General features: G+C 38.5%; 4 protein-coding genes across 4 annotated transcripts; 3 read left to right on the top strand and 1 right to left on the bottom strand.

Moving 5' to 3' along the window:
* The first annotated feature begins 18,650 nt into the window (after nt 1-18,650).
* On the top strand, nt 18,651-23,663 carry LOC107806162 (U-box domain-containing protein 19-like). Its single transcript, XM_016630271.2, has one exon. It carries the CDS (start codon nt 18,790-18,792, stop codon nt 19,732-19,734), a length of 945 nt encoding a protein of 314 aa, XP_016485757.1. The 5' UTR covers nt 18,651-18,789; the 3' UTR covers nt 19,735-23,663.
* A 3,181-nt stretch (nt 23,664-26,844) lies between these two features.
* LOC107806161 (uncharacterized) lies at nt 26,845-30,467 on the top strand. The gene is made up of 2 exons (XM_016630270.2): nt 26,845-27,645; nt 29,874-30,467. The coding sequence occupies exons 1-2, from the start codon at nt 27,070-27,072 to the stop codon at nt 30,276-30,278; spliced, it is 981 nt and encodes a 326-aa protein (XP_016485756.1). The 5' UTR covers nt 26,845-27,069; the 3' UTR covers nt 30,279-30,467.
* Nucleotides 30,468-42,635: 12,168 nt separating this feature from the next.
* Nucleotides 42,636-45,644, top strand: LOC107806164 (thioredoxin-like protein CITRX1, chloroplastic). The gene is made up of 4 exons (XM_016630273.2): nt 42,636-42,974; nt 43,325-43,447; nt 45,009-45,089; nt 45,223-45,644. Exons 1-4 carry the CDS (start codon nt 42,759-42,761, stop codon nt 45,337-45,339), a joined length of 537 nt encoding a protein of 178 aa, XP_016485759.1. The 5' UTR covers nt 42,636-42,758; the 3' UTR covers nt 45,340-45,644.
* A 215-nt stretch (nt 45,645-45,859) lies between these two features.
* On the bottom strand, nt 45,860-64,588 carry LOC107806158 (E3 ubiquitin-protein ligase KEG). The gene is made up of 16 exons (XM_016630266.2): nt 63,610-64,588; nt 58,811-59,173; nt 58,466-58,696; nt 58,119-58,241; nt 57,470-57,806; nt 56,784-56,941; nt 55,140-55,297; nt 54,867-54,988; nt 53,971-54,105; nt 51,241-51,365; nt 51,006-51,110; nt 50,664-50,897; nt 48,713-49,046; nt 48,276-48,464; nt 47,778-48,083; nt 45,860-47,619 (listed from the first exon to the last, which is right to left on the bottom strand). The coding sequence occupies exons 1-16, from the start codon at nt 64,341-64,343 to the stop codon at nt 46,396-46,398; spliced, it is 4,878 nt and encodes a 1,625-aa protein (XP_016485752.2). The 5' UTR covers nt 64,344-64,588; the 3' UTR covers nt 45,860-46,395.
* Nucleotides 64,589-72,089: the final 7,501 nt, after the last annotated feature.

The following is a 72,089-nucleotide window of genomic DNA, read 5'->3' as shown; positions in this document are numbered from 1 at the left end:
GAATAGAGTCATTTATGAAAGTTGCATATTTGCTCGTTTCGTTTGTATTGTACGGATCATGCCAAAAGGAAATGAGAGTAAGCCTTAACATACCTTAACTCCGTTGAGTCCTTAATACCTTCCAGGAAATTCTTCAAACAACTCAACCCAATCACCACATTATAAGGAGATTCAAAATCAGTGCTGAGTAAAGGCTAAGTTTGCAACTTAAACTAGTAACTCGTTTACGTAAATTAGGGCAGCATCTCCCCTGTAACTAGGCCCTCCTCCAATACCATATACCAACAACAAGAACACAACAATAAGAACATGTAAGCATCATTTTCCAACCTTATTTCCATCACAATATACCACAAAATAACCCACATTCCCTAATCACTTCATACATAAAACGACAACCAAAGTAATGCCAAACAACTTAAAAAAATATAACGACAAACGACTAGCCCACCATTTCATCATTATGTGGTATTTCTCCACACCATTTTTCCTCCAAAACTCAATTAAACATTAGAAAAATATACAGCCCAAAAGCAACACGAAACAACCCATAAAACAGTCCATTACAAGTCAAACAACACGAACTTACGGCTTCCGATTACCGTCCCGTGAGTTCTAACTATTAGAAAATAAATTTATCAACATTCCTTGATATTTAAACACTTAAATACAGAAAGTACACGTTTTCTTAACTATGAAGTACCTTTCAAAACTCAAACTACAAAGAAAAAGAGAGGCGATATAGCGATACTTACGTCGTAGGGATCGTTTTAATGTTATCGCTTTTTGATTCCGTACCCGAGATGATAATATTGTTTGAAGCTCTTGAAGAGAGCTTAGGAGTAAAGTTAGGGGTGTTATTTGGGCGAGCTCTCTGGAAAAATGGAGAAAGAGACGAGATGGGATGTAAATATCCCATTTTGTTTTTTAAGTCAAAAAGGTGCTACTTGGCACCCTATGATTGACTCTTCTTCCAACTCTTATAACTTTTTATCCAGGTGTCGTATGAATGAACGGTTAAGTGCATTGTAAACTACATTCCAAGACCTTTAATTTGGTATATAATATTTTCCAAAAAGACCTCCTATAACATACAAAATATATTTCTCAAAAAGCTCAGTTACATGGCAAATTCTTAGTCGGTGTTTCTGCAACTTTAATCCGATTTTTTTTTCAAACTTCATATTTTCTATACAAATATCATATATAGCCATATTATGACTTTAAAATTATTTAAATCATGATTAAAAAGTCTCATATTCATTACGTCACCTTGGGACACACAGGGTATAACAATCTTCCCGCCTTAGAAACATTCGTCCTCGAATGTTAAACTCTTAGAAATCTATAGAAATTTTGGCAGAGTCTCCTCTATAACGGTACTACTACCAACTTGTCACACAGAAAACCCAACAATACAAAGCCACACAGGGCCATAATCATCAATAACACCAATGGCCTCACACGACCAATAACAATAACTAACATAAGAATCAAGTACCATATACGTACCTAAAGGCTGTGATATCTCAGTATGATCCTTCTCCGGAAGTGGAAACAAGTGAGGATACCTAGTCTTCATTTCTTCTTCAACTTCCCAAGTCATCTCCTCCATATTATTGTTAATCCAAAGTACTTTAATCGAAACTACATCCTTAGTTCTTAATCTCTGAACTTGTCTATTTAGTATAGCAATGGGAGCTTTCTCATATGATAGTTGCTCTATAACCTGAACATCGTCAACTGAAATGACTTTAGAGGGATATCCAATACACCTACGGAGCATAGACATATGAAATACTGGATGTACAAACTCCAATTTGGAAGACAAGTCTAACTCATATGCTACTTGGCCTACTCTGCGTATAATCTTATAAGGTCCAATGTACAGAGGGCTAAGCTTTCCTTTCTTACTGAATCTCATAACACCTTTCATCGGTGATACCTTTAGGAATACCCAGTCATCTACCTGAAACTCCAAGTCTCGTCGTCGAATATCTGCATAGGACTTCTGACGACTTTGTACTGCTAATAGCCTTTCCCTTATAAGTTTAATCTTCTCAACTGCCTGTTGTACCAACTCTGGTCCTACTAACTTAGTTTCCCCAATCTCGAACCATCCTATAGGAGACCTAAACTTTGGTCCGTAAAGAGCTTCGTATGGAGCCATCTGAATGCTGGAATGATAACTATTATTATATGCAAACTCAATAGGTGGAAGATGATTATCCCAGCTACCCGTGAAGTCCACCACACAAGCCCGTAGCATATCCTTTAATGTCTGAATAGTACGATCAACCTGACCGTCTGTCTGGGGATGACATATTGTACTAAGACTTACCTGAGTCGCCAATCCTTTTTGGAAGGACCTCCAGAAATTAACTGTAAAATGAGCACCTCTATCTGAGATAATAGATATAGGGACACCATGAAGTCATATTATCTCCCTAATGTAAAGCCTTGCATAATCCTCTGCTGAGTAAATAGTCCTGACAGATAGAAAATTGGCTGCTTTTGTAAGTCTATCGACAATAACCCATATAGCATCGAACTTACCTTGGGTACGAGGTAAGCCTATGATGAAATCCATATTAATCATTTCCCATTTCCAAGTCGGAATCTCTATAGCCTATAATAATCCACAATGTTTCTGATGCTCAATCTTAACCTGTTGACAATTTGGGCACTGAGCAACAAACTCTGCTATATCCTTCTTCATTTCGTCCCACCAGTATATTCCCCTGATATCATGATACATCTTCGTCGCTCATAAATAAATAGAATAACGAGAATAGTGGGCTTCTCCCATAACCTGCTGGCGCAACCCTGCCACATTAGTACACATAATCGACTTCAATATCTGAGGACTCCATCTCCTGTAATCTCAAATGGTGTATTCTCATTTTGAGGGGATGTATCTCTGTAATGAGCTAGCACAAGATCCTCATACTGGCGTTACTTCACTTCAGTTACTATAGAGGGTGTTGTTGTGTCCTGAATAGTAACTCCGGTATCACTTGAGTCCAGTAATTGAACTCCAAGACTAGCTAGCTGATGAATCTCATGGGCTATCCCACACTTCTCTAGCTATAAATATGACAGGCTATCCATAGATCTATGGTTGAGGGCGTCGGCTACTACATTCGCCTTCCCCGTGGTATAAAATATCAACATCATAGTCTTTCAGTAGCTCCAACCATCACCTCTGATGTAAATTCAATTCCTTTTGCTTAAATATATATTGAAGGCTCTTATGGTCCGTATAGATATCAACATGAATGCCATACAAATAGTGCCTCCATATCTTTAGTGCATGAATCACCGCGGCTAACTCTAAATCGTGGGTCAGATAATTCTTCTCGTGCTTTCTTAGTTGTCTTTAAACATAAGCAATTTCTTTTCATGGTCGTTCTGCCACTTGTTGCATGAATATATGGCTTATCTCGTTGCCCACAAATACTGGAATTATCTGTAACTCATATGATCTGAAATATCATTTTTTGATTTTTTTTTCGTTCATTAGCCACGATAGGTGCCACTTTCTTATGGAGTACATACAATGTTGTTGTGAGACTATTGTTACAAGACCATTTCTTCCTTATGTCACTATGCTTAAGTTGAAGCCTTCTTCATTATTCCCTCAGCTAGTCTTTCTTTGTAGTACTTAAGAGAGACCCTTTGACTTCTATAAAGCTGCAAGCTTATTACATCGTATACCCGAAAGAATTTTTGACGTTCTTACTCACCTATAATTATCCTTAATCACTTACCTCCATGCCCTTGTGCTCGTAAGGATGATTCTAAACTGAAATTTTTGACTGTACAACCCCAACTCCTATTTGAATATTTCTCAAGGATTACGATATCATCATATTTGCGAGACTAAATTCCCTATGTTAGGTTTCACTATGTTTATCTTGCACAACCTGTTGATTTGTCTATATCATCTTGTTTAGCCATGGCTAGGCTCTTCTTGAATCAACTACTAACTACATGTTAGTCTATTCTCATATCTATATTCTGCGCAATCTCTCTTGGGTTATATCCTTTGTCTTAACTTACCCCGCACACTGGCTCCTTATGTATCCATTGTTCATTTGCACTTATTTATCAATAACATCTAGTGATGGAACCCTTTCTGCCTCTCCACGTCGTCATGCTTACATAATGTTCTGGAGTCGTATCATATCCGTAGGATCTGAATAAATGCAATCTCATTCCTTTCACCTTTCTACCACATTCTTTCTTTACTATTCCATATTTACCTATAAATGATTCCGACTTAATACCATATCACACCATCTTCCCCAGTTTAGGGGAGTACTAACATTTATTGCTATGAAGATTTACCTATAAATGTTTCACCTCTTCATATTTGGGTGTCTTTTCACATCTTCACGGACTCTTACTTGCCTTGCGGTAACCCTTCTGTACCAGGGATAATTTAATTTCTTACACATAAAGGTGACACCTAGTGTAACTGGCACACTTAATCCCTTAAGCTTAACTCTGCTCACAATGCTTGTTTTAGGGAAGCGTCTTCCTAAATGACCTTTAAAAGATATTCTTCTGTTGTCCATTTAATTATCGCCTGGAACACGATCTCTAAAATTCTCACGATGTCAACTATTATCAAATCCTTCGATCCCGAATTCATGTTCAGTTTATCTTATTCACTAGCCCATACTAATTTCTATTACTCCGGGGGTCTAACTTTTCCTGCTGGTGATCATGTATGAGTCACCAACTCATTTCTCGAAATGGAGACATGACTTTATGTCTTATACTCTTTTATTGTCTCAAGGCTTGTAACTTCTTATCTTTTCCTTCACTTGACTATAGAATCTGTAGTCTTGTCATGTTTTGATTTACCATTATCATCCATTTATCACATCTTACTCATAATGCTTCATTTGCTTTCTTCTTATTCTCCTGCTAATATTTCTGTCTATTACCTTATTATGAAAACTTCTTCAAAACACTCTTTCACTTTTAGTCCCCCCTTGATTCAATTCACTGGCTCTTCGGGTCTCCTAACACTCTCTCTTTACTAGGGACGAGAGCCATGCGAAGGTAAATATTTATCCCTTCTAGAATTCCAATGCCAATCTTCTGAAATTTTTGAACAGTCTAGTATTCATATCTGATTGTACTATTCTAGAATGCACCATCTGGGTGCCTCACAAGGAGAACTATTACCACGTTTGCAATATCCCTCGAAAATGTAAGATAATGATAACAAACCATCCACAATTTTGGGTTACTCTAACCCCAGCTGGATACTGATATCCCATCCTTCTCTTAAATTATATATGTTAGCTCCCATAGGGCATAACTGAAATGGGTGTTGTTAAGTGAATATATCTTTGTTATTGTTGAAAGTAACTCAAAATGCTTATATTTCTCTGCCTGAATTGTAAATACAGATAATCTTCACTAACTGCATACCTCGTATCCTTCTTCACCTAGCTTCTTTTACTTATTGAAACTTGTATCTATCTTCTGATTCTCTAGTTGCTTTTTACCATAGAGGTAGATAGATATTCATGCCTTAGGGCTCCTTATCAAGAGGCTCACACGTCGTAGTACACGCATATCTACTGAAGGCCTTATATTTACTCATCATAAGCATGACGCAAAATCGAGTTCCTTTGACTCATCTCTTACCAACTGTCTTTCAAGATGTAGATATCATTGTATAACGAATAAAATAGAACTTAGGATTTTGAATTTCTTACACTGAGCTCTACCACACGATCTAAAGTAAGAAGAAAGAGTGACAGTCCTAAATGCCCCGTAGACTACCTAGGACAAAACTGATCTGATAACACTTCTGTCACGACCCAAACTGATGGGCCGCGATGGGCACCCGGTACCTAACTCAACCGAGTACCAACGTAATGTATCATTTGTATCATACTATCATAGGTAAATAAGACAGAAAGGCCGTCGTAGGATAACTAGAATAAAACATGTAATACCAACTTGGGCCTATAAGACCAAAATGATCACTCGTACACTAAACATAGGCCGACAAGGCCATACAATCTTTTACGTACATGGCATATGTCTACAAGCCTCTAAGAGTAGATAAATACTATAAAGGTCGGGACAGGGCCCGCCATACTAAACAATACACGTCTGAATCATACTGACCAAATAAGCAACTTCGGAGCAAAATGAGCGCACCAACATCTTTCGCTGAGCTGATAGCCTACTTGGAGGACTCTTACCATATCTATCGGGACCTGCGGGCATGAAACAAAGCATCCCCAGAAAAAAGGGACGTCAATACAAATAAAGTACCGAGTATGTAAGGCATGACAGTAGTATATAAAAGACATGAAAGAAACATGGAGTAAAGAACTCAACCTGTAATTCTGAATAGCTCTATGAATCATGAAAATTTATAATGTAATGCATGAGCGTATAAATGCCATACCATGCATAGGTATATGCATACATAATATCATCAAGCCTCTAAGGGCATCCCATCATTTCATCTCAACCATTGTGGGCAAAATCATCAACGTATACCAGTTGATCAGGTGGTGGTGCGTATATAACGCCATAACCTCTTCCCATATCCCATATACATATAATATACACGTATATTATGCCATCTGGTCATGAGTCAATGTACATGTATACATGAATGAAATGCATAAGAAGTACGTTAATAAGATTTCTCAAAATGTCATAATATCACTATGTTTTTGATTAATATCATGAAATAAACTTTATCAACTTGCGTATTTTTCTGAGACCCATGAACAGATGATAGAATAATAAGACACATGGGGAATCAAGAATATAGACATTCCTAGTATTTCTATGAATAGAGTCATTTATGAAAGTTGCATATTTGCTCGTTTCGTTTGTATTGTACGGATCATGCCAAAAGGAAATGAGGGTAAGCCTTAACATACCTTAACTCCGTTGAGTCCTTAATACCTTCCAGGAAATTCTTCAAACAACTCAACCTAATCTACCACATCATAAGGAGATTCAAAATCAGTGCTGAGTAAATGCTAAGTTCGCAACTTAAACTAGTAGCTCGTTTACGTAAATTAGGGCAGCATCTCCCCTGTAACTAGGCCCTCCTCCAATACCATATACCAACAACAAGAACACAACAATAAGAACATGTAAGCATCATTTTCCAACCTTATATCCATCACAATATACCACAAAAAGCCCACATACACTAATCACTTCATACATAAAACGACAACCAAAGTAGTGTCAAACAACTTTAAAAAATGTAACGATGAATGACTAGCCCACGATTCTGTCATTATGTGGTGTTTCTACACACCATTTGTCCTCCAAAACTCCATTAAACAGTAGAAAAACATACAGCCCAAAGGTAGCACGAAACAACCCATAAAACAGTCCACTACAAGTCAAATAACTCGAACTCACGGCTTCTGATCACCGTCCCGTGAGTTCTAACTATTAGGAAATGAATTTATCAATATTCCTTGATATTTAAACACTTAAATACAGAAAGTACACGTTTTCTTAACTGTGAAGTACCTTTCAAAACTCAAACTACAAAGAAAAAGAGAGGCGATATAGCGATACTTATGTTGTAGGGATCATTTTAATGTTATCGCTTCTTGATTCCGTGCCCAGGATGATAATATTATTTGAAGCTCTTGTTGAGAGCTTAAGAGTAAAGTTAGGGGTGTTATTTGGGCGAGCTCTCTGGAAAAATGGAGAAAGAGCTACTAGGCACCCGATGATTAACCATTCTTCCAACACTTATAACCTTTTATCCAGGTGTCGTATGAACGAACGGTTAAGTGCGTTGGAAACTACATTCCAAGACCTTCAATTTGGTATATAATGTGTCCCAAAAATACCTCATATATTACACAAAATATATTTTTCAAAAAGCTCTATTATATGGCAAATCCTTAGTCGGTGTTTCCGCAATTTTAATCCGATTTGTTTTTCCAAACTTCATATTTTCTATCCAAATATCATATATAGCCATATTATGACTTTAAAATTATTTAAATCATGATTAACAAGTCTCATATTCATTACGTCACCATGGGACGCACAGGGTGTAACACTACGTACGGACTCTCATCACCTCGTGCGTAAGTAGCACCCACAACTAGTAGTACATAACAATTACATCACCTAGGGGGTAGTTTTTCCCTCACAAAGTTAGACAGGAGACTTAATATTACGCTCTGCAGTATTATATTACGATGATGTCATGCTCCGTAGTAATTTATAACGATGATGTTACGCTCCGCAGTAATTTGTTACGATGATGTTATACCCTGTAGTATTGTACGTTGAATTTGTCATAAGTGAATAGATATCAGTTTAAGGACAAGATTATTTTGGAATTATAAGTATTATGCTATTTCAAACAAGTGATAAGTAAATTCGTGAAGGTGAGAGGGTAAGCAAATCGAAAAAAATGAATTTTCGTCGAAGTTTGACATTTTGGGATAAAATACGGCCTGAGCTAAAATACCTGATATTTATGGACTAGTATCATACAAGGTACTACATGACCATGATAGTAAGGTGTACAAGGTATATTAAAAGTGAGTAGTATTATAAGTAATTTGGGATAATTCTTAATTATGTAGGTAATTGATTAATTATTGGATAGTAGAAGATTATCAATTAATCATAAGATTAGTGATTAATTAATGGTATTTTAGATAAAGCTTTAACTACAAAAACGTGGCAGCCAAGGCTTTATCAAAGTATGACTCTTAAAACTATAGAATAAGGTGGCATTAAGAGAGTCTTTTTGGTGGCTTAGTCATTAAAGGCAAGTGGGGTCTACCAAGCAAGTCATTGAAAGAATTCTGTTGAAACTCAAAGAATTCATTTTGAAACTTTAGAGAATTCATTTTGAACTCCAAGGCTTTCAACGTGAGGCATCTCAACTTTAAGCATATGTCAAATGCCAAAATATTAATCTTCAAGAATTCAATATGAGATTTCATATGCATCTGCATATATTAAAGCAACAGCATGCTTCAACAATTCAAAATGAAAGTGAGATTTTACAATTATAACGAAGTACGGTACAATCTTTCTCAAGAATATCATACGGATTTTCCCCTACTTCGATCTACCGTTACGTGTTTTCGCAAAAGAGAATTGATTTAGGTATGTTAAGGTTATCCCTTCTTTCTTTTGGCATGACCCAAATGATACTGAATGAAATGAACAAACGCACAGTTTTCATAAACGACTCTATTCATAGAAATATTAGGGGTGTATATATTCTTGATTCCCCATGTGAATTATTATTATATCTTCTGTTCATGGATCTCAGAAAAATACGTATTTGATAAAATTTATCCGACAGGCATATTATTTTTATGACATTCCGAGAAAATCTTATTAACATATTTCTTAAGGTATATTATTTTTATGACATTCCGAGAAAATATTATTAACGTATTTCTTATGCATTTCATGCATTTATACATATACATTGACCCATGACCAGATGGTATTATATACGCGTATATATGTATATTATATGTATATGGGATATGGGAAAAGGTTATGGCGTTATATACGCACCACCACCTGATCAGCTGGTATACGTTGATGATTTTCCCACAGTGGCCGAAATGATATGATGGGATGCCCTTAGAGGCTTGATGATGTTATGAACATATATACCTATGCATGGTATGATATTTATATGCATATGCATGACATTATAAAAATAAAATGATTCACAGAGCTATGCAGACGTACATGTCGAGTCTTTTAATCCATATTTCTCTCATGTTTATTATTTACTGATTTTCATTCCTTACATACTCGGTGCATTATTTGTACTGACGTCCCTTTTGCCTGGGGACGCTGCGTTTCATGCCCGCAGGTCTTGATAGATAGGTCGAGAGTCCTCCAAGTGGGCAATCAGCTCAGCAGAAGATATTGGTGCACTCCATTTGCTCCGGAGTTGCTTGTTTGATCCGTATCATTTAGATGTATATGGTTTGGTATGGCGGGGCTCTGTCCCGACCTTTATGAAAATTATGTATTGTTAGAGGCTTGTAGACAGATGTCATGTACGTAAAAGATTGTATGGCCTTGTCGGCCTATGTTCAGTGTACTAGTGGTTAATTTGGTCTTATAGGCCCGTATGTCTTATGTATAAGTTGGTATCACATGTTGTATTCTACTTATCTCACAGCAGCCTTCCGGCTCAGTTATCTATCATAATATGACAAGAAACACATATGTTATGTTGGTACTCGGTTGAGTAAGGTACCAGGTGCCCATCACGGGTCGTGATAAAAGTGGTAGTCAGAGCAGTTCTGTCCTAGGGAGTCGACAAACCGTGTCTAGTAGGTTCTTATTTATGGGTGTGTTGTGCACTACACTTATAAGCAGGAGGCTATAGGGCAATTAGAACTGTCACTCTTTCTTCTTACTCTAGATCGTGTGGTAGAGCTCAGTTGTAGGAACTCAATTTCCTAAACTCTATCTTATTCCTAATATGACGATGCCTGCGTCTAGAAAGACAGTTGGTAAGAGATTGTATGGGGATGTGAAAGAGTTGAGTCAGAGGAACTTGATTTTTGCATCATGCTTATGATGGATAAATATGAGGTATTCAGCAAATCATGTGTATACTAAGATGTGTAAGCTTCTTGATAAGGATCCCTAAGGCAAGAATGCCTATCCACTCTTACGGTAAAAAGGAATAAGGAGGGAGACACAAGTTTCAGCATGTAAAAGAAGCAAGGTGAAGAAGGGTACGAGGCACCCAGTTAATGAAGATTATCAGTATTACAGTTCCGGCAAAAAAATATAAGCATTGTGAGTTACTCTCAACAGTAACAGAAGTATGTACAATTGGCCACACCCATCTCATTTATGCCCTATGGGGGCTAACAGAAGTAGTATAAGATAAGGACGGGATATCAGGATCCGGCTGGGGTTAGAGTAATCCAAAATAGTGAATGGATTGTTTGCGTTAGTTGATATTTTCGAAGGATAGTGCAAATATGCTAATAGATCTCCTTGTGAGACACCCAGATGGTGCACTCTAAAATAGTACAGCTAGATATGAGTACTACAAAGATGGGACTAGAAGCCCGGAAAGGATAAATATTATCTTAGTATGGCTTCCGTCCCTAGTAGGAAGAGAATGTTAGGCAACCCGAAGAGCCCGTGGATGGAACAAGGGGACCTAAAAGCAAAAGAATGTCTCGTCGAAGTTTTCGGAATAAAGTGATTGACAGAAATGTTAGCAAGAAATAAGAAGTGAGTTAATGGAGCATTATGAGTAAGACGTGATACATGGATGACAATAGTAGATAAAAAAAATGACAGTATTACAGAGTCTATGATACCGGGAAGGGAAAGACGAGAAGTGACAGGCCTTGAGACAAAAAAAAAAAGTATAGGCCATAAAGTCATGTCCTCATTCCAAGAAATAAGTTTGTGACTCCAACGTGACTACCTGAAGGAAAAGTTAGACCTCAGAATAATAGAAATCAGTATGTGCTGGTGAACAAGATAAACTAAACATGAATTAGGGACTGAGTGATTTGATAATAGTCAGTATCATGAGAATTTCAGATTGCGTTCCAGGATAATAGAATGGATAACAGAAGAATAACCTTTAAAGGTCATTGAGAAAGATGCTTCCCTAGAGCAAACAATGTGAGCAAGTTAAGCATAAGGGACTATGTGTGCCAGTTACACTAAGTGTCACCCTCACGAGTGAGAAATTTCGTTATCCTTGGTACAGAAGAATTACCGCGAGGCGAGTAAGGATCATCGATGATGTGAAAAGATGCCAAAGATGAGAAGGTAAAACATCTATACGTAGATCATCGTAGCACTAAATCTTAGTGCTCCCCAAAAGGGGGGAATATGGAGTGATGTGGCATTAAGTCAGAATTAAGTGGTTCTAGTAACTACGGAACGGTAAAGGAAGAATGCGATAAAAATGAGAAAGGAATGAGATTGTACTTATCCAAATCCTACCGATATGCTACGATTCCAGAATATTATGCAAGCACAACGTCAAGGAGATGAAGTAGGGGTTCATGCCCGAGATGTTATTAATAAATAAGGAGCCAGTGCGAGAGATAAGTTAAGACAAAGGAAATAACCCAAGAAAGATTACGCGGAATATTGATTTGAGAACAGGCCAACGAGTAGTTAGTAGTTGATCCAGGAAGAGCCTAGTTATGGCTAGAAAAGAGGATACGGACAAATCAGCAGATCGTGCAAGACAAACATAGTGAAACCCAATATGGTGAATTCAATCTCGCAGTTATGACATGGTAATACTTGAGAAATATTCAGATAAGGAGTCGGACTAGTTAAAGGTACCATATGAGTGTTACAGAATAAAAGAGAGTGCCACCGAGAAGACAGTAAAAATATCAGTTTAGAAGCAACCCTACAAGCACAAGGGCGTGGAGGTAAGTAACTACGGATAACTATAGCCAAGGAAGGACATAAAAGATCCGTCGAGTATACGATGTAATAATCTCGCAGCTTTACAAGAGTTAAAGAGTCTTTCCTAAATACTACAACGAAAGGCTAGCTGAGAAAATAATGAAAAAGTCTTCAATCTAAGCACAGTGACCTAAAGAGGAAATGATCTTATAACAACAGTTTAACAACAACATTGTATGCACTCCATAAGAAAGTGGCACCTATCGTGGCTAAGGAATGGGAAGAAAAATCAAAAGTAATATTCGAGATCATATGAGTTGCACGAAAATTTCGGCATACGTGGGAACTAAGATAAGATAAGTATGCATGCAACAAGTGGAAAAAAACGACCAGAAAAAGTAATTGCTTGCATTTAAAGAAAGTTGAGAAGGAACGAAAGGAATTATTTGATCAATGATCCGGAGTTAGTTACATTATGAACGCACCTAAGAGTTTGGAGTTTTATATATGCAGCATATATGTTGACAATCATACAGACGTAAAAGACTCTGGTATAAGTTAAAAGAAAGAATTGAGCCCAGGGCATAGACAAAGGATTGAATTGTTAGAAGATTGAATCATGGATATTCCATAGAGCCCATGAAAGTCTAAAGTAATTACTAATACCAGGAGCCGCAGATCGGAAGATAGCTTAAGCCTACACGAAGGTTGATCATAAGGAAGAGGAAACTAAAGAATTATATCAACTAAGTAAATCAGGAGTTTGGTTATTGAACCCAGAAAATTATGGACATAGTGATTGAGAACATTGCAGGATCACTCTTAATATCAGAGGTACAAGAGAGAAAGTACAATAACCATATTCTATAACGGCCCTACGATAAAGCCAGTTAGAAGAAGTACCGGCCTCAAAAAAAGTCGGTATGAAGCTCCCACCGGATTGTATATGCACCAGAGGTGCAAGTATTATAATAGAGCTTCAAGTCGTGGATGTAAATTATACCTATATGGAAGGGATATCATGAAAGAGATAGAAGATGTTATGCAAGATTTTAAGGTAAATAAAGTAAGGATGAACAACGTACGAGATACTCCAATGCAGAAAGTTGTGGATAGTCCATACTTCGGATAGAAGGCTAAAAGTACTGGGATTCTATATTCAGGAATGATAGCAACGTCGTCAGTGGCATGTCTTCCAGCCTATGGTTTCTAGGTATCGAAAAGCTTAATAAGAGAGTAACGAAGGGTTGGAGATGATGTGATGTCTCGCTTGATGTCCCAGAATGACACAAGGAAATCTATGATGCAAGCAAGTTGAAGGAAGGTTGCGAGTAGTATAAATAAATATGTGTAGGTCGCAATCTAAAGTATGGTAAAGCGACAAGGTTTTAGGAAGACAAGAGTAAGGAATAGAAAGGGCGAGTGAGAAGGTGACGAGAATGGATAAGTCATCGGGATTAAGCCTATGAAACAAGAGAGCTGATGGTTTCTCTAAGTTATAGAAAGCTCAGTATAGCCTGAATAAACTCAAAGGTGCCTAAGACCAGTAGCATTTAGAAGAGATGGAATGCTGCCCTAGCATACAATGAGGATGGAATTGTGATAGATAAAGGATGATGTTTGGGCCTTCGATTGAGTAATGATTTAAAGAGGATTTCATGAATTATACGAGATTAAAATACCCACGTAAATAAATTACATTGGGATGCTATAAAATACGCTTATTGAAGTACAGTATAGCCGCTAAATGGATCAGAAAAATCACTTCAAATATTCCTCGATGCAACATAAGCCCTAGTGGCAAGGCATTACGTAAGAAGTTTCAAGTCATCAGTGGTATATTGTAGATCAATATTGAGGTGAATCAACAATGGATGGACAAAAGTCAACAGTATGAGATGAGATCAAGCCATCATACTTAAGATGAATAGTAATGAGGAAGCATTAAAGGACTTAGATTTATATATATGGGATAAGCAACGAGAGTAACCTGGAGTTTGGTAGCAGGCCTCAGTAACGACGGGGGACCTACTTAGATGTAGTAAAGCCATAGATGCCCAGAAGGACAGCTTGTCATAATTTTATATATATTCACAAAATGAGGCCTAGAGATTGGTTAAAAGCTGGAGGAAAAGGGAGAGAAGAGTCACATAGGCGCACGTACAAGGACAAAGTCATACAGTCTGCATGATAGAAGGTAGCAACAATTACGAGATTGGAAGGATTCCGACCACAAGTTGTGGTATGAGAAAGAGGCCTAGAGGGGGAGAACGCCCTGGCCTTTGGATTTATTCACAGAACAGTTGCCTAGATGGCAAGGAGAGAATACTAAAGTATTCGGAAGACATAGGTTATGAAAATGATAAGTGCATCAGTCAACATTCGAGGATGAATGTTCCAAAGGGAGGAATAATGTTACGCTCCGCAGTATTATATTACGATGATCTTACACTCAGTAGTAATTTATTATGATGATGTTATGCTCCGCAGTAATTTATTGCGACGATGTTATACCACGTAGTATTTTACATTGAATTTGTCGTAAGTGAATTGACATCAGTTCAAGGACAAGATTATTTTGGGATTATAAGTATTATGCTATTTCAAATAAGTGATAAGTAAATTCGTGAAGGTGAGAGGGTAAGCAAATCGAAGAAAATGAATTTTCGTCGAAGTTTGACATTTTGGCATAAAATACGAACTGAGCTAAAATACCTAGTATTTATGAACTAGTACCATACAAGGTACCACATGGCCATGATAGTAAGGTGTACAAGGTATATTAAAAGTGAGTAGTATTATAAGTAATTTGGGATAATTCTTAATTATGTAGGTAATTGATTAATTATTGAATAGTAGGAGATTATCAATTAATCATAAGATTAGTGGTTAATTAATGATATTTTGGATAAAGCTTTAACTACAAAAATGTGACAGCCAAGGCTTTATCAAAGTTTGACTCTTAAAACCATAGAATAAGGTGGCATTAAGAGAGTCTTTTTGGTGGCTTAGTCATTAAAGTCAGGTGGGACCTACCAAGCAAGTCATTGAAAGAATTCTATTGAAACTCAAAGAATTCATTTTGAAACTTCAGAGAATTTATTTTGAACTCCAAGGCTTTCAACGTGAGGCATCTCAACTTTAAGCATATGTCAAATGCCAAAATATTAATCTTCAAGAATTCAATATGAGATTTCATATGCATCTGCATATATCAAAGCAACGCCAGGCTTCAACAATTCAAAATGAAAGTAAGATTTTGCAATTATAACGGAGTACGATGCAATCTTTCTCAAGAATATCATATGAATTTTCCCCTACTTCGATCTATCGTTACGTGTTTTCACAAAAGAGAATTGATTCAGGTATGTTAAGGCAATTCCTTATTTCTTTTGGCATGATCCAAATGATACTGAATGAAACGAGCAAACACACAGTTTTCATAAACAACTCTATTCATAGAAATATTAGGGGTGTCTATATTCTTGATTCCCCATGTGAATTATTATTATATCTTCTGTTCATGGGTCTCAGAAAAATATGTATTTGATAAAATTTATCCGACAGGCATATTATTTTTATGACATTTCGAGAAAATCTTATTAACGCATTTCTTAAGGCATATTATTTTTATGACATTCTGAGAAAATATTATTAACGTATTTCTTATGCATTTCATGCATTTATACATATACATTGACCCATGACTAGATGGCGTTATATACGCGTATATATGTATATTATATGTATATGGGATATGGGAAAAGGTTATGGCGTCATATACGCACCACCACCTGATCAGCTGGTATACGTTGATGATTTGCCCACAGTGGCCGAAATGATATGATAGGATACCCTCAGAGGCTTGATGATGTTATGAACACATATACCTATGCATGGTATGACATTTATACGCATATGCATGACATTATAAAAATGAAATGATTCATAGAGCTATGCAGACGTTCATGTCGATTCTTTTACTCCATGTTTCTCTCATGTCTATTATTTACTGATTTTCATTACTTACATACTCGGTACATTATTTGTACTGACGTTCCTTTTGCTTGGGGACGTTGCGTTTCATGCCTGCAGGTCTTGATAGATAGGTTGAGAGTCCTCCAAGTAGGTGATCAACTTAGCAGAAGATATTGGTGCACTCCATTTGCTCCGGAGTTGCTTGTTTGATCAGTATCATTTAGATGTGTATGGTTTGATATGGCGGGGCTCTGTCCCGACCTTTATAAAAATTATGTATTCTTAAAGGCTTGTAGACAGATGCCATGTACGTAAAAAATTGTATGGCCTTGACGGCCTATGTTCAGTGTACTAGTGGTTATTTTGGTCTTATAGGCCCGTATGTCTTATGTATAAGTTGGTATCACATGTTGTATTCTACTTATCTCATGGCAGCCTTCCGGCTCAGTTATCTATTATAGTATGACATGAAAAGATATGTTATGTTGGTACTCGATTGAGTAAGGTACCGAGTGCCCGTCGCGGCCCATCGGTTTGGGTCGTGACACTTACCTCGCTCCGAAGTTCTATAATAGGCTCCCATGCCTCTCTAACTCTTCAATCAAAGCCCCCAACCCCAAACTAGTCAAACAATGTGCAAACAAATAAAAATACACCCTAATAATCATAATTAATCAATTTATAATAATTTTCAACTTCGCTCGAAAAGTCAACAAAGTCAATTCTCGGTCCCACGTGCCCGGATCCCAGGAATTTTTAAAGATAAACTTTACCCATGACGCCGCGAACTCAAATATATGATTTATTCCAAATTCCATGTCCAATTTCGTCGTCAAAATCCAAAAATAAGATTTCTAGGTTTTCTACCAAAATCCTACAATTTCTACTAATTTTCATGCTTAAATTCGTATATAAATCATGTATTTAACAGACAATGTATAGAAATCTCTTATCTCAAGATTGATGATGAAAATGGCTCCTCCAAATTGCCCCAAAATTGCCCAAGCAAGAGAGGAAATGAGAGAAATGGGCAAAAATCCCGCTTTTAAAACAATTTTGGCCAGGCCCGCCTTCATCGCGTTCGCAACCACCCGCCAGCATTCGCGATGCCCAGTTGTTTCTGCCCTTCGCGTTCACGAAGGCCTTCTGCATCGCAGCCACCCAGCCTTCTTCGCGTTCGCGACCTCCATGTCGCGTTCGCGTAGGTTGCCACAGCCCTTCTCCACGTTCGCGACCTCTGTGTCGCGTTCGCGATGAGCAAAAATCCAGCAACCTAAAATTCCCTCTTCGCGAACGCGTGAGCCCCTTCGCGTTCGCAAAGAACAAAACCAGACACCAGCACCAGCTATTGAAAAACAAGGAAAAATTGTCCGAAAATATTCCGAATCACACCCGAGGCCCCCAGGACCCCATCCAATCACACAAACCAGTCCCTAAACACAACACGAACTCGCTCGAAGCCTCAAATCACACCAAGCATCATCAAAACTACGAATCAACAATATAAACCTTCTTTCTGCTTTCAAACATTCAAACTTCGACGAACGCGTCCGAATTACACTTAAACATTCCGGAATGACGCCAAACTTTACGCATAAGTCATAAATCACAATACGAACCTATTCCAAGGCCCGAAACCTCAAACGGACATCGATAACATCAAAATACACTTCAAACCAAACTTATGAAATTCTAAAACTTTCAAAATGCCAACTTTCCATAATAAGCACCGAAATGCTCCCGGACCACCCGATACTCAACCCGAACACACGCCCAAGTCCGAAATCATCATACGAGCCTATTGGAACATTCAAATCCCGATTCCAAGGTCGTTTACTCAAAAGTCAACCCTTGGTTAACTCTTCCGACTTAAAGCTTTCGAATTGAGAATTTCTCATCCGAATCAACTCCGAACTTTCCGATTTTAATTGCGATTACGAGTACAAGTCATAAAATATGAAGTGAAGCTATTCACAGCCTCAAACTAGCGAACGATGCACTAGAGCTCAAAACGACCGGTCGAGTCGTTACTAACACATTCCTCCAATAGCTTTGTTAACTTCCAACAAATGCAAAAGCTGTAAATTTCATATGTAGGAATTATGAAATTCTCGGTGAGTTTCTTTAAATTACTAAAAGGTTTTAAAAGTCCAAATGGTAATTTCCAATAATTCAAGTTCCCATTATTTAATTTTCTTGAACGGAAAAGTCGTCTGTATAGAAACCTCAAAAGTTTGACTGACCTTCTAAAAACCACAGCACACCAAGCGCTCTAACATAAAGTCAACAATAGTATATCTAAATTATTATCCGCTATATAAAGGAATTTGTGATCAATTCATCCAATAGTAATGCTGAAATTTTCCTAGGAGATATCGGAGAAGGCCGGAAATGGAGGTCAAACGAAGGGCGGTGAAGAACCTCGTTACGAAGCTAAGTTCCGTCTCGGAGCAGACACGTACAGAAGCAATTTGCGAGCTGAGATTGATCTCAAAGAACGATTCCGACAGCAGACCGTTGATCGCCGACGCCGGCGCGGTTCCGTATTTGGCGGAATCGCTCTACTCGTCGAACAAATTGTCTCAGGAGAACGCAACCGCCACGTTGCATAACCTCTCGATTTCTTCCAAGGACTTGCTGATGTCCACGCGCGGGCTCCTCGATGCGCTCTCTCACGCTCTCCGTAATCCTTCTTCCCCTTTCGTCGTCCAGTGCGCCGCTGCCACCATCTTCAGCTTATTGACGGTCGAGTCGTATCGGTCCATCATCGGCCACAAGCGCGATATTCTCTTTGGGCTTGTAGATATCATTAAAAGCCCTAATTCGGATTCTAGAACTGTAAAAGATGCGCTCAAAGCCCTTTTTGGTATTGCGCTGTACCCGCTGAATCGTGCTCAAATTATCGAGCTTGGGGCAGTACCCGCGTTGTTCTCGCTGCTGTGTCATGACGGGAGAGTTGGTATATTAGAGGATGTTACAGCTGTCATTGCTCAAATTGCGGGGTGTGAGGAGAGCTGGGAGGCGTTTAGGAAGGTATCAGGTGTTGGAGTATTGGTGGATTTGTTGGATAGTTCGACTGGATCAAGCAGTCGAACTAAAGAGAACGCGGTTTCAGCGTTGCTGAATTTGGTGCAATGCGGTGGAGAAGAGATTGCCAACAGTGTTCGTGACACAGTTTTAGGGGCAGTGGATGACATTATTGAAGTGGCGGAAAATGGAACGGATAAGGGCAGGAGCAAAGCAATGACGTTGTTGAAGATACTTGATGCGAGTTCCTGTATGTTTCAAGAGGAGGAGCAGATGGACTGCTTATCAAATTCAAACCATTCATTATGAGTATGTCAAATATATCTCTTTGGCTATGTTTGTATAGATACCTTTCTTTTAGATTTCGTGTTTGTACTCTTTGTGGGATTATAACAATGAATGGGGAGTGAAAATGCATTAATGTAATTGGAAGAATTAGTTTGGATTGAATACTAACTAAAACAAATGGAATACCACTTGATTTGAATTTTCTCTCTTTCTATTTCTAATTTGTGGATGCAACATTTCTTTTCACTTACCTTAAAGGTTTGAGGCACTTCTTATTTTGTATTCAGAAATGTATTTTAGCAACAAGATATTGTTAAAAGGACCATAGGGTTACCTGCTTGATGATAAAGATACTGGTTGTGGGAGTGAAAACGAGAATCGTTCAGTCTATTGAGTATGGACCTTACTATTGGCTTTGTTATGTGACCTAATAATTATACATACATGATGGTTGGTAATTCTATGTGCGCCAAGCCACTACCCTTTATAACATCAACAGGAGTTTGTTGGTCCATCAATGTTATAGCTTTAAAAGGTTATAGGTTTAACTCATTATTTGTTGTTCACAACACAAAGCACATTTGATTCAAGGCACTACATCTACGTGTTTAAACCCAACAGCTTGTGTTTCTTTTCTGTTAAGCTTTTGAGACATGTGATCATGCTTATTTAAGAAGACTTAGTTGTTCAGTTTGGTGCATTGCAGATGAATAAATTTAGTGTTCTTATGTAAAATTCCGGAAAAAAGTGATTTTTTTTTTCAAGTGAAAATGGTATTTGAAAACTAAAGTTGTGTTTGGACATGAATATAATTTTGGGTTGTTTTTGAAGTTTTGTGAGTGATTTCAGTGAAAATTTTGAAAAACAGCCTTTTGGAGTTTTTTAAATTTTTGAAAAATTTCAAAATCCATCTTCAAGTGAAAATTTGAAAATTTATGGCCAAACACTTATTTTGGAAAAAAGTGATTTTTTTTCTAAAAAGAGTGAAAATTTTCTTATGTCCAAACGGGCTCTTAATAAGTTCCAAGTATGGTTAATAGCATTTAATTCCCATGCATTTCTAATAGTTCCTAATTATCGATGTAGTAGCTGCATCATTTTAATTACCTGTTCCACGGGCAGAGACATGAATTTGTAGCTTGCGGAGACCATCTTGTTGAATGACACATCTTCTGTTCAGCGCTTCAGTAGCTATATATTTTTTCCCTTTTTTGTTTGTGGAACATCTGATTTTATTTCTTATAGGCTTTGTTGGAGTTAATTAATATGCTCGTATTTTGAAAGTTATTCTACTGTAAATTTGCACATTTCTTATTCTTGTCGCTAGATCAAGAAAGAACCATTGGAGCACATCCACAACAAATGTATGAGAACTATGAAATCCAGTTACACTCTCTCTCTCTCTCTCTCTCTCTCTCTCACTCTTGCTTTCGTCGAATATGGTCAATTATGGTTCTCTTATAGCCTGTTTGGCCAAGCTTCTAAAATCAGCTTATTTTGAAAAGTGTTTTTCAAAAAAGTATTTTTTGAGCAATTTGTGTTTGACCAATTAATTTGAAAAGCACTTTTGAGCAGTGTTTGGGCAAGCTTTTAAAAAGTACTTTTGGGGAGAAACTATCTTCTCAAAAACTGCTTCTGCTTCTACTCCAAAGCACTTTTTTTCTTCTAAAAGCTTAGCCAAACACCTTAACTTTAGAAAAAAGCACTTTTAGCAACCAAAAAAAAAAAAAAACACTTTACGCCAAAAAGAAGCTTGGCCAAACAAGCTGTTAACCTTTTATTCTAATTTAATTTTGAATATTAACAATGGCTTAGAAGATATTTTTAAGTAGTCTGCATAATTTCTAGCATTTTTGGTTTCACTAGGTACGAACCTAAAATTTGCCTTTAATGGGGTTGTTGTACATACTGTAGAAGCTTAAGCAGAAGAAACAAACATTTCCCATGCTTTTGGCACTCGAGCTTCAGTGACTTGATTGACTTCTGATGCTTTTAGATCTAAAAGATTAGGTTTCGTTAGTTAAGTAGATACTTTAACGCACTTTGCATTGTTATACAATAGCTTGTTAAATAGTATCTTTATCACTCGGTACTCTTTGCTCATTTACTTTTGGGATCATAAGTTGTTAAGCAAGGTTTCTAAATATTTTCTTTACCACGGTGACATCTCTTACTGCCAACAAGATTTGATCAATGTAGATTTGCAGATTGGCTGTGCTATCAATAGAAACTAAATGTATCTTCATAGCAAACAACCGAGTAGTGATAACCATCAGTAGATTGATGGCACCAAAGTAGATTGATTGACTTTAGAACATAATTAGGTTGTAAACCACTTGACCCTTATCAAAAAGTTGCAACCACTTAACAAAGTTTGTACCTGTAAGTGGAAAAACAATGCAATTGCTTTATAGATGATTAATCTATATCAACTTTACGTATTAAAGAGTAAGTAATAAGTTGATTTGTCACTTGTTGTGGTAGATTAGATTCTTTCTGACTTGTTGTCTTGTAAGTTGTCACCGTGCTGTAGTTGAATAATCTCATACCAGCTAGATTAATTCGGGGAAAATCATCTGAGTTGATATGTGTTTGCATAATTAGATTGGTTTGTAACTCACTGCTTTATAATTGATTGATTACATGCCAACTTGAATAATTCAAGGACATACCTGAACTGTTATCTTGTTTGCATATATTGTGGTTACATTAGATTGGTTTCTGCATGTTTAACAACTAAAACCCACCACATAGTGGTGGATAAGTTCTAAGGCGAATAGGAAAACAGGGTAGATAGCAACTTAGAAGTCTCATAAGCAGACAAAAGCTGTTGAAGCTTGAGGAAGAATCAATTATTGTACTCAACGTCTCGGGAAGACATCTCTGATGTGGTTAGTTGCTCTTCATCTGGAGAAAACACGAGAGAACTGCTCTAGGAATATCAAAGGTATGCAAATGAGTATAGTAGATGGACCTCGAGATCTATATTTGTAGTTACTTAGCTTAAGTTTTGGACCTTTAGTATTAATTGAATATTTTTAGGTAGTTTTGAGCTGGTGAGGTAGCAAATTTACCTTGATGTAGCATTGCACAATCCTGGAATTGCTTCTCTAGAAATTTGGAGCTTATATGATGCGTTATTGCAATATATTCATGTTTGTATTCTCAGTTGTTTTTGAATTTGTATCAACTGCAAGTTGTCTTCCGCATCTCTTTCATCTCCTAGAAAAATGAGGTACCTTATGTCTCTACTGGACTCAGGCCAAGGTTCCAATACTTTCTGCTAGCCTTATCCACTTCTAGAAAAATGAGGTAGTTGCTCAAAATGCATTGACTATCTGATATATTAACTAAGTGCCTATTCATGAAGTATGAAACCCCAAATGGCTTTTTGGTGCATGGAGGTTTGTTTTTGAGGGATTTGTCTCATTTGTTTTCTCGAATGAGAAAGAAGACATCTGTTTTTTCAATAATGCACTCTTTTCTTGTTTGCTGTGTGTGTGAGGGAGGGAGGGAGTATTCTGCTCATAAATTGTTGATGAACGTCCCTGTATCTTTAAGTTTTACCTTCAGTTTGAGTTCACTGTCTGGCTTTCCAGTTCATTCTAAGTCTTAATATTTCTAAATAACAAGAGACACTTCTATATAGACGCAGTACTGATTTGCCGCGATTTGTGTAGGAAAAGGTAAGTTGTGTGTACTGTTATATCTGGTAATAGTTTTATATTCTAAACACATATTTCGCAGATTATTCACAATTTTCTGTTGAGAATTTCAGCAACAGAGGCAATTTGAGAGACTATAGTAATTGTTGAGATGTTTTTGATATACAAAAATCTGTGACAAGCATGTAAGATTTTCAAATATCATGAGACGACGTTATTGAACTCTCTTATCAATGTAATCAACGCGAGCTTCATGTGTCTGATATAAACTATAGTATTTGTGTATAACCAAATTTAAGTCATAACGATCTCAATACGATGAGTCAATGATAGATATTATAACATGCTTTTCCGCCGATTTTCACGAGCCAGTCGATTACTCTGTTTTCCAGTGGTGCATAACGTTGCATATCGACTATGTGGCAATTCCAACAGCTCCATCACCATTGATTTAGCGAGTCTCATAGGCAGAGTCGGATCTAGAATTTGAACTTTGTGGATTCACAGCAATCTTAAATTAATATAGAATAATAACCAGATAAACAAACGATAACTGATCTCAACGGTTTTTTAGGAAGAAAAGGGAAAAAGCATAAGTGCATGCGGGTGTTGTCTTGTCAAAAAGTAAAAGTAAAGTTAAAAATTGTCAAACCGTATTTGAACCCTCGTCAAACCCAAGTTGGATCCTCCTTTACCGCTAAACCAACAGCCGTTTTTAGTTCTGGGTTTCCAACTTAAAATTTATATATATTAATTATTTCTCAATACAAATATAGGATCCAAACAAAAGTTATTAGGTTCCCGAGAACCCATACCGATACTGTAGATCCGCACTGCTCATAGGTGTCATCTAAGCATAAATATCTAAGGATTAGATCAGCTGCAGCATATCACTGCCTATAAGGGATTGCAATTTGCATCCCATAGCGAATCGAGCATGAATGTGTCACCACTAAGACTAGGACTATAAGTGCTCCAAACCATTATAGGAGAGATAACGACTTCCTTGATACGAGAGTACACCCCTTTTAGGCTAAATGCCAAATGCATAATTGTCGAGATGTTTTTTATTTACAAAAATCAGTGACAAACATGTAAGATTTTCACATTTTATTTTATTTAAATTGTGTAGAAAGACACACCTAATGGGACAAGCACTAAAACAAACAAATTCTAATGGTAATTAAAATATGTCGATAAATTGAAAGAAAAGGTAGGCAGCAGTAAAAGGCAAACCTTTGATGGAGAAAAGATCTCGCCCCAGAATATCTTTGGGTGGATAGTCCTCACGTGTACGTGAAAAGTCAGCAAAATGTGGAGAATAGGCAAAAAAGATTGAAAAGTGAGTGGTAAGGCCCAAAAAGTAAAAAAGAAGCTGCTAATAAGTTGGAATGACGAAAGCGCATTGGCTAGTGGCTAAAATTAAAGAAAGAATATTACTGTACATCTGTATTCTGTACATAATAGGTAAGAGTAAATATAATTGGCAATCAAACCTGAATTCGGTGAATTGAGCTGCACCTCATTAGATATTCTTTTTGCATCATTCTAGAGACTGTTTCTGAAAAGTTTTCTCAAACTTCGATTTTTTAAAATTATATCTGGATTTTTTCAGTGGTTTTCTCCGAAAGGCAGTCTCAAAAATCTTTTTCAGTAAAAGGGCTTTTAGATTTTCTTTTTCTTCAAAAAGAACTCTTCTCTCTCAGTTAGTAGTTAGTACTCACGAATACATCAAAAACTATTAAACCAAACAAAATTTTCTTGAACAAGTATATTTATACAAACAGTATCTTCAGAAGTCCAAAGGGCTAAATTTCGATTGATGCTAAAATTTCACTTGTGTCGAAACAATACTGAAGGTAATAAATGACTAAGCACCGATACTTAATTTTAAATCTAAATGGCATAGTACCTGAAATTGTTACAAATACTTTGGCCAGTCAATCGAATCTTTGAGGTCTCAAGTGGTCAATGATACACCAAAAAATGAGAATTTCCTTTTACTATAAGCAAAGCTTAATATTTAAGTGACAAAGAATAATATATAGTATAAATAGGAGTTCGGCAAAGTTTATTTTTTATTCTAATTTTATATATCTATTAAGAATTCACTAAATATAAATATATAACAAACTTAAGAACTCGTAAACTCTACGTCTAAAATTCATAACTTCAAATTCTTAATTCGCTTAGATGTAATCTTGAAAATTTCTAAGTTACAAAAAAAAACCTGAAACAGAAAAAGATTAAAAAGGATGGTAAGGGGTGGTAGTGATAAAATGAAGTGGGTGACAGTCCCACGTGACTGGTCACCAATTATCGGTGGATGTCATGGTTGGCTTCATATCAACGCTAACAGCCGAAAGATATATGCCCCAAAATCACATTTCAAACAAAGTCACAAAACCAACACATTACTCACCTAAAAAGATAACACTAACAAAAAGTTGGGAAAAAAGTTGGTTTACTATCATTAACTCATTTGACAAAGTTAACACTGCCCATCTTTCCTTCTATCGTTTTGGTTGGGCACTATAACTTGGCCTTTTTCTCCATTTTCCATCTCTTCTACTTTCTTTTCCTTTCACTTTTCAGTCATAGGCTAGTGGCTCCTCTCCTGTAGTCTCTCTCGTTTGTTGGACAAATTAGGTGAAAGGAATACTGTAAGTAAAACAGTGAATTATAATCCAATCAAAAAGGTCATTACGCTTAGTAAATATTATGCTTAACAAATTCATCTTCTTTCTTTATTTTAATTTTTTGGCTCTGAGGCTTGAACAAGGAATCTTTTAACAGGAAAAGCTTACGTGTAGTGAATAATATGCTTAACAAATGGAGTTTATTTACACACATTTAGCTCAAGTCAAACATATTAAACTACTTTCGTTTATATGATGATAACCAAGTGAAGGAGAATTGAACTTATTCTTTTTTTCCCCGATAACTAAGTTCCGTAATTATATGAATATATAAGTACACCCGCCTATGTATAAGTCTAGTCACAAATTCTTAGGGATCGTTTAGTACGCACGATAAGGTGGGATAATATGTGATACTAAATTTATATTATGTAATTGACTGGCAGTAAATTTATACGTCAATCAAACATAGTATAAACTTTGTCCCAAACTTAATCTTGGATATTCTATCTTATCCCATCAAACTTAATATTATTTTATCCATAATCTCATAACTATAATCTCGAAATAATTTAATCTGCGTATCAAACGACCCCTAGAATTAAGTCTTTTGAGCAATTAGAAATAGGAGGATTAAGATATATATATGTAGCATCCATTTAAAATGTTTGAACAATCACAGCTGTCCAACGCGAGCATAAAGTTTGATTCGGTTATTGTGATATAGCAAATATCTTAAACAATCACTAACAAGATTTTCTTATGTCACGCTCTGTATGTTTAAGAAATTCCATGATTCTCCTTAATGCATAAGAATCCTAAAGTTGACAACCTTTTGAAACTACAAGAGCCTAGCTAAGACTTCCAATTACTTAGCTACTATACTACTCTTTCCCTTTTATTCCCCCCTTTAATTAATTCTAGTGGCTTTCCCTCCTTTTAATTTCCTCTTTCTTTCTACCTCTCAATTCCTCTCCCACATATATTGCTAGCGGTTAGGTATAACAGCTAGAAGAAATTAGTGATAGGAAATGAAAGAGGATTAGATACATATGGATCAAGAAATCTCTAGTAAAGATGATTTCTTTCCAAGAAATAAGCAGCAAAATTACCATGCTGCCACTGGCAATAATACGAGTGATAGACTGAAGAGAGATGAATGGAGTGAAGGAGCAGTTTCATGCCTTCTCGAAGCTTATGAAGCTAAATGGATACTCCGTAACAGAGCTAAGCTCAAGGGACAAGATTGGGAAGACGTAGCGAAACATGTGTCGGCGCGTGGCAATTCCACGCGATCTCCTAAGACACAGACGCAGTGTAAGAACAAAATTGAGTCGATGAAGAAACGGTACCGATCGGAATCCGCCACCGCCGCTGATGCTTCTTCGTGGCCGCTCTATCCTCGCCTTGACCTTTTGTTACGTGGAAATAATGCTTCCGCAGCTTCCACTTCTGTTATTCCTCCTCCACCGCCGGCTGTGGTGGAACCACCGCAGCCGGCAGCTGTACTACCGCCACCTCCTATTCCGGTTCCTCCGCCTCCTCCACCGCCGCTGCCGACGGCTGTGCCAATTGGGAATGGTGGTCAGAATTCGAATGGGTCTAATGGTGTTGATAGAGCTGCAAAGGTTAGTCAAGCGTACTCTATATGCATCCATTTTCTCAAATTATTTGTTTTACAATTTTAACTACGATTATTCACTATTTTCAATTCAAAAAAAAAAAGAATCATAATATATCTTAATTTGAAATAATTATGATCTTGATAGAGGGAGACATAAATCCCTATGTATGTTTGTATGATTTTTTAACGCACTCATCGCCACCAGGTTTCGAGAATATGCTTCAATTCTAAATGGTTAGTAGTTGAAATAATTGTATAAGAAAAGAGATATAGCGTTGGTGCTTAAAATGATAGTTTTGCATTATTAATGTTATGAATTAACGACGAAGAGAAATTTGAACCCCACCTTTTGGAAAAAGTGTTTTTCTGCTCCCTCATCATGCACTTTTGTTTTCTGGTCAGAGTCGTTCTGAATGTTTAATTTAGTCTTAGCTTATACAAAATAGAAGCAACAAATTATGATAATAATAATAATAATAATAATAATAATAATAATAATAATAATAATAATAATAATAATAATAATAATAATAATAATCAAGTAATGCATTTAATTAATGAACAATGAACCACCTTTTAACTCAGAGAGCTCCTCATTTGCGATTTCACTAACAAATACTTCCTGAAGGAGATATTTAAAATAGCACACCTTTCCATGTATTTGGTGTGTTTATGATTAAGTAAATGATCATTTGAAGATTATATTTGGATAAAAAGATATTAAAGTCTAGTTTTCTTAATTTTAAATATGTGAAAAAGGATTACTTCGGAAAACATGGTTTAATTTTGAGCTATATAGAAAACATGGTTTAATTTTGAGCTATATAGAAAACATGGTTTAATTTTGAGCTATATATACGAAATCGATCTGTAGGATTAAAGTTATATACTCTATAATATAAAACTTATCCACTTAAGTAACAAGAACATACAAACTTTGAAATGTTATTTTCAAGCACTAGCTAGAACGAAATCCATCACATCGATCTAGCTTCCAATAACGATATGTCTCAAGTTCACAACGTATGCATGCGACAATATTTTAAAGTACACTCAGACACAAGAAGGGGTTGACTACTTGACTTGTGTCTTGACCGATTTTGCAATTTCATAGAATCTGGGTTTTTGAATGTAACAAAATACACAAACAAAAGTAAAGTGTGAAATTCAAACTGCACAATAACTTTTACGTGGAAAACCTCCATGTTTAAAGAGTAAAAATCACGACTTACCCCAGTAAAATTTGACTCCAAACTTTTCTAATTTCAAAGAGGGATTTTAGGTTACAACTTTATAATCAAGAAAACTAACAATAATGCCCTTCCCCTACAATCAACTTTATTGTAGCTACCCCTTCCCAAACTAATTCTAGTCTAGGAAGCTAATACAAAAACTCAAAGTTTGCGTGCTAACATATTATTACACTTCTCAAAAATAATTAGGTTACAATTAAGAGCAATTGACTCAAATCCAAAACAACTAAAGAACTTAAGCAGCTTCGTCTCCTGGACCTGGTTCTTCAGTTGAGCTGCGTAAATCCTTGAAAGCACTTTCTTGCCAAGAGTTATTATTTGCCTTGAATAAATTCTATGCTAGTGCAAAATAATGGTAGCCTTGTAACAACAATAATGCGGTGCTTTATATAGGAATGAGGTTGAGCAAAAAATCTTTTCCAAGTTAAGGCTCCAAAACCTAAAGTACTTCGGTCACCTCCTTAAGAAACATATATCTTAAAAGGATTCTATTTGGATTTTCCTTAACCAGACTCCTTCACGCCTCTTCCTTTCCATGCAAGTCTTCCCGTAATTAATCTTCCCATGTTGGACACAAGTTCCTCCTGTTAATATTTTCCTTTTAGATTACTATCACGATTTTTTCAACTTTAGCCGAAATTGATTTTCCAATCATGATTGCACTAGGAGACGTCCTTCTACTTCAGATCAGTAGGCTTCAAGCAACTTGGTTCTTTTACAATCATCCCAACTTGGTTTGTCAATCATCAAAACCAACTTAGCTCAGCTCAAATATCTTCTTTTTTTTTCTGTCCTCTTTTACTCAAGTATCAAATTTATTTGTGAAAAAAGTAGCAATTATGAAATTAACTTGCACGATAGTAGGAGTTACTCATAAAACCATACTTCAAAAACTGCGCATCTTAACAATTAATTTGTATAGTACTATACATCTTTTTTAAGGAGCATGAAATTAAAGTTCCCTAAGTTGTTTTTTCAGGAAGACATAATGGATGCCAAATTGTCGGACAATGCAGCATCAGACAAACATGCAATGGATACAAACAGCAGCACGCCGGCCCTCTACAGCGACGACAAGAGCAAGTCGAAGAATGTGAAACTGAGATCAATGGAGAAAAAATCAAAGAACAAGCGAAAGAGGGCAGAAGGGTGGGAAATTGGGGAGAGTATAAGGTTACTAGCAGAAGTAGTAGTAAGGTCAGAGCAAGCAAGAATGGAGACAATGAGAGAGATTGAGAGAATGAGAGCAGAAGCTGAGGCCAAAAGAGGTGAAATGGACCTCAAGCGAACAGAAATAATTGCCAATACCCAACTTGAGATTGCTAAGCTCTTTGCAAGTATTACTAAAGGAGTTGACCCTTCTTTGAGAATTGGAAGAAGTTGAGAAATAATTAGTACTGCGGAAAATAACGTTCTCTCCATCTTTTACTGATATCTTCTTGACCCACTGCCTAATGGAAGACATTTTATTTAGATTACTGACTAGCAGTTCCATTTTCTTGCTGATTTGTATCCTTAAGATCTTTACAGTATCACTTCTTTCTTTGAAAATGACAGACGAATAATCCATCAATCGACTGTGTCTTAATCTCAAATTAAACTAATTAAAATCGGCTATGTAAATCATCTATATTCATTTTTGCTCTATTGATATTCATTTTGTTTAAATAATGAATAATTTGTTTATCAAGACACATTAAAGGTCATTTCAGTGTTGCCTAAATATCACGCATGCACGGAATATATGTTTCTAGCGAACATCAGACCAAGTTTTTAGTGTAAATACAACAACTACATCAGAATCACAAATAATTGGTATCACTATGTGGACGGCGACATCGGATTGTATAAGAGAGGCGGCGAGAGAGGTGTTAGGGGTATCGAAGGGTTACTCTGGCAGGCACCGAGGCGACTGGTGATGGAATGACACGGTCCAAGGTAAAGTGAAAGCAAAGAAAGCGACCTGCATCGATTTTTAGTGAAGAACACCGACGAGGAGCCAAGGAGAGCGAACCGAGTAAGATATAAGGAAGCTAGGAAGGAGGCAAAATTAGCGGTCACGGAGGCTAAGACTATTGCGTTTGGTTGGTTGAATGAGGAACTGAGGGGCAAAGGTGGGGATAAGAAGTTATTTTGGCTGGCCAAAGCGAGAGAGAGGAAGGCTCGTGACCTGCATCGAGTGAGGTGCATTAAAGACGAGAAAGGTAGAGTATTGATTGTAACGACCCGATCGGTCGTTTTAAACATTTACACTTCGCTCGGTTGTTTGAGGGCATGAGTAGCTTCATATAATGTAATATGACTTATGTGAATCGTCGGTTTTGGTTTTCAAGTTATTCAGAATTGATTTGAAAGAATGATTCTCAGCTAGAAGCTTTAAATTTGATAGAGTCGATCAAGTATGACTTTTTATGAATTTGAACCCGGAACGGAGTTCTGATTGTTCCATTAGCTCCGTTGGGTAATTTCGGACTTAGGAGTGCGTCCGGATTGTGATTCGGAGGTCCGTAGTTGAATTTGGTACGAAATGGCGAAAATTGAAATTTTAGAAAGTTTGACCGGGAGTGAACTTTTTGATATCGGATTCGGATTATGATTCCGGGAATTGGAATAGCTTCGTTATGTTATTTGGGACTTGTGCGCAAAATTTGAAGTCATTTCGGATTGATTTGCTATGTTTCGGCACGAGTTATTGAATTTGAAAGTTCGAAGTTTATAGATGTCGATTTGAGGTGCGATTCATCGTTTTGATATTGTTATGCTTGATTTGAGGCCTCGAGTTGGTCCGTATTATGTTATTGGACTTGTTGGTATATTCGGGCGTGGTCCCGAGTGGCTCGGGCGTGTTTCGGATTGATTTCAGAGCTTTTTGGAAATTTTGGCTAGGTTCATTGCTGTTGGTTCTGGTGTGACCGCACCTGCGGCTGGTTTGCGCAGGTGCGGTGGTCGCAAAAGCGAAAGTGGGGCCGCAGAAGTGGCACAAAAGCAAAGGTGATGAAACCCCGGGTTACGTGCTATGTGATTGATGATGAGGTGACGCGCATACTAAGTGGCAGGCGTGTGGGCGTGCACCCGGTGAATTGTGACTCCTTTGTTTTCATGGCACTGTTTAGTGGCCCTATTTTGTTGATATCTGTGTTTTCACCACGTGATTAAGTAACTGAACTGTGAATCATGCTAGCTATCCTGTTTGGGCCTTATGCTGATATTGTTAGGACCCATAGTGGTCACTTCTTACTATCATCTCACTAATTTCATTGATATTTCGTACTCAGTCATATTCATGCATTCATATCATATCTCAGTCTCAGTTGTTACTTATTGATACATCATATCATTGTTCCGGGTCAGTTTACAAGACATTGTGAGTCCTTGGGTGAGACTGGAGAGATTGATGACTAAATAAGGCCGAGAGCCTGATTATGAGTGACAGCTATGGGATCGGGCTGCACGCCGCAGCATGCTATATTGATTTATACATGGATCTGGCTTATAATAGTGCTTGAGCTGTGGGAGCCCCTCCGGAGTCTGTAACACACCCCCAGTGAGCGCGAATGATATTATTGAGGGATGGATTTCCCTGGATATGGATTTGTCCGAAGTACTTGATACCTGGAGATGGATTTCTCCACAGGGTTAGATTGCCCTTTTTCCTCGGTACTGAGTGACTGATGGTCAGTGATGTATATATTCTGGGATAGATCTTCCCTGGGCCGTATGGGCTATATACAGTACCGAGTGGTTGAGCATGATGAGTGGAAAGTGTGAGCCAGTGAGATTGAGTACTCTAAGAGTGTGAGTACATGATTCATCTCTGAGATACATGGAATTAGCATGCACACATGACATACATGCATAGAGACGCATCTTTCCTCGTGTTGTACGGTATCACGTCATTTATGACTTTTACACACATTGATATGTGAGCATAGAGAGGTATTTCACACTTGCTATCTGGAAAGGAAATGAAACATCTTACTTATTTTTGGAAAGGAATTTTGGAAAGATTTACAGTTTTCAAATTATCTCATACTTTTCGACGATTTCGGTAAAGGATTTGGGTTTTCACTGTTATTCTTGAAAACTATTTTCGGAAAATTGTGATAAAGCTGAGCATTTTATTTCTGAATTGCTTTCTTATTTATATGCCCTACGTTGTTATAAACTGCTATTGGTTATTGGTGTTGGACCCGACCTATGTTCCAGCTCGTCACTACTTTCAACCTAAGGTTAGGTTTATTACTTACTCAGTACATGGGGTTGGTTATACTGATACTACACTTCTGCACATTGCGTGCAGATGTTGGTTGTTGTTGTTGCTGTGCTTGATGGTTGCCGGATTTGAAGATGTATATGCGTTCCTATTGTAGCTGTCTCTTGTTCATGGTAGCCTTAGATTTATAAAAATTCTGTTTATGTACTTTTCAAACAGAAGGTGTATTTACTTCATATCAGCTTTGTAAGCTCTATTCTTAGAAGCTCATGATTTGTACTACCAGTTCTTGGGGAATGCATAAGATTAAGACTTTTCATTACTTAATTACTTTATAAAATATTATTGGAATTGGTTGGTGGTTAATTGGCTTACCTAGCGGGTTGGGTTAGGTGCCATCACGACTAGTCGGATTTTAGGTCATGACAAGGTGGTATCATAGCTCTAGGTTCATAGGTTCTACAAGTCATGAGCAACTGTCTAGTAGAGTCTTGAGGATCAATATAATGACGTCCATACCTATCTTCGAGAGGCTACATGACATTTAGGATATACTTCCCATCTTTCTTTCATTATCGTGCGGCATTGATTCAGCTTGAAGTGTAATCCTTCGAATTCCTTCCACGCATTCGTATGCACACGTGAGCGCTCGGTATCGGCTGTGCAGGGACAGCTGGTGATTTCCTGGATGAGGGCCAGATGTGATTTCTGTGTGTTGATGATGGACCAGTCTGGGGGACTTGAGGCTGGGTTTTGACGGTGGCTTGAGCACGGAGACTTCGGTTATGTGAAAACGTGTTTGTGGGACTTATATGTCCGGTGGTATCCCTGTTAGAGGAATTTATGATTGGATGACTATGGGGTGAGTATGATGATACTGCGAAATGTGTTCAGATTGTTCGAATGTGACGAGAAAAGTTTACTTGAGATATAGCAAGGACTATGGGGTGTCTGATTTCTGTCTTGATTTGGCGTATGGTCTCGAGTTATGGGTGTGTTGAGGAATCTCTCATGTTGTTTAGTTGTGGAGTGAAGTAGATTCTCATGTCTTGTTGATGAGTTCAGAATCAAGAAGATTAAGTGATTGTGTAGTGGTCGTGACTATGGAAGGGTATAGAGAGATGTCGGTTCGAGGCAGAGCAGGCGGGTTATCTCCTGCGAGGTGTCCTGAGATTGTGTGGTCCTTATGATATTTTGTAGAGATTTCTCTTTTACTAGTGAATGATATATGTTGCAATTTGAGTTTGGATTTCTTGTGGAAGTTAGCTTGACTATTACAAGGGTGAATGCGAGATTTGGAGACGATTTAAAGTATTATATGGTTTGTATTACATGAGCTTGCGAAGGATTTAGTTAAATTTCAGTGCGGGATTCTGGCAGTGATAGAGTATGGGTATCGTGATGTTATCGAGTGTTTTGTTCTGTGGCCTTGAGCCAAGAGGGGGAGTCTGCTATCGACGAGTTGATTGCACAGTTATGTGTTATATTGGTTTCGATTTGGGGTATAATGGTGAATCAGTTATGACTTGCAGGCGTCGAGATCAAGGATGACTCGGGTAAAGGAATTTCTGGATACAGGTTGCATTACACTCTATGGGTATACGGGAATCATAAAATAACTGAGTGGTTATTCGCGAAGGATGTAGTGTACATGGAGTAGGAATTTGCTCGGTTGCTTAGGAGTGGGTTACTCCTTTGGGTGTCGTCGTGCCAATGGGGCACCAGTCGTTTGGCCTGTTTGGGGTGGTGTAATTGAGATTTGAGCAGAATATTGACTCTCGAAAATGGTTCTAATAGACTCAAGAATTATATGTAGTGATTTGGAATTTTCAAGATTGGTACATAGCTAGAAACTGAGAGTTACATTGGATGGTGTCGAGACTTGTGGCATTTTTATATCATTGTGGATTATGCATTTCTGCGTTGAGAAGGTGAAGGAAATAGTCTTAGGTTCACATAAGGTCTCTTTAGAGTGGGTATCTCGGGTGTGGTTCTTTAGGGTGCTTAAGAGGGAAGTCGACGGCTTATGGGCCTTAGGGCGTTGTGGTTTTATACTAGGGTCTCTTGTGTGGTGAATTTTAGTTAAGGATTGTGGTGTTCCAGCAAGGAGAAGTATCAATTTGAAGGCAATTTGGAAGGGACTTGGAGAAATAGGACAACGTGGCAGTAGGTTGGATCAGCACAGTAATGGAGATAATCAGTTCTTTGGGTACTTATGATGTGGCTAGTCTCCACAGGTGTTTCATGGCAATGCTCTTGGGTTTTGATGACCTGCGTGGCTGGGTGAGTTAGAGAGATTCAGTTCTGATAGCTTGGTTGTGTGCAAATGGGTTTCAAAGAGTTCCCACTGGGTTTTACCACGGTTCGAGGAGTATATTTCCTACCGGCGTGAAAAATATGTTGCGTATTAGGATTTTCTCCGGGATGGGATCAAATGGAAAGTTCTTGGCTAATTAAGTGTGCAGTTGGTGGTGACTAGAAGTGGATTACGAAGCTCTCGTATTTTTTGTATGATGGCATGGTATGTGCGGTGTATTGTGTAGGATTGAGAATTGCATGTGTAAGGTCACGGTTCAATTTTGAAGGGAAGGTCATAAGTCCTTAGGCAGCATAGACAGTTTTGGACGACTAGGTAAATGATATTACTATCTGGTATGGCTTGATGAGGGTATACATTTCAGAAGGGACAATTTGTTTTGATTTATGGATACCTCATTGGTATTGCGGCACTCTCTTATTTGATCGACTGCTGATGTTCAAATTTTGCTTTGTGGCACAGAAGAATTATAGAAGTATTCCTCGTGGGATGATCGTGTATTGGAAAAGAGTTAGACATTCAGGCGGTGGAGTTGAGATCAGATATGGTGATTCGTGTGTTCTATCGATTTGGAGACTGGGAGTCCTTATGAGTAAATTGTTTCGTGGTTGTGGACTGTGAAAACGTAGCCAAGGTTAGTCAGAAGGTAGTATGTGTTGTGATTCAGTTATTGTGGACTTTCGGAGGGTTATTTATCTATTGTGGGTGACGAGAGTTGATGTGGGGTTCATTGGTAGGCCCAATATGGATGTGTGTTCTGCACCGAGTCGGATTGGTTGGCTCCATACTGCTATTGTTAAGGGATGTGCCATTCGGTTGTTGTTGAGCTTATTCGTGTTCTGAGACGATCTGTGAGTTACTCTTATATGCTACGAGGAGTTGTGATTCGTTGGTTATATGCACATATAGTGCAGTTTTATTGTGGTCTTATGGCAGAATTTGAGCGAGAAGAGTATTGAGTATTGCTTAGTTGATGGCGTATTGGTTATGTTCTTTCGGGTTTGTGGGGCATGGTGTCATTTTCTTCTCTGTGGTTATGGTAATGCACTTTGAGTACTTGATATTGAATTGCGCATGGTTATTGATTTTTAGCAGGGTGGCTTGAGGTATTTCATATGGACCAGTATTGGGATAGGGTCGCGCATTGCATCAGAGTTATGCGGAAATATGATCCTTTGTGTTAGATTCGTGTGTTATGGTTCTATAGTGTGTGATGGGTTTAAGCATTTTGTGGTGGTGGTACTTGATGAGCTTGCGGGACGGTTCTCTCGTTTGAGTTATTTTTCCATGATTGAGTACATTTGGAATGTTGCTTATTGGTGCACGGATTGCACGGGTTGTGGATTTAGATTGTATGGGTGCGTCATGTCACTGGAGTGGTCGTGTTGGATGAGATGAGGTCACTGGACCTAGAATGGATGCTATCGGATTTGATTGTGGTATATTTGGAAGGATAATATCGGAAGTCAGCTTAGAAATTGGCTATAATTCTTGTAGAAGGAGAGGGAGCTCCATGACTTGTTGGTCTGATGAATGGTATGAGTTTTTGCGTGTTTCTTTCATCATCGGCAGTGTACGAAGGTTTTAGGACGAGGTTTGGTTTGACATGAGGTTTATTGCCGAAATAGGGTTGTTTGAGCAGCTATTGTGATTAGAAATCATTTCTTCGAGTATTTGAGATATGTGGTATATCATGCGATTGTATCTTGGGTTATGGTTGCGGCTTGGTACAACTTGTTCAGACTTATATAGTGTGTAGATACGAGATTCTGATCTTATAGATATTGTGGATGTTGGAAATTGGATTCTAAGGTTTATGGGTTAGGTTGAATTAAGGAACTACAGTCATGTTGTGTTGTCGGGCCTATATGGGATAGGGTGACGTGAGATCACCCCCGGGTATGTGCATGGCAAGGTTATACGGCGGTTTGATGACTTTGAGAACAACTCTGGACACGTTCGAGGACGAACGTATGTTTAAGTGGGGGAGGATGTAACGACCCGACCGGTCGTCTTGAGTATTTACACTTCGCTCGATTGTTTGAGGGCATGAGTAGCTCCGTATGATGTAATATGACTTATGTGAATCGTCGGTTTTGGTTTTCAGGTTATTCAGAATTGATTTGAAAGAATGATTCTCAGCTAGAAGCTTTAAATTTGATAGAGTCGACCAAGTTTGACTTTTTGTGAATTTGAACCCTGAACGGAGTTCTGATTGTTCCATTAGCTCCGTTGGGTGATTTCGAACTTAGGAGCACATCCGGATTGTGATTCGGAGGTCCATAGTTGAATTTGGCTTGAAATGGTGAAAGTTGAAATTTTGGAAAGTTTGATCGGGAGTGGACTTTTTGATATCGGATTTAGATTGTGATTCCGGGAATTGGAATAGCTTCGTTATGTTATTTGGGACTTGTGCACAAAATTTGAAGTCATTAGGGATTGATTTGCTATGTTTCGGCACGAGTTATTGAATTTAAAAGTTTAAAGTTCATAGATTTCGATTTGAGGTGCGATTCATCGTTTCGATGTTATTATGCATGATTTGAGGCCTCGAGTAGGTCCATGTTATGTTATTGGACTTGTTGGTATATTCGGGCGTGGTCCCAAGGGGCTCGGGCGTGTTTTGGATTGATTTCAGAACATTTTGGAAATTTTGGCTAAGGTTCATTGCTGCTGGTTCTAGTGTGACCGCACCTGCGGCTGGTTTGCGCAGGTGCGGTGGTCGCAGAAGCGACAGTGGGGCCGCAGAAGCGGCGAGTGGTGCAAAAGCGAAGATTGTTGGTGCACCTGCGCTTGCGCAGAAGCGAGGGGTTATCCGCAGGTGCAGAAGGGCCAGTCTCCATGGGCTTTGCAGATGCGAGGCATCATCCACAGAAGCGGTGGTCGCAAATGCGACAATTTGACCGCAAATGCGGATTCGCTGGGCAGAATGTTAATAAGTTCGAGGGTTGGTCATTTTTATCACATATTGAGCTATGGACTTCGGAATGGAATGATTTTTGGAGCAAATTTTATTATAAGGATTGGGGTAAGTGTTCTCTACTCAGTATTGATTACATTTCATGAATCTATCTTCATTTTTGGCAATTGGTTGATGAATTTTAGAGAGAAATTGGGAGTTTTGGCCTAAAGTTTCATAATAGGAATTTTTGAGTTTTGAACACCGATTTGGAGTCGGATTTGAGTGAAACTAGTATGGTTGGACTCGTAATTGAATGGGTTGTCGGATTTTGGGAGTTTTGTCCAGTTTCGAGGCGTGGGCCCTGGTGTGATTTTTGGCCGATTTTGGGCTTTTGATTAAAGATTCGACCTTTTCGATTGGGATTGGTTCCTTTAGCATTATTTGATGTATTTGAGTTGTTTTTAGTTAGTTTCGAGCCGTTTGGAGGTCGGAACGTGCGGGATGGCATTTTGGAGCATCGCTTGGCTTGCTCGGTGTTGGTATTGGCTTGTTCGAGGTAAGTAACTCTTCTAAACTTAATATTGAGGGTATGAAATCCCGCATTACGTGCTATGTGATTGATGATGAGGTGACACACATGCTAGGTGACGGGCGTGTGGGTGTGCACCCAGTGAATTGTGACTCTTTTGTTTTCATGGCACTGTTTAGTGGCCCTATTTTGTTGATATCTGTGTTTTCACCACGTGATTAAGTAACTGAACTGTGAATCATGCTAGCTATCATGTTTAGGCCTTATGCTGATATTGTTAGGACCCATAGTGGTCGCTTCTTACTATCATCTCACTGATTTCATTGATATTTCGTACTCAATCATATTCATGCATTCATATTATATATCTGTCTCAGTTGTTACTTATTAATACATCATATCATTGTTCTGTATCAGTTTTCATGACATTGTGAGCCCTTGGGTGAGACTGGAGAGATTGATAACTGAGTGACACCGAGAGCCTGATTATGAGTAACAGCTATGGGATCGGGCTGCACGCCGCAACATGCTATATTGATTTATACCTGGATCTGGCTTATGATAGCGCTTGGGATGTGGGAGCCCCTTCGAAGTCTGTAACACACCCCCAGTGAGCGCGGATGATATTATTGAGGGATGGATTTCCGTGGACATGGATTTGTCCGAAGTACTTGATACCTGGAGATGGATTTCTCCACAAGGTTAGATTGCCCTTTTTCCTCGGTACTGAGTGACTGATGGTCAGTGATATATATATTCTGGGATAGATCTTCCCTGGGCCGTATGGGCTATATACAGTACCGAGTGGTTGAGCATGATGAGTGGAAAGTGTGAGCCAGTGAGATTGAGTACTCTAAGAGTGTGAGTACATGATTCATCTCTGAGATACATGGCATTAGCATGCACACATGACATACATGCATAGAGACGCATTTTTCCTCATGATGTACGGTATCACATCATTTATGACTTTTACACACATTGATATGTGAGCATAGAGAGGTATTTCACACTTGCTATCTGGAAAGGAAATGAAACATCTTACTTATTTTTGGAAAAGATATTTGGAAAGATTTACAGTTTTCAAATTATCTCATACTTTTCGACAATTTCGGTAAAGGATTTGGGTTTTCACTGTTATTCTTGAAAACTATTTTCGGGAAATTGTGATAAAGCTGAGCATTTTATTTATGAATTGCTTTCTTATTTATATGCCCTACGTTGTTATGAACTGCTATTGGTTATTGGTATTGGACCCGACCTATGTTCCAGCTCGTCACTGCTTTCAACCTAAGGTTAGGTTTGTTACTTACTCAGTACATGGGGACAATTGTACTGATACTACACTTCTGCACATTGTGTGCAGATGTTGGTTGTTGTTGTTGCTGTACTCGATGGTTGCCGGATTTGAGGATGTACCTGCGTTCCTATTGTAGTTGCCCCTTGTTCATGGTAGCCTTAGATTTATAAGAACTCTGTTTATGTACTTTTCAAACAGAAGGTGTATTTACTTCATATCAGCTTTTTAAACTCTATTCTTAGAAGCTCATGATTTATACTACTAATTTTTGGGGAATGTATAAGATTAAGACTTTTCATTACTTAATTGCTTTATAAATTATTATTGAAATTGGTTGGTGGTTAATTGGCTTACCTAGCGGATTGGGTTAGGTGCCATTACGACTAGTCATATTTTGGGTCGTGACATTAATTGAAGAGACCCAGATTAAGCAAAAATGGCACGCATACTTTCATAAACTTCTTAATGAAGAGGGGGACGATAACATCGTGCTTGGGGAATTGGGGCACTCTAAGAGTTACCGAGACTTTAGGTACTGTAGGCGTATTAAGGTTGAGGATGTCGTGGGAGCTATGCATAACATGAGTCGGGCCAAAGTGACCGGACTAGATGATATTCCAGTAGAATTTTAGAGGTATGTGGATAGAGCAAGCTTGGAGTGGCTGACTGGGCTGTTTAATATTATTTTCAGAACGGAGAGGATGCCAAATGAGTGGAGATGGAGTACGATGATTCTGATGTACAAGAACAAAGGTGATATCCACAATTGTAACTACTATAGGGTCATCAAGTTACTAAATCATACCATGAAAGTTTGGGAGAGGGTGGTGGAAGGAAGGGTAAGGAGAGTAGTGTCTATATCAGAAAACCAGTTCGAGTTCATGCCGTGCCGTTCTACTAAGGAAGCTCTCCACCTTATCATGAGGTTGGTAGAACCGTACAGGGATAGGAAGAGGGATTTACACATGGTATTTATTGACCTAAAGAAGGGGCATGACAAGGTCCCTAGGGACGTGCTTTAGAGATGCCTGGAGGTGAAAGATGTGCGGGTAGCTTACATTAGAGCAATAAAGGATATGTATGATGGAGCTAAGACTCGGGTTAGGACAATGGGAGGTGACTCTGAGCTTTTTTTGGTGGTTATAAGGTTACACCAAGGATCTGCGCTCAACCCATTCTTATTTGACCTGGCGATGGACACCATAACACACCATATTCAAGGGGAAATACTATGGTGTATGTTGTTCGCTGATGATATAGTTCTGATTAATGAGATGCGAGGCGGCTTAACGAGAGATTGGAGGTATGGAGGCAGGTCTTGTAGTCCAAAAGTTCCAAGTTGAGTAGGACTAAGACGGAATATCTGGAGTGTAAGTTCAACTGCGTGACGGGGGAAGAGGACGTGAAAGTGAGGCTCGACTCACAAGTCATCCCCAGGAGAGAAAGTTTTAAGTACCTAGGATCGATTATCCAGGGAGATGGGGAGATCGACGAAGATGTCACGCACCGTATTGGGGTGGGGTGGATGAAATGGCGGTTAGTGTCTGGAGTTATGTGTGATAATAATGTGCTACCGAAACTTAAAGGTAAGTTCTATAGAGCGGTGATTAGGCCGTCCATGTTGTGTGGAGCTGAGTGTTGGCCAGTCAAGAATTCATATATCCAGAAGATGAAAGTAGCCGAAATGAGGATGTTGAAATGGATGTGCGGACGCAATAGGCTGGATAAGATTAAGAATGAAGATATTCGGGAGAGGGTTAGGCCGTCCATGTTGTGTATTGTTACAGATATATTCTTTTGTTCTTTTCTGATATTATTGTCTCTTCTATTGAGCCGATGGTCTCCCGGAAATAACCTCTTTATTCCTCCGGGTAGGGGTAAAGTCTACGTACACTCTACCCTTCCCAAAACCCACTAGTGGGATTCTACTAGGTTGTTGTTGTTGTTATATGAATTTTTTTTACTTCTATTATATATTGTTGTTAGTTAAGTTCACATTAAGCTTAGAGAGCTTGAATGTTATTTTAGACAACTTCCATCCATATGACTATAGATTTACCTTGTCCCTTTTTATCACATTCAATCATTATAGTACCACACTGTAAGTATGGACGAGTGAATATGGTGGTTTAATTAGACCCTCTAAATGATGTAATTATTCAAACTCTTATATATGAGTGTAAATACCATTTAACACGTAGAAACGACACCGGGTAGTCACTCTAAAGGACTGCTATTTAAGAATTAGCAAGTGCGTTCCGAATTTAGTTTTTCAATTCAAATTTTCGGATAAAAATGTTCTGAATTGTCTTGAAATTAAAATTTTTAGTTTTTAATTTCAAAAAATTAATAAGTATTGGTTAATCTCTAAATAGCATTCCTAAGAATGATAATATGTGTACTTGGTGATATTTTCCTTATGAGAAGGCCCAATCCATAAGAATGGAATTTAATTTTTCAAAAGAATTACTACTTACTATATAGTCGGATTTTGGATAATTCTTTGCTCCTTTCACAGACTCCTCCTTAAACCCCTAACACAGTCGTTCCTAAACAAACACAGAGAGTAGTGAGTGAGGCAGAGCAGATAAAGAGAGTTAAGAATGCAATCTGCGACCCTCTCTTTTCACCCTTCGGCTCCGCCACCCCAAACTTCAGCTTGTCACTTCTCCTCTAATCAGCTTAAATATTCACTCTTCTCATACACTTGTCCAACTCCTAGGCGCTCTCCACTGTCTACTCAAACCCTTTCAAGAAAATCCATTTGCAAAACCCCAGCTGTAGCAGCTGGCAAATATGTCAGAGAGGATTATCTTGTGGTATATTTTCCTTCTTTTTTCTTTTTCTTTTTTCGTTCAATTTCTTTAGCTTCTTAATTTTATTTTAATATTTCGAAATTCGGTTATTGGGTTTTATTCTTCTGCTGGGAACCTTTAGAAAATTTCATATGAATTTGGAGAGTTGGAAATATGTGCGTGCTTTCTTGTACAGAACATTGCGGATAAGGTTCTGTAACACTGGATAAAAAAGTTGTTTTAAAATCATTTCTATTTGTAAATTCTTTTAACAAAGTATTGTGAATTCTTTTAATTCTTTTGTTTCTAATGAACATAACTATGTAACAATGCTAATTCCATTTCTTTTATTTTTTATTGTTTTGGGATTGCAGAAGAAGGTGTCTGCAAAAGATATTCAAGAACTGATAAAGGGAGAACGGAATGTGCCACTGATTATTGACTTCTATGCCACATGGTGTGGTCCTTGTATTTTGATGGCTCAAGAACTTGAAATGGTTGGTTTGGATTTCATACGACAATGTCTTAAGCTTTTTTTAGTTACTGCTACAGATGCTATAATTAGTTCAAAGTTGGGATTGTTGGAATGAATGCTCTAGAGGATTGTACCATAGTTCAAATGGACTAGATATCTTTACATGGAATGTACAAGTTTTCGTTTATCTAAACCTCATATATGAGGACAAAAACATCTTTGGTCTTAGAGTGGAAGAAGCGAGGGTGTGGGTTTGAAGTGGTCTAATTTAATGGAGTGGACATTTTTCTATCAAAGTCAATAGTGTATGTAAGTTAGACCAGATAACTTTGGAATAATCACCATTTGTCAATCCTGGTAGGCTATCCTTCTGAACTCTAGGGAAACCTTACACTCATTGTTATGGTATATTTGAAAATATATCAAGTCGAATCTGCACAATTCTAAGTGCCTACACTCAATTATTGAAAAGATAGAGATAACTCTCAGGTGATTATGATAGTTGTTTTATCGTCAAGCTACCATAGCTTTCACTTGCTTGGGAAAAAAACTTGTGTTGACCTTTTCTTAGGAGTTCATGGTTTCTCTGATAAAAATGAATATAAGTAGAATAGTAGACAAAGTGCATATTGAGATGTTAGTGATATATTCACTTTTCCTAGTTGCTTATTTAACTGTGTCACATTGATGGTGGTGCAAATCGTCCATTATCTAGCTAGTATTAATATGTGGAGTGATAAAAATCTCTATGAGCAGAGGGTTTGTGTTAAATGGATGAGTGCTTCTATGCAGTAAAAGAGAACTATCAGCTAAAGAATAACTATTCTTGTTGCAAACTTCTTTAGAATTAAAAGGTTGTACATTGAAACATTTTAAGTTGAGAAGCTATAAACAACGAAGTTATGGTCTGCTGTCTAGTAAATTTTACCTACTTTTGTATTTGAAAGAAGATTGGTGTTAACCTTAACATTTTGTTATAGTGCGTAATTTCTCAGAGGACTGCGCCTGAAAGCCTAAAATAAATAGCATGTCACAAATTGCAATCAAAGGATTCACTTACTTGTAGCTTTTATTGAGTTTATCCTCTTGAATTGGAATTAGCAAGAGTAAACTCCCCTCTGTTTATGTGATTGCAAGATTGGAGATCCTGCAATCTAATTCAAGTTTAGCTGATATCTTTGAAAACAATAGGAGATGCAGAAAGTATCAAAAGATCTTTTTTAAAGTCAGGTATACTTTTGGTGTATAAGAGATTCTCACCTTATGCATGTGTAGTTGGGCTAGTCAGTTGGATGGTTGTGAGAAAGAGACACAAAACCAAATATAAGTACTTTTGGCACAATCTTGGTGTCATTATTATGAAATATTTTCCACTTATCCCCCAAAAAATTATGAAATCATTGGCTAGAAAGATTTTGCAAATTCAGATATTTATGCGTGCATCTCTATATAGCTCAGAGGTCTTTGTTATTAGAGTTGATCTTTCTACTAATAAGGAGAGAATAATGGCATTACTGATTTGAGACATATGCTTCTTGCTTTGCAAAATTATTCTTTTGTATAATTCCAATTTCATCTGACAGCTTGCTGTAGAGTATGAAAGCAATGCACTTATTGTGAAAGTGGACACAGATGATGAATACGAATTTGCACGTGATATGCAGGTACAACCCACTCAAAATTTGTTCTATTTCAATACTAATACCAATTATGAAGAAAAATATGTGTTTTCTCCCCCGTCACTCTAACTCCTTGTTCTCATCACATATTCTGCTAACTGAAATAATCATTTCTCAGGTTCGAGGACTACCAACGTTGTATTTCATAAGTCCAGATTCAAATAAGGATGCTATTAGAACCGAAGGACTCATCCCAATACAAATGATGCGGGACATCATCAATAATGATTTGTGATGAATAATTCATTAGTGGAACTGTGCATGCCATCCTCTTTACTGGAGCTCAAGTTTGGTATCTGCCTAGCAGTTGTAACGCAAATTTCGCATCTAAAATAATTAGAACAAGTAGTGCAACAAAATGCATTATCTGATGTTAAAATAGAAATGAGTATTTACAAGCTCTCTAAATTGAAACACACTGTTCTTTACTCTTCACGGATGTTCTCAAAGGCTAGCTAGCTGGTCTTTGATTTTGATTTAAGGTTTGATCTTGAATTATACTCAGCATTCGGTTGAAGGAGTTTCTAGTTAGATTCTGAATTTATATTATATGCAATGAACATTTCAACCATAGTCATGAACAAATAATTTGGATTTAATACCGTGCATAAATAATTCTAGCTTTGGGAAAAACATATTTTCTATCTCTATAATTTAGGTACCTATAGATTTGTCCTTTCGTTTCACAAGTTTGGACAGACATTTCATAAAACTCCGAACATGAAGGAAGGATTCTTGGAGACCCAATCATATACTCTTAAGTTCAACAATATAAGAGGAAAGGCATTAAATTCACATGCTTCTCTATTCAAACGGCTAAATAAAATTTTACAAAATTATGAGCAGTGGCCTCAGCATTTTTTTTAAATGACAAGATAGAGGAGAGAAATGTTCAAATCTAGTGTAAGTGAACTATGTTTGAAAGCTATGAGACCCAAAAATTTCCTTGTGATTTGTACAGAATATAAAACAAACATTTTCCTGTTAATGCAGCTAAAGGAAACATTATGCAGAAAAATCCCCAATGCGGACCCCAACGATGACCACATCTGTCTAAATTCAGCAATGACCCCAAATCCATCCCAACTTCTTTGTAACTTTTTACCCCTCTCTATCATCCCGTCTACTCTGGGTACATCCGTCTTCATGGCTGTCAACTGCCCTGGGGCAGCCTCTAATCTAACGCCATCGCACACCCAGCACATTGACTGCCTCCCATTTATATATAAAAGAGGCTAAGGGGTTGCCCTGCTCGCTATCTAGTGATAGGAGAAGTAAAAAGACAAATGCTTCACTGATCATTGCGCTCATCAAGAATAATATCAGCAGGGTCTCCAATCCATGGACGCCCTTCTCTCCATTGAAATTTGATTCTTAGCTTCCCATTAGCATCTACTCCAACAACCTCACCTCTACTCGCATGAGTCTCCATCCCCCATCCCCACCTAGGTGCCATCAGCCCATCTCTGATCTTCACCTTGTCCCCAATTTTAAATGCTCTAATTCTTTCCATTTCCGAGGCCTTGCAGAGCCATAGCCTATCCATAAAGCAGAATGAAACCCAAAGATCACCATCTTCTATGCGGTGCACGACCCCCATACTAGAATGACAGACATCCCCCCACTGGTGTGTTGGGTTAGACACATTCTCCTTAACCCTGACCCAATCACCAACTTGGATTTCCTCTTCCTCAACAAGGTCTACTTCTGAAGGATCAAGCATCCAAGATTTCGAGCCTGCTGGTGTGTAGATTCTTAATTTGCCATCTGCATCAATTGCTGATATATTTCCAACACTTGCATGACTGTGATTTGACCACCCAAACCTTGGCTGCTTCACAGAGTTTCTTACTCTAACACGCTGACCAACTAAGAGCTTATTCACTCTCTCAAGATGGCTGCAATATCCCACCCATTGGTCCTGCTCTCCACAAAAGGCGACAAAGATATTACCATCCCACTTATCTCCTTCATAACTCATTCCTTGCACAACTCCAATGCTACCTGGCCCTACAGATTTCCAACCGCTTGCAATCTCTCTCAACTTGACCCACTCTCCGACTTCAAATGTTGGCTCTATCTCAAGGTCTGCAGGATCTGCTTTCCAGAGACACTGCAAACCAAAAAATGCAACCCTAACTTCTCCATCAGCATTAACACCAGTTATAACACCTCGAGAATCTGGATTAGTGCCTCTCCAGCCCCATCTTGGTTCTACCAGCCCAGCCCTAAACCTAACATGCTGCCCAATTCGAAATCCAGAAACCTTTTCAACGTCAGTGTAATGAGTCATCAGGCGTCCTTTGCGAAAACAGCATGCAAGCTCTAAATAACCAGTGTCTTGAACACTATGCACAACCGCTAGACTTTCTTTCCCAATGCTATACCAATCATAACTGGGTCTAGTTCCCAGGCTTGGTTTAGAATGTACCCAATCACCTACTTCAAATCCTGAAAGCCTTTCTGCGTCTCCAGGAGAAACCTTCCACAAACTGTCTCTCCCAGCAACCTTAACCTAGAAAGCATCAAAGGTCAAAGGTTTGAAGCAATTCATTAAAAATAATAACTAATGAATTGGAAGTCAATTCAACCTTCACTATATTTTATGCCTACTTATAAGGTCAATAGATTCTTTCCACCAAATTTTAAGTGATACAAGCAAAGCATGCTTACGTTTAGAGCACTATCCATGTCAATTCTCACAATCTTTCCAACCGTTGCTGGTGTCTCACTGGACCATCCAAGTCGAGGCTGAGAAACGGATGGCAAAACATGAATTTCTTGTCCAACTTCAAAAGGTGGCACCTTCTCCACATCTGTCACTGAACAAGAGAAAGGCTTGCCCCGGAAGCAAAAAGCAATGCCAACATCACCATCTTCTTCCAAACTGTGTATTATACCTACGCTGTTCCTCGTGATATCCTCCCAACCATATTTTGGTGAGGGAACTGAAGCTTTTACCCTTACCCAGTCACCTACCTGTTAATGTGCACAGAACAAACAAAGTTGTTTGAGAACGCTACCAACACGCTGTTTATATTTCACACTTAACTTTTTTTCTTCCATTCTCATTTCCACAACCCCCAAAACAGAACGAAAGCTCCTAATTACCAACAACATCAGCTAGCATCCTCATTATACAACAAAATATTGATCAATTACAAGTATTACCTTGAAATCCTCCAGCTTCTCCATGTCAGAAGGATCTGCCTGCCACGGGATTGGTCGATTGGGGATTTCGATGATCAACAGACCATCAGCCTCTATATCAATTATTTTTCCTACACTATGATGTGTTTCACCACCCCAAGCATATCTTGGCTCTGCGACAGTGCGCTTCACACAGACCCTATCAGCAATCTGTGAAAAGGTACAGAATGTAGAATTTAACCAATGGACAGGATAAGGAATTCTGAAAAAGGTAATCTCTCTGTTTCATTTAGTATGGTAGTACTTGACTGGACACTGGAGTTTAAGAAAAAAGGACTTTCAGCATAGTACCGTTAGAACTTGTGGAATGCGGTCTTAAACATGACATGACATTTCATATAAAATGAAACAGAGGGGAGTAATGAACTATCAGACATCAGTGAAGTTGTTTGTCTTACTCTGAATGGCTCAACAGGTTCAACCTCTTCTGGTTCACAATGCCATGGATGAGGAAGATAGCTTAGTTCCACCATCAGACTACTGTCGGGCTTGATACAGTACACTACACCAATGCTTCCTGGCGTTGCAGATCCAAATCCATGTTTAGCTGTTGTGAGTGTAGGACGAATCCGAACCCAATCTCCAACCTTAAATTCCTCCACACGTTCCATTTCCGCAGGATCAGCTTTCCACCCTCTAGATGCTCCAGGAAACCCAACACGAAGCACCCCATCCTCATCAACACATAAAACAGTTCCTATGCTATCATGGGCATGGCCGCGCCAACCAAATCTGTAGCAAAAGCAAAGCTAGTTACAATTAGCTTCTCAAAAATGCTAATGCATTCCTGAGTCAGCTTGAAAATTTTCAACTTAAACCTTGTAAGCAGAAATTGGCAAGACAAAACTACGGGACAGGAAACTTGACTAATCTTATAACTAATACATTTTTTGTTTATCTATGCTGTATTTAAGAGCCGCACTATCCTGTTTAATCCTCCTAATATGGGGAGCAGTTCCAGAGGAACATCATGCTTAAGGCTAGGGCTGTGCATAATATGGTAAATACCGAATTACCGTACCGAAACCGAAAATTTTGGTATGTGATATTTGGTATTTGGTATGGCATTTGGTTTAAGTTTTTAAAATAATTTGGTATTAGGTATAGTATTTGGTATTTAAAAAAGTAATATCGAAATACCGATACCGTACCGAAATATATACTAAATTACACATTACACATATTATTGATTAATACTAAGTTGCACAATACTTTTCTTTGGCATTCATGTTGAGGTTGGCAGTAAAGTCCATGTACTTCTTTAGGAAAATAGAGGAACAAGGTAGGATACAGATTCTAATTCTTACTCTCCAGGTTGCCAAGCAGTTTAACATAATATTTCAATAGTTTTAGGGTATTTTTTACTCCGTTACTCTTGTATTGTTGTTGCATGTGTTGGATTAGTCGTTGTTGTGTTCTCTAATTTCAATAGTTAACTCTAAGCAAGTAGCATGATATTTCCAATGATCAAATGTATTCCTTTATGCCTTTTTTCTCTTAGTTCATACTTGATGGTTTTGGACAAAAATTTTATCAACAGTCAGGTGAGCATAGAACGTTTTCATTGAGTACTTTAATTAAAAAATTATAGTCTATGGCTCTATGCACTAGTTAATATTCAACCCGAATAAACCGAAATTACCGGACCGAATAAATCGAAACTAAAAGGATAAAAGCAGAACCATACTGAATGTAATTAGGTATGGTATTGGTATAACCTTTTAAGAAACCGAATAACGAAAATACCGAACCGAAATGACTAAATACCGTACCGACCGACGAACACCCCTACTTAAGGCCTGGTTTTTTTTGGGTGGGGGTGGGGGTGAGGAATTAGATTTTGGTTAGATAAGTGGGTGAAAGAGGGCAAGCTGAGGGATAAATTTGCATACTTTGTACAGCATAGCTATAAATAAAGTTGTATTGCTGATATAATTTCTGACTCTGGTTGGCAGCTGCATTTTAGAGGATGTTTTTAATGATGGGAGATTGGGGAAGTTGGTAGCTATTGAACTTTTTGGAAACAGCAAATCCTAGATGCCAATAGTAGGAACTCACAGATCTGACTGGCCAGTAATGATGGTGTTTTCACAGTCGAGAGTTGTTATAGCTTGATGTTAAAGCAGGAAGGTAGTGGGATAAGGGAATGGAAATGGAAATTGTTAAGGAAAAAGGTTCCGCCCTAAGCTTCCTGTTTCGGATGGATTGATTCTTACAGTGCTTGTTTGACTCACAATTTCCTATAGAAATAAGGTATTTCTATGTGCACTAAGAGCAAAAAGGACATAAGAAGAAGCGCATAACCCTGTTATAAATACGGCGGGATAACAGTTTTTATTTAAGTCAAACCTTGGTTCTTTGACATCTGGCTTGAGCTTCACGTGTTGCCCTCTGTCTAATGGAATCACTTTTACAACTTCATCTACTAATACTTGAGCTTCCCCAGAACAAAAGGACACAACAAGATTGTCTTTGTCAAGGACATTTTGCACAAAACCAACACTCTTATGTCTTGCACCTTGCCACCCATAAGTTGGGGTCACAATGCTTCTCTTATATTTCACCCAGTCTCCTACGTCATATCTGTATAGCATATGAACATGCAGCTCTTCAAAACCTCAAGCACAATCAACAAGCATATTTACAAATATTATTCGACAAAAATTAGCAACAAAAAAATCTTCTGCTCACACTGTGGGAGATAAATGGACCCCCTTCTCCCTAAGTGCCTCTATCAAATCTTCTGAAATCCATTCACGAGGCAGAGTCTCCAAATAGTCACATAAAGTTTTGCCGCTGCAACAATAGACATTGATGAAGTTAATGCCAAGCTCAGATACAAGAGTGTTTTTTGATAAGTAGATACAAGTCGTCTCCATGATAGCATAACCCATAGAAAGGAACCATACGGCTAATTGGAACTTGCCTGTGATTCCTAACTTCAATAGCAGCATCTGGATACCTGAGCATAATTACAATCCAATCAAGATTTTCACGTATCATATTGGCAGAGAATGCTGCTACATGGAAAGCATTATCACCTTCATCATCCTGATATCAGCGAGAAATACAAAATTAGCTCAAAGAGGAATATAAGAAATAGACTTACAAATATCAATAAGCATTGAAAAGCAAACTAATACGTCATGAGCAAATCAAATACAGAGCCATGACCATAATGTTTGACACTAATTTTCATTGAGGTGCCCACATAGGGTTACGAGCCTCACAAAATAATTTGCAAAAGTACATTTTCCTTCAGGCTCATTCTAGTTTGAGTAGGAACCTATGCAAAAAAATTCCAAGACCATCATAAACTACAAAATTCAGAAAAGTCTCAAGTTTGGGCCGTATCTGCTGAGGATTTGCACATCCAATCTCTTAGACCTCACACTTTGTAGTTATCAAAGTCCAGCAAAGTTGCAACAGACAAGCTTCTCTTAGATTTCTGTGTTCTGGACCTTGGTTCCTGCAATCCTAAACGCTGATACAACCTAAGGATTCTATTTAGACATCGGGAATGAAGCAAAGGAATATTTTTCAAAACAATATGAGACTAGAAGTATGTCTGCATTGCCACATCTCACTTCAGAGTTAATTCCCTTCCTTATTCACACACCTTTACCTATACACTTTTCATAATGCAAAAAGTAAATGAATTGAGAAGCTCCAAATGAATAAATAAATTCCACATTAACATTTGATGGGGCTAAGACTCGGGTTAGGACTGTGGGAGGCTACTCAGAGCATTTTCCGGTTGTTATGGGGTTACACCAAGGATCTGCGCTCAGCCCGTTCTTATTTGCCCTAGCGATGGATGCACTAACACACCATATTCAAGGAGATGTGCCATGGTGTATGTTGTTCGATGATAATATAGTTCTGATTGATGAGTCGCGAGGCGGCTTTAACGAAAGGCTGGAGGTTTGGAGACAGGCCCTTGAGTCTAAAGGTTTCAAGTTGAGTAGGACTAAGACAAAATATCTGAGTGCAAGTTCAGCAACGTGACGGGGGAAGCGGGCATGGACGTGAGGTTTTGACTCACAAGTCATCCCCAAGAGAGTAAGTTTCAAGTATCTTGGGTCAATTATCCAGGGGGGTGGGGAGATCGACGAGGATGCCCCGCACCGTATAGGGGTGGGGTGTATGAAATGTAGGTTAGCATCTGGAGTCTTGTGCGACAAGAATGTGCCACTGAAACTTAAAGATAGGTTCTATAGAGCGGTGGTTAGACCGGCCATATTGTATGGGGCTGAGTGTTGGCCAGTCAAGAATTCACATATCCAGAAGATGAAAGTAGCAGAAATGAGGATGTTAAGATGGATGTGCGGGCATACTAGGCTGGGTAAGATTAGGAATGAAGATATTCGGGAGAAGGTGGGTGTGGCTTCCCATGGACGACAAGATGCGGGAAACGAGGCTTAGATAGTTCAGGCACGTGCAGAGGAGAAGCCTAGATGCCCCGGTTAGGAGATGTGAGCGGTTGGCTTTGGCAGGTATGAGAAGAGGTTGAGGGTGGCCTAAGAAGTATTCGGGTGAGGTGATCAGGTAGGACATGGCGCTTCCGAGGACATGGCTCTTGATAGGAAGGTGTGGAGGTCGAGCATTAGGGTTGAGGGTTAGGAGGCAGTCGAGCGTTTTTCTTCTTTGTTCCGGGGGTGGGGCTAGTTGGTTAGTGTGTTGTCTTGGACTGCTAATGGTTTATGTTATGCCCACACTATTTTTTTTTTTTATAGTACTGTGGCATTATTACTGGTTATTGTTATTGCTTGTCCATTTATTTTTTGTCTCTTACGATGCTGATAATATTTTTCTGACTTCTGTTGTTGTTACTGATCTATTGTCTATTTTCGTCTTCTTGAGCCAAGGGTCTATCAGAAACAGCATCTACTCCTCTGGGGTAGGGGTAAGACTGCGTACACTCTACCCTCCCCAGACCCTACTTGTGAGATTTTACTGGGTGGTGGTTGTTGTTGTTGTTGTTGTAGTAGTATTTTAACATTTGATCTTTTTTCCTTAACAAGTAATGTATTTTTTATGATAACAGCACCTGATGGTGCAGATATGCAGAAAGCAAAAGTCAGTCCTTTTATACTTGCAGGGCGCTGAAGACTTCTAACAAAGCATACATATCACATACATTCAGTAAATTAACGCGAAAAAGGCGAAAAAATACAAACCCCTGCACTTGAGCTTGTGTAGAGTTTTTGGGTTTCTTTCCAATAATAAAACAAATTAACAGTTAGTACTACCATTATTACACGATTATCCTTATCAAATAAAAAATATGATATATGATTATGATTTACAGTTAATATCTCTTCTAAATACTTACTGATTTTTATTGTCTTGCATTACATTCAACACATCTTGTTCCACGAAAGCAGGATGCATAGAACTCTAATCATCTATTATTTCCAACCCAAAAAATCACTCTTAACAACAGATGCGTAAGAACTGAACTCTTTACGGAAATCTGCTAGATTAGTCTATTATATTAAGACCAGAAGAAAATATCATATATACTAGGTGCTCTAGCGATCAAAAATATGACGACCACAAAAGATAATCGGAAAGTTTTCAGATAGTAGCTGTCAAAAGACCGAATTCACATATTTGTATCAAGTGATAGAAACAAAAAGTGATTAGTACGGACCTGGAAATTACAATTTGCCCCAGCAGACAAAAGCAATCCGACACATGATTTTGCACCTCTATTCAATGCCACATGAAGAGGTATTGTATTATTCACATTCTTGATGTTTACATCAACTCCAGCATCGAGGATGATCTAAAGAAAAGTTGAAAGTTCATGAGACAATAAAAATAATGATGGTTTAAAAAGTATTACAACCAAAAAGAGAACCTCCGCTTGACTACTGTGCAGAACTACGAAACTAGTCACTTGGCAGCATAGGCGTGCACCCGCTGACAAGGACATGAAGACATGCATGTTTTCGAATAAGTGGGGGCATAACAGAATAGGAAAATCAAATTACTTTTGCACCAATTCTTTTATATGTCACTTTTTGAATGGGAAGGTATAGATTATTTTATATATCATTGATCTATCAAAACAAGATTAAGAATCTTCATCCTGCATGAACTCTCCCCCAGCTAACTCGTCGATTAAAAAGCTGCTCGACAAGTTTAAGCTGGAAGCAAGCTTTAAGTTTTTTCTGACAAGTAGAAAGCAAGCTTAAGTTGAGTGACATGAAATCATGTCTAAAATTACCTTCAATCCTTGTTTTTTTTAATGATGTGTTAACTATCAAGTTTCGATCCTTATAGTAATGACCCCATCTATTCGATCAAAAAAACTTTGATATCCCTCCTTATCTATATCGATGGAAAGCAAGAGAGCTAACCAATATCATTAGAGGGTAGTGTCCTGAAGACTAACATGAGATCAGCGAAAAATGAGACACAACCGAACTGATGATAAAAAGAGTGTTACTGGCCGGCCGAAGCACGACTTGGACATACAACCTAAGATTTGCATATTTTTTCTCCAAAATAGCACTGGTCAAACTCAAGTACATATCAGCCTACCTTGACCAACTCAACATCGTTTATCATAGCAGCAGTGTGCAAAGCAGTTCGAAAATGCTGTGTGTCTTGTGCAGCTGGATCTGCTCCAGCAGCTAAAATTAAACGTACCAGTTCTCTTCCCTCTACAAAAAGTACGCAAGATTACTGGTAACAAGAAAACAAGAACAGGTACAGCTAGTAAAAAGGAAGTAAAAAAGAGGTACTATCAACTGCTATATCTTGTAAAAACAACTACATTTATGTTCATCCCTGTAAAAAGAGTGTCATACTCACCTGCCTCACGATCTTTCTTTAAGGCTGCTGCCATGCACAGTGCAGTACCAACAGGACTTGGAATATCAATAGCATCAGCGATCTCTTCAATAGGTGCAAGTTCCACCCACTTCTTGACAACAGCAACATTCCAAGTCACAATGCACAAGTGCAGTGGCCTGTAGAAGGCAAGACACAAAATATGCACCACGTGTGAAAGAGAGGGGAGGAGATCAAAGAAAATATAAGGCCAAACATGCTCAAGCATCATCCTTCACAAGCAGCCAATTTTCCTCCATTGCTGATTAAAAAGCCAAATTATTAACAACTAAAGTAAAAGCAGCAGATTAAAAGAACAATTGCCAATGGTAAACTTCTTTGGATGCACCTGAAAAGGCTGCAAGATTACCAAAATCCAAATAACCTATTATCATTGTGATCATCCCAGACTAAACCCGTTAGCCACATAATTAATCTTCTTATTACTATTATCCCAACTGTTCTCTTTGGAAATTCAAAATTACTGCAATTTTGACAAATTTGAGTAAATAAAAAAGTGAAACACATCAAAAGAGATATTTAATAACTAACTCTCTGTTTTGTTTCAATGAGTAAGACTTAATTCTCTCAAGGACAATATACATGACCCCCTAATATAAATAATACAATTAAGACATGATAGTGACACTAGAACACAGTAAGTAAATTATAAAGCACCTTCTAAGTACATAGAAGGGGTCGCATCAAATTCCTTAAAATAGTTTTAATATGATAACTCAGCTCCAACAATTTTTTTCAAGCACCGTTCTTTAACTTAAAGATGCCACAAGCTCAATTTGGTTTCCATCTAAGACACCATAAGTCAAAGCCCACGCTTTTCCTAGTAAACTTCGAGTCTTTTCTTCATGAATTATTTTTGATGAAGTAAAGGAATTTCAGTCAAAAGCAAGCTCTTTTCTTTATGAATTCCCTTCCTATAGATCTTCATATTTGAATGAATTAATAAATCTTACTGACTTGAGAGTCTTAAAGGGGAAATAACCTAAAAGAATTTAGCAAGCTATACTCTACTCATTGGGATACACAAATTTAGAAAGTAGTACTTTTTTTAGAATGATAACATTTTATAAAGAACAGCACAAAGATTGTGCAGTTAAACATGACAAAATACATTTTAGATCTTCACTTTTGGTGTAAAGAGTTTTCTGTAGTAGATGCTGAATCTATTTTGCAATTTTTGGAAGCCTTGTAAAGTACACAAGGGCTGTAGCTTGTAAATACTGTTGCCAGTACATGATGAACACAATGTTATCATTCCCAAAAAAAAAGTGACAAAATATACATACTCCAAGAAACAACAAAAAAGATAAGAATCTCCCTACAGTAAAAACTTACAGGGATTCTATGATGTCAAGTATGGAGTCACTATCATTTAGAAGTATTCTTTACACGAGATAAGAAACTCGCACTTTAATTTTGAAACTCTGAGAACCACCAAGATTCTCTTTTCATCTTGTTTTCCTGTGATTTCATATTAGATTTCTTTTGCACTTTTCTCTATCCTAATTTTTTTCTTAATTTTTTCCACGCCTATAGGGTTCCCCTACTAGAATTTTATTTCCAAAAATATTTCGAGGAATGAATAAGAATCATATTTGAACTTACGTCAAATTTTTGGAGTTCAAGATAGCCATTGATTTACAGCCTCCATTTTCCAGTATGACCTTGGCACAGTCCGTATATTTCTTAGCAACAGCTCGATGAAGCACCGATTCACCTTCATCATCAACTGCATTTGGATCAGCCCCAGCCAGTAATAATTCCTGTTGCAATGAAACATAAAAAGGAAGATAGGTACTAACATAACAAGTAACAACCAAAAGATACAAAGAGCTAACAAAGATATCTATCCAAAAGAGTGATAAACAAAACATCATCCTAAACATGCTATTTCTATTTCGTTTTTTTTAGGGGGTTACTGAAGAGAGAATAGAAAGGCCTACCAAGGACAAACCTTGGAGACCTGAAATGTAAAGTAGGAGCTTTTACCAGTGAACAACTATAAATCTCAAATTGGACTATAGAACCACTTGGATTTTGTTTTGTTCTACTTCTTATAGCAGAAGGATTTGGGGCAGAGTAGGGGAAGGACAAGAGGACGAATAAGAAATCGAACCGTCATCTCTAGGAAAGCCTTTTAGTTTACTTTTTTAACCTAAAATTGCATTTTCATCTTATCTCTCTATTTTAATCTCATCTCTTTAGTAGCTTGACTTTCCATTTGTTCCTCCACATTTCAGTTTCAGCCTAACATCTTTCTCAACATACACATAGAAGGACAAGAGACCTACACGCATGCAATCTGGTTGGCCATGGTATGCACAGACATGAGCAACGGACGGACCAAGCCCCTCTCTCAGTCTAGATCTCACATTGGCATGCCTCCTGATAAGAGCACGAACACATTCAGGTGATCCAGCAGCGAGAGCAAACACAAGGGGTGGATCACCATCTTTGTCTAGGACATCCACATTTGCCTGCGTGTATTCCAGAATGGCCTCAACAAGTTCAACACTTCCTCGTCTACAAGCAAGGTGGAGAGCAGTTTGCCCATCAGCATTTTGCGCCTCCAGTAGAGAACAGAAAGAGCTAATACTTTGTCCTGAAATAGTCTTCGCTAGCAAGTCTCTGCGTCCAGATGAGTAAAAGAGATGAAGTATACAGGAAACATAATTTTTAGGAGAACTGCCAGAAGTTGCAAAAAGAGATATAGCGAATAATGTTCCTAAAATTTCTTTAAGGGATATGTGCATTAAGCACAAGTAACTTCTGTAAATTCCCTTCCAAATAGAAAAAAACTTGATGACCTGAATCTTTTTTTCTTCTCCTTTTTTTTCTTTTGTTTGAGTTATGAAAATGTTCCTTTCACATTTCTGGTAGTCTCTTTGATGATTTTGCAAAATATGATACCTACAACTTGAAAAACACGTTAAGACTTACCGAACTCCATTTACATTGCCTTCAGAAATGAGTCTGTGTAGAAGACTGGGATCATCAAGAGAAACCTCCAACTGATACGCAGCAGATGGCACTACACCATTCGTTCCCAAGTACTGCAAGTTACTGCATTTTTACAGATAATAAGCAACATTTATCTGAACGGACAATGATTAAACTCAAAAGCAACTGTAAAACATTAATCTTTAACAATCAGAATAAGGAACACAAAGAGCACTGCTGCAGCTTAAGAAGCAAGATAATCAAGTGTTAAATGCTACCTTTCAACAGCTAACCATGTTCATATGACAATCCTGTTACAAAATATCAGCTTAGCTAAATGTTCTTACTTATCAGGGCTGGCAGGAGGGCTGCGAGGGATCTCTTGCAAGTGGCGAAGAAATGTGGCTAACATTGAACTAAAAGTTGGTCTCTTGGAAGACTTGAACTGCAGACACTCACCAATCATCTTCCACAACTCTGGCGGTATTCCAACACCCACTACACTTGCATATTGAGGAGGTTGTCTCCTTGCCTTTATAACAGCCCGATAAATTTCTTCTGCATTTAAGCCAGCCCATCTGCATAAGAATGACAAAGGGTTCTCTAAATAAATCATCACATGGAGTAGAATAACTTATACGCTAAAACGTGGTAGAAGTGACACATTGAAGAAGTTAAGTTCAGTCACTTACGGAATAGAACCAGTGCACATTTCCACCAATGTACAACCAAAGCTCCAGGCATCTGATTCCGGAGATATACCAATGGCACCATCCCAGAAAAGATTAATTGATTTCTTTACAGGCTCCCATGCTTCTGGAGCAGTGTAGTTTGGGCTAAGCATTGTACAATCCATGCATGAATGGGTTATTGAGGACTCACACTCCAATCTAGCTTTCCTACAGGCAGGCTTCTTTAGAATTGCTGGAAGTCCATAATCAGAGACCACAGCATGACCATTTTCATCTAAAAGAAGATTGGACGGCTTAATATTCATGCAGACAATACCAGCTGCATGAAGCTCAGCCACCCCACGTGCAATGTCTGCTCCATATCTGCATTTAAGATGGGATAATATATCAACGCTAGGAGATACGTGAAATGCTAAAGGCACTATCTCAAACAGACTACACATAGAAAAGTGGCTAGATCAATTGCATGTACATCTGTAAACTGGACTCTTTTCTTAGTACAACTTTACAAGCAATGAGGAGCCCAGGGAAGAGGAAAAGGAGATGGAGAAGGGAAGCACTGGTTGGGAATTGAACTCTTGCCGACTCTCTAGGGCATCTGTAAGCTAGAATTTTGATAAATTTTACAGTTCGAAAAGTTGATTCAAGCACTAAAAATCTGAAATGGCTAACCAAATTCATTTCCTTATTGTTTTACCCTTTCATTTATTGAGGATGTAAATGATCATAATTTAATTGGGGAACACTGGTGACTGGCTTAGCTTATATAGAAAAGCTTCCAGAGCTCCCACGCAATAGAAGTGCAGAAAAGAATTGTCAATTATAGTTGAGTTTGTCAATCGCATTTCATACAAAAGCTTCAAAAAACTTGTCGGCTGGGTCTTGCACCTTCTATATAGAACCTTTCCCAAACCTTTATGCTTCTACGGCTAACAAACAGGCTTATGCTGATATTGTTTGATGAGACAGAAGAAATGCACCATGCAGTGTGAAGATCAAGCTTCATAATGAAGTATCAACTAATACACAAGCGAACTATCAAGATTTCTTGCACTTTAAGACGCTATTTTGACAGCATAAAAAGAAGAGGACTGGTGATATGAATGCTGTATTACCAACAGTATCGAGTACAACAAACCCGTCATTAGTGCAAAAAACCTGATTAAACTGTCGACATATCAGCATCTCAGGGGAAGTGAATCACCAACTAATACACTCTCAGACAGCGAGCCAGTTATAGTGGACAGCAGTGAATCACTTTGGTATTCATTGGGTTACGCCAGCTGCGATGAAAGATGTTATGTCCAGCTGGGCATTCAGACGAAGGAAAAAGAAAAGACGTCGACCATGGGATGTAGCTCCTTCGGAGCTAATGTGGACACTATGGAAAGAAAAATATGAGAGCTTTTATGAAGATGGAGAATACTGTTGCACTAACTAGGACAAATGTTTTGGTTTTGGTGATCTTTTGGTGCACCCACGAGGTCCCAACTAGCATGGATGACTCGGTGTGATTTATGGAGAACAATGTCTTGGTGTCGGTTCACTACTTTTTTGTGTACAAACTTGAATATCGGGGTTTTCTTCCCCATTATATCAATGAACTTATTATGTATCAAAACAAATATAAGCATCTTTGTATGGCCTAATGGTCATTAAAGTGGGAAAAGCCATGGAAGTCCAGGGATGGTCCTAATCCCACCAAAGACAAGGAAAAACACTAGGTGATTTAGTGTTTTCTTCCATCTAACTAAACTTTGGCGGGCATTGTTACCCAATACCTATGTTATAGATGTGCTAATTGGAGGTAGCAGTAGCACGTGCCCAGTGATTAGTCGACTGTGTGCATACTGGACCGAGCACCACCATTACCTATCTATTTTTATTTTTATTTTTATTTTATATAATGCTGGCCCGAGATGAATTTTAATTGGAGAAACAGTCATTGAGGAATCATATAGTCGACCCAACATATTTGGGCCTGAAGCATTGTTGTTGTTGTTGTTTTTTTTGAGAAGGTAACAAGTTTTATAATTAAGTAGAAAAACCTTTAGCATAAAGATTATGCTAAAGGTTAAAGATAGGTTAAAGATAGTTACAAGACCCTCGAAAAAGCAACCCAGACTTGTGGTAGTTACAAAGACCCAATAATATCCACTATAAACTCTACATCCTCTACCAGAGCTTCTTTACACCAAAAGTGAAACAAAAATATACAATTCATCTTGATCTTCTGTTCAGTGTTAGCTCTATCTTCAAAGCACCTTGAATTTCTCTCCAACCATATTGTCCACCAAATACATGCTGGGATCAACCTCCACAAAAATATACATGCTGCATTGTTGTTGTTGTTAGTCTAGTAATGCTAATCTAAGCATGAAAAATTTCTTTTTCCAAAAATTTTTCCAAGAAGTCTAGCAAATAATGTGGTCTTGAACTATTGAATTATCTAAGTGAAAAAAGTTTTAGTTGTTTAAAGTTTGTCACGCACTACAAGTTAGTTCTCTTTTACTTCTTCATTTAAAATCAAAAGATAGACACCTAGGATACTTAGGCCTCATTTGTTTTTTTTAAGATTAAGACGTCTGAATCTTAATACACATCTGAATATCAAGATGTGTATTAAGATTAAGACATCTGAATCTGAATACACATCTGAAAATATTAAGATGTGTATTAAGATCTGAATAATAAAATTAAGACTGTTTGATTTTTAACATCTGAATGTATAAAATTTATCTTTATTTGAAAATTAATAAACATAAAATTCAAATGAAATACTAACTAATCTAATATTCTATCAATAAAATATATAGTTTTTTAAAATATGATAGTTGTTGGTGGTGATGGCTAACGGGTGAATGCCGACTAGAGGTTGTGGTTGGTGGTAGTTTTGGTTGATAATGGTGGTTCATGCTAGTAGCTAGTAGTGATTGGTAGTGGTGGCAATTATGATTGAGGATGGTGGTGGTGGGTGGTGATAGTTAATAATGACGGGTGGTGGTAGTAATTGTGATTGAGGAAGGTGGTGGGCGGGTGGTGGTAGGTTATAATGATGGGCGGTGCCGGCTGTGGTTGTTGATGGTTATGGGGTGGTTAGTTGTGGTAGTTGAGGTGGATGAGTGTTGATTATGGGTGAGAATGATGGTGGTCGGAGTGGTAGGGATAGTGAGGGGTGATGGTCGATAATGGTGGCGGCTATGATTGAGGGTGACGGTGTGGTAGTGGTGGTGGTGGTTGAGTATGGTGATGGTGGTGGTGGTGGTTGAGTATGGTGGTGGTGGCGGCATGGTGGTAGTTGATAATGGTAGCCGGTGGCGGCAGTTAATAATGAATATGTGATAGCATCTTAATGAAATTAAGTCTCTGTTATAGATCTTAATCATACAGACCTATTCATACCCATTAAGTGGTTGTGAAGTAAAAAAAACAAACACACTTAATGATTAAGATCTGAATAATTAAGATTCAGACTTTAAAAATAAACGTACTTAATGTCTAAGATCTGAATGATTAAGATTAAGACCTCCGTTAAGTACAAACAAATAAGGCCTTAGACTCGGCCCTCTCTCTTCCATTCTGCTTACAGATAGTTCATTGCTTTTACACCTTGATAGTGGATATTGCAGTTCAACCCGCCATTTCCACTTTGTCTATGTTAGTACAGCTTTCTATCGTGGTAGTTTTAGCTCATTTGATTTATTCTGCCAATAGGCAGAATGATTTGTTTTTTGTTTGTTTTTTTATAAGTATAGACAGAATGATCTCATATAGCGAACTTGTATCTTTGTTAATGCATATTAAGAAAACAATAAATATAATAATGTTTAATTGTTGCATCTAGGGGTCGCCATATATATATATATATATATATATATATATATATATATATATATATATATTTATTTATTTTTATTTTTTATTTTTTTTTGCTTCCAAGATGGCACAAATGGAGGAAAAAGATCAATATAGGCAATATAAAAATACTAGGTAGGTTATTTCTTCCCATATGTCTAAGCCGTTACCTCGTACCTGTGTTGGTGGGAGGTTGCAGGTACCCGGTTAGGAGAGGTGCGTGCAAGTTGCCCCGGACACCACCATCATCAAAAAGAAAAAATCGATTAATTTGGAATATGTTTTAGTCATGTTAGTACATTTATTTTAGGTCCTATACTTCCTAGTTGTCTTTTAGTCTTGTCAGAGAGTTATATGCCAATAAAAATATACAGAAAATCTAGTGCTTTTTCTTTTATTTTTAGTTTGTTTAATATTGGCTTGAGATGAGTTTACGGAGAATCATGGTCAGTGAGGAATTGAGGATTCATATACTGACCCTAACTTGCGTGGGATTTAGGTGTAGTTATTGTTGTTGTTTTAATAATGTTTTTTTTTCTTTTTTCTTTTTTCTTGGAGTAGCGTTTACTGAAAGCTAGTTCCTAATTTCTCAAAATGTCATTCTCTGAGATGAGTTTTTCTTACAAATCAGGAGGTAATGCTACTATTTTTCCCGTTCTTGTTAGTATCTCCACAATTTCATGTATCTCATCAAAGTTTGGGCATATGAAACATCAAATGCAAGAGATGATAACATTTCCGCTTTTGACGAGCATTGTAAAGCACATGTGATAAATTAAGGATGCAAAAGTTCTCACATAATTTTAGAGTTCGAATTACTCATAAATTCCTGTTTCTTTTTCAATTCTCTACTAAACCTCCAAATTTTGGAACAACATAATCAGCAAGGTAATGAATCAAATGGAAACAGGAGTAACCCTCTATCGAAAAATCAAACATTATACCTCAGAATTTGCTCAAGAGTGAGACGGCCTTCGTTGCGCTGCATCTCGGTCTGTACAGATCCTTTACACCTATCCATAATCAAGCACAAGCTTCTTTCTAATTTGGAGACACCATGAAAAGCACACACATTTCTACACCACATAGACTCCCGCCTCAACTTCTCCAACTTCTCTTGAACCCACACCACATCCATTTCCTCTCCAACTCCCACTTTCTTCACCGCCACTTTATGCCTACACCGGCCCCCACCACCACCACCACTACCAGAAACAGTTGCTGCCCACATCTCTACTCCATGCCTCTTGGACTCACCACCTATCCTCCAAATCAACCTAACTTCCTGATGAGCACCCACCTCTATCCTCCCACCCCCACAGCCAGAGCTCGACGCAGCACGGGCCCCATGTCTCCTTCTCGAATCGTTCTCTTCATTATCATCACCATTCTCATTGAAACCCCCCTCTTCTTCATCCTCTTCATCATCGCTTGAGTACCTGGAACTGGAGTCGCGGATTAAAGCGAGGATCGCGTAGTTCTTCTTTAGGGCAGTAACGGAGTTGCCCACAAGGGACACGTGGCGACACCTGGGGCACGATAAGCTAGTATCCGGCGAAGCAGAGAACATTCTAGAAAGACACTCCCTGCAAAATCCATGACCGCATTGGAGCAGTAAAGGGCAACGCTCCTCCTCGTCATACCTATTCTGACAAACTGAACAACAAGGTACTCTCATAATAATAATAATACAATCAAACAATCAATAAATATTAACCACTTTTTCCGCCTCAACAAATTGGGCAGAAATTGGGATTATTGAATCCGGGTTTGATTGATGAATGGGAATTGAAGTAGGTATAGATATTGTACTTGCAGATCCAACGAGGAAGAAGAGTGTAGAGAGAGAAAGTTAGTAAGGGTTTAGAGAGAGAAGGAGGGAGAAAATGGTGGGTGGGTGGGGTTAATAGTTGAGTTAAGGAGGAAGACGGAAGCTTTACTGACGGGTTTTTCTTTTTCTTTTTTTTTTTGGGGGGTATTCCTGTTAATGCCGGGGAAATTTTCATCTACATACACATCTGGAACAGTATGCTACAAGTACAACTCCTTTAATGCACGTGTAGTAAATTTTCATCTTGCTAAAGAACAGTACAAATATTGATAGAGTTTTGAGTTTGAGTTTGAGATTGAGATTGCGTTTGAGTTCAAGTTATATAGTATAAACCCATTAATGCACCATTTAGATCGGAGAGGATGTAACCAGATGAAATTCTCTTCTTCTTTTTTTAAGTTTTATGCACCGACTTAGAAATAAAGAAAAATAAATAATTTACATAGTAGTTTAATATGATAATTAAAGTTATTTGTTTATCCGAAAAATGGATAGAGTTAGAATTTGTATGTAATTCTAAGGATATGTGATTTACCTTAATACAAATCGCAATGATAAATAGAAATATCAAATATGAAGCAAAGAATGCAAAATAAACAAGGTTGTAAAGAAGATGATTTTTAGGACTAAGCAAGATGGATCAATTTATGAAGCTTAAAAGATTAACTCTTGAATATAGGAAAATATGATGTTTGAATTACTATGTAAGCCAAAGAACTGCCATCTACAGAAATGTAGTCATCATCTTTATAGTGGAGGATCCTACTTTAGATATAATTAAAAATACATAGTGGAGAACCCATGATAAATCGGCTTATCCCTAATTTCCGCTGAGATTTTCTCCCTTAGTGTGCTTGCAACGGCTCTTGTCTGTGAGCTCGAGCTCGATCGGCCTCGGTGCTGGTCGGTATTGCTTCTAGAGCTCGATGTGGACTCAGAATCAGGTGATGATTCGGGCTCGGTATCGGTTGGCCTCTGCCCTTTAAGCTCGAAATCATCTCATCATAGTTCGATTCGGACTCGAACTCGATAATGACTTCGAACTCAGTGTTTGACCTATACGTGAAATGTGAAGCTCGTTCATACCATCTTCGGAACCCATCTCGATATTACGAAATTTTTCTTCCATCCATTATGTTTTGACCTCGATCGATCGTACGAAGGCCGAAATCAATTTCGACCGTATACAGATAGTCCCCTCGTTTCTCGGAAAGGATGTGGCGAGAAACGATATGATTCAATGGCTCGATTGGATATACGCTGATGTTTGCATCGAGTCCGACCATGACGTTCGTGATAGCTGTCCGTCGGTTTAGCTTATCAAGGCATTGAATGCGTGTCAGACGGTGGTCGGCTACCGCTGATATTGAACTGTCATTGCTTCAATCTATAAATAGCCCTTCCTTCCACTATTTATCATTTTTACGTCTTCAATCTTCAAAAATATTTTAAGTTCTTTTTCGTCTCTTCTGAGTTCATTCGCTCATCTGTGACTCTTTTCTGCAAAATTCTTCTTCTAAACTACTAAATCTTTGTCACCTTCTTTAAATTCAAAAATGGTGAAGACATCAAAAACCGTCCCCCAAAAAGAAAAAGCTCTTTCTTCCCAATCTGCCGCCGACAAAACACCGGTGGATCCACGCCCTGAGGAGTGTGTTCTAGCGGCGTGTGTTCTTACCTTCGATTTCAAACTCGATAAAGGTTCGTCGGTTCCTGGCCGATATGAGCCTGTATCGAGATATATTTGTTCGATAATCGGGGGGTATATCGAGTAGATAAAAAAAAGATTATAACTGGGGGAACAAATAAGTGGTAGTGTCGTCTCCCGAAGAGGATATTACTACTCACGTGAGAGGGTTTTTAAGTGTGTACACTTACCCTTTCACGTTAGGTCCCCTCGACCATGTTATCATAGATTTTTGTCGTAAATACCTAATAACCCTAGGCCAAATCCATCCTTCTTTTTGGCGGATCGTTATTTTGATCCGATACTTTGTGAACAAAATCGAGGGGATGCCTTTCACCCTCGATCATCTCATCTGATTGTACCGTCCTCGCTTTTTTCGAGGAGGGTTAATAAAACTTCAATGTCGAGATACCATGGCTCTGTTCTCGAGTATAGACGAGGACAGGGACCGAGGCTGGATAGGCAGGTTCGTTCGAGTAAGGACTTCGGACCTGATTCCGACTGAAAATATGCCTTTTCCCGAGGAATGGAACATGAAACGTAAGTGTAATTCTGCTGTTATCTCCTACTATTTTGTCCTTTTATTTATTTTCTCACCGATATCCCCCTTTTGTGATGCAGCGGTTCCCTGGATGCCCGGCGCAGTGCCCGATCTCAAGAACTGGGTACGGGATCTGGTTTCAACCTCCCCATACGTCGAGCGCTCATGGCGTAACTTGTCAAAGGGCCGATGGGAGGCCGAAAATCATGGTAAACCCCTTTCTCGTATTTTTTGGTAGTTCGAACAAGATGTTTTTCATACACTTTAATAAAATTTTCCGTATGTAGGTGTGGGCAAATATGCGGTTTTGAGGCCCTCGTCTGTCGAGGAAGAGGCTTCGGCCTCTGTCCCAAAGCTGGTGAAAGATAATAAGAGCAAAAGAGCCTCTGTTCCCGAAGATCCAAAATCAAAGAAGAGGACGGCTCGTAAGCCGAACAAGAATACCATTCCTTTGACCGTAGAATCAGTTCTGCGTCTAAGGGATGAAGAAGAAGAAGAAGAAGAAGAAAACGATGGGTCCGCACTGGCAGCCCGAACAAAGAAGACTACCAGCGTTCCACAGGCAGCTGGATCGATGGTGATTCATAAGGCTCCGCCTCGAACTGAGGATATATCAGAGAAAGATTCGGGCAGAGTCCCCGAGTTGTTGGAGATCGAAGATGTTTCCCATTGAAGCCAACGGATGGGGGATATGTCTGAAAGGGCTCTCCCCGAATCTCTTCGAACCGAAGAGAATGCTCCAAGTGATTCACTCGGGGAAGTAGCAATCGAAGACTCACCCACCTTCCCTACTTTTTCCGCATGGGCGATTCGGAAAGCCCAAGCTTTGGGGGGCTCTCGAACTAGACATGCCTCATAATAGAGAGGACCTTTTTCGTGACTTGTTTACCGGTGTCGAGGACGCTACCGGTACAAGTGACGCATCGGATATTTTTCACGAAGTGCAGCAGGCTTTGAATCAAGTAAGCCTTAAATTATTTTGTTGGCATTACCTGTATGTTTGCTTTTCTTTTCTAACTTCGTTTCTTCTTTCTTTGCAGGCCGCAACAGTTCATTGAGAAGCATGTTCTCGGTCCCGAACCGAGCTGTGTCGATATGAGGCCGACTTTCAAGGGTTACGGAGGAGAGGAACTCCCTAAAACTCCTCTTAGGGCAAAGGGGAGAGGAAATAAAAAACCACCGAGCTATGTTGGCCAAGCTTTACCAAGATCAGACCGATATGTCCGAGCAGGTAATGATACTTTTAAAAGCCCATGGACTCGATACCGGAACGATGGCTAATTTTTCGGTCACACAACTACAGCAGAAAATTGAGATGATCGGAAAACTCCGTGAGGAGGTCGATGTGATAAAAGCGGAGTCTTTGAAGTGGAAAGAAGTTATGGATCGCTTTGCTGCAGAGAAAGAAGCTGCTCGAGCCCAATTATCATCGGTCGAAAACCAACTTCATAGTATGAAGGAGAAAAGCTCAGTTCAATCAAGAAGAATAGAGGATCTCGAGGCTCGGTTGGCCTCTGGACTTGCCAAGGCCGAATCTAACGTCAAGGTAAAGGTCGATGCGGATGCACTCGTGGCCGTCTATCAGGCCGATGCTGAAGCTGCCCAGGTCCAAGCAAGAGAGATAGTCGAGATCGCCGATACTCGAGCACATTGGGTCGTTGAACTTGCTAAGTGCCGATCCCGGAGGGAGACCCTCGAGGAGATCCATGCTCGAGGTTTCGATCTAGCCGAAAAGATAAAAAGGGCTAAAGAACTCGAAGTCGATGCTGAAGCCCTGGCTTCCGATGATGACGATGATGATAATGATGACGATGATGGGAGTAAGAGTTAGTCCGAAAATGGGGAGGAGCCTGATGGAGAAGAGACCGCTCCCGAAGATAACCAAGAAACTTAGCCCTTAGTTTCTATGTTGTAATCAATCATGTAAACAATCTTGTATATATATATATATATATATAAATATCTATATATATATAAATATCCTTTTGTTTTACCGACTTGCTTCTGTTTTGTTTTTTGCCTTGTGAAGATTTTATTCGTGCCTTATGAATGTTTTCATAAGGATTTAGGCAATTTGATCGAATTTGGGCTTCGTAGCCTTTATAGCCAAGTGAGTGCTTAGTAAAACTTGAAATAAGGTAGCCCATAGGCTTAGTAGTCGAGTTGAGTGATTGTTTGAACTTGAAGTGATGTAGCCCTTAGTATTATTAGTTGAGTGAGTGATTCGAACTCGAAGTAATATAGCCCATAGGCGTAATAGTCGAATGAGTGCTTGCTCGAACTCGAAATAAAAATAGCATGTGTGCTTAATGGTCTAGTGAGTGCTTGCTCGAACTCGAAATAGAAGTAACTCGTAGGCTTAGTAGTCGAGTGAATGATTCGAACTCGAAGTAATATAGCCCGTAGGCATAATAGTCGAGTGAGTGCTTGCTCGAACTGGAAATAAAAATAGCATCTGGGCTTAGAAGTCGAATGAATGATTTGAACTCGAAGTAATGTAGCCCGTAGGCATAATGGTCGAGTGAGTGATTTCGAACTCGGAGTAATGTAGCCCGTAGGCATAGTGGTCGAGTGAGTGCTTGCTCGAACTCGAAATAAAAGTAGCCAGTAGGCTTAGTAGTCGAGTGAATGATTCGAACTCGAAGTAATGTAGCCCATAGGCTTAATAGTCGAGTGAGTGAATTCGAACTCGAAGTAATATAGCCCGTAGGCGTAATGGTCGAGTGAGTGCTTGCTCGAACTCGAAATAAAAGTAGCCCGTAGGCTTAGTAGTCGAGTGAGTGATTTCGAACTCGAAGTAATATAGCCCGTAGGCTTGATAGTTGAGTGAGTGTTGCTTGAACTCGTTGATATACCTTAAGCCTTTTTGAGTAATAAATCTTGGATATAAGATATCGGTAAAGAAGAAATTTTTCTTTGCAAGTCATTGTATATGTGTCCATGTTTTGTGTCAGGGCTCGGGCCACCTACATGAGCATGGTTCGTTTTGACCATTTAGCTCTTATAATTTTTTCTATTGGAACCCTATTGTTATGAAGTAACTGTATTGCATAGAACTTGATATATTTGAGGGCTAATTCCCCCCCCCCCAGTATTCGAGGTCGATTGTAAAGAGGCCTCATATACTGTCGATTTGTTTCTAAGTTAGCACGATCAATGGTTGCCTCATTAAAAACCTTACCGAAAAACCCATTTGGGATAAAACCGGTCTAAGGGAAAAAGAGTGCAACGCGTGCTTTCAGACCTAGGCCTTCATATTGAAGGATCCATCCTAGCTCCTGATCGGACTCCTCCAGGGGTTAGTTTTGAAATATAAACGAATATGGGAGGGTCGTATCTTAGCAGTAGTATCGTTTTAGGTGCTACATATTCCAATTGCTTGATAGTTGTTTGACGTTTATGATACCAAGCTTGTATGACCCTTTTCCGACGTTTTCGAGAACCTGATACGGTCCTTCCCAGCTCGGTCCTAGTTTTCCTTCATTTGGATTTCGGGTACTGAGGGTGACTTTTCTTAGCACCAAGTCCCCGAGTTTAAAATGATGAAGATTGGTTCTTCGATTATAGTATCTTTCGATTCGCTGATTTTGGGCGGCCAATTGGACAAGAGCAGCTTCTCGTTTTTCATCCGATAATTCGAGGCTAGTGTTCATAGCCTCACTATTTGACTTTTCTGTTGTATATCAAAACCTGGCACTGGGTTCCCCGACTTCAACTGTAATCAAGGCTTCGAAGCCATATACTAAGGAGAATGGGGTCGCCCCCGTACTAGATTTTGATGTTGTTCGATATGCCCAAAGAATTCCGGGCAGGATTTCTCTCCATTTCCCTTAGCGTCGTTCAACCTTTTCTTTAGGTTTTGAATGATGGTTTTGTTCGTTGATTCGGCATGTTCGTTCCCACTGGGGTGATACGGTGTTGATAATATCCTTTTTATTTTTGTGGTCTTCGAGGAATTTCGTCACTTTGCTGCCGACAAACAGTTTCCCATTGTCACACACTATTTTGGCGGGTATCCCAGATCGGCATACGATATGATCCCAGATAAAGTCTATAACCTATTTCTCTCTTACTTTCACGAACGCATGTGCTTCAATCCATTTAGAGAAATATTCAATCATAAATAAAATGAACTTAGCTTTACCTGGGGCCGATGGCAAAGGGCCGACGATATCCATTCCTCATTTCATGAATGGCCATGGGGATAAGACCGAGTAAAGTTGCTCTCCGGGCTGATGGATCATTGGTGCAAACCTTTGACATTTGTCACATTTTTGAACAAACTCCTTTGCATCTTTGTCCATATCGATCCAATAATAACCTGCCCTAATTACTTTTCGGACTAATGAATCGGCACCAGAGTGATTTCCACAAGTGCCCTCATGCACCTCACATAGGACGTAGTTGGTGTCTCTTGGACCTAAGCATACTACCAATGGTCCATCGAATGTCCTTCGGTATAACGTTCCATCCGCAGTTAATGTGAATTGAGCTGCTTTGGTTAGTAGGGCCCTCGAATTTTTAGGGTCTGATGAGAGCTTTCCATTTTTAAGTATTCAATATACTTATTCCTCCAATCCCAGGTTAAGCTTGTAGAATTTATCTTGGCATGACCTTCTTCGATCATGGACCTCGAGAGCTGAACGACAGTCACCGAGCTTATCTTGCCTTCCTCGATCGATGATCCCAAATTTGCAAGTGCATCGGCCTCATTATTTTGTTCTCGTGGAATATGCTGTAAAGTCCATTCTTTGAAATGGTGCAAAGTGACCTGCAGTTTGTCCAAATACCTTTGCATTCTATCTTCTCGAACTTCGAAGGTTTTGTTTACTTGATTTACCACCAGCAAAGAGTCACACTTGGCTTCAATACCTTCTTCTGCCAAGCTTTTAGCTAGCTCGAGACCTGCAATCATGGCCTCATATTCGGCCTCGTTGTTAGCCAACCTGATAATTTTGATAGATTGCCTAATAGTGTTACCCGTCGGTGGCTTTAAAATGATGCCTAGCCCCGACCCCTTCACGTTCGAAGCCCCATCCGTAAAAAGGGTCCATACCCTCGATAATATACCCGATTTCAATAAGAGTTCTTTTTCAACTTCAGGTACGAGGGTCGGGGTGAAATCGGCCACGAAGTCCGCTAAAATTTGAGACTTGATGGCCGTACGAGGTTGATATTCGATAGCGTACCCACTGAGTTCGACGACCCATTTGGCCAATCAGTCTGATAGTTCGGGCTTGTGCAAAATATTACGGAATGGGTAAGTGGTCAATACGCATATGGGGTGACATTGAAAGTACGGTCTTAACTTTTTAGAGGCGTTTATCAGTACAAGTGCCAATTTTTCTAAGTGTGGATATCTAGT

The sequence above is a fragment of the Nicotiana tabacum genome, chromosome 19 (assembly GCF_000715075.1).
Source record: "Nicotiana tabacum cultivar K326 chromosome 19, ASM71507v2, whole genome shotgun sequence".
Classification (NCBI taxonomy): Eukaryota; Viridiplantae; Streptophyta; class Magnoliopsida; order Solanales; family Solanaceae; genus Nicotiana; species Nicotiana tabacum.
This window is presented reverse-complemented; position numbering and strand designations above follow the sequence as displayed.

Bases quoted from the DNA above. Each gene is read 5' to 3' on its own strand.
- LOC107806162 (XM_016630271.2), top strand. From the start codon at position 18,790: ATGGAGGTCAAACGAAGGGCGGTGAAGAACCTCGTTACGAAGCTAAGT.
- LOC107806161 (XM_016630270.2), top strand. From the start codon at position 27,070: ATGGATCAAGAAATCTCTAGTAAAGATGATTTCTTTCCAAGAAATAAG. The intron at 27,646-29,873 runs GTTAGTCAAGCG...TTGTTTTTTCAG, and splicing joins GTGTTGATAGAGCTGCAAAG to GAAGACATAATGGATGCCAA.
- LOC107806164 (XM_016630273.2), top strand. From the start codon at position 42,759: ATGCAATCTGCGACCCTCTCTTTTCACCCTTCGGCTCCGCCACCCCAA. The intron at 42,975-43,324 runs GTATATTTTCCT...TTGGGATTGCAG, and splicing joins TCAGAGAGGATTATCTTGTG to AAGAAGGTGTCTGCAAAAGA. The intron at 43,448-45,008 runs GTTGGTTTGGAT...TTCATCTGACAG, and splicing joins TGGCTCAAGAACTTGAAATG to CTTGCTGTAGAGTATGAAAG.
- LOC107806158 (XM_016630266.2), bottom strand. From the start codon at position 64,343: ATGAGAGTACCTTGTTGTTCAGTTTGTCAGAATAGGTATGACGAGGAG. The intron at 57,807-58,118 runs GTAAGTCTTAAC...ATCTGGACGCAG, and splicing joins GGCAATGTAAATGGAGTTCG to AGACTTGCTAGCGAAGACTA. The intron at 51,366-53,970 runs GTCCGTACTAAT...CGCTGATATCAG, and splicing joins GGGCAAATTGTAATTTCCAG to GATGATGAAGGTGATAATGC.